The 54,394-nt window shown below is 38.3% G+C and overlaps 6 protein-coding genes and 1 long non-coding RNA gene across 9 annotated transcripts; 3 read left to right on the plus strand and 4 right to left on the minus strand.

Annotated features, from left to right (window-relative positions):
• The first annotated feature begins 660 nt into the window (after positions 1-660).
• LOC114753548 (expansin-A4-like) lies at positions 661-1,588 on the plus strand. Its single transcript, XM_028942231.1, has 3 exons — positions 661-758; positions 896-1,107; positions 1,200-1,588. Exons 1-3 carry the CDS (start codon positions 661-663, stop codon positions 1,586-1,588), a joined length of 699 nt encoding a protein of 232 aa, XP_028798064.1.
• Positions 1,589-25,384: 23,796 nt separating this feature from the next.
• On the plus strand, positions 25,385-25,986 carry LOC114753543 (expansin-A4-like). Its single transcript, XM_028942225.1, has 2 exons — positions 25,385-25,532; positions 25,622-25,986. Exons 1-2 carry the CDS (start codon positions 25,385-25,387, stop codon positions 25,984-25,986), a joined length of 513 nt encoding a protein of 170 aa, XP_028798058.1.
• A 5,852-nt stretch (positions 25,987-31,838) lies between these two features.
• Positions 31,839-34,610, minus strand: LOC114753544 (uncharacterized). The gene is made up of 9 exons (XM_028942226.1): positions 34,222-34,610; positions 33,957-34,126; positions 33,491-33,564; positions 33,278-33,332; positions 32,913-32,987; positions 32,710-32,783; positions 32,572-32,620; positions 32,237-32,321; positions 31,839-31,903 (listed from the first exon to the last, which is right to left on the minus strand). The coding sequence occupies exons 1-9, from the start codon at positions 34,547-34,549 to the stop codon at positions 31,839-31,841; spliced, it is 975 nt and encodes a 324-aa protein (XP_028798059.1). The 5' UTR covers positions 34,550-34,610.
• Positions 34,611-37,297: 2,687 nt separating this feature from the next.
• Positions 37,298-37,808, minus strand: LOC114753546 (uncharacterized). The gene is made up of 2 exons (XR_003741011.1): positions 37,480-37,808; positions 37,298-37,403 (listed from the first exon to the last, which is right to left on the minus strand). It is a non-coding gene; the product is annotated as an uncharacterized LOC114753546 (long non-coding RNA).
• A 15-nt stretch (positions 37,809-37,823) lies between these two features.
• LOC114753545 (ATPase ARSA1-like) lies at positions 37,824-42,097 on the minus strand. The gene is made up of 11 exons (XM_028942227.1): positions 41,979-42,097; positions 41,142-41,353; positions 40,976-41,038; positions 40,757-40,867; positions 40,186-40,260; positions 40,039-40,107; positions 39,886-39,951; positions 39,715-39,780; positions 39,542-39,640; positions 38,505-38,636; positions 37,824-37,988 (listed from the first exon to the last, which is right to left on the minus strand). Exons 1-11 carry the CDS (start codon positions 42,094-42,096, stop codon positions 37,851-37,853), a joined length of 1,149 nt encoding a protein of 382 aa, XP_028798060.1. The 5' UTR covers position 42,097; the 3' UTR covers positions 37,824-37,850.
• A 1,902-nt stretch (positions 42,098-43,999) lies between these two features.
• On the plus strand, positions 44,000-49,038 carry LOC114753547 (uncharacterized). Of its 3 annotated transcripts, none has more exons than XM_028942228.1 (10): positions 44,001-44,270; positions 44,411-44,461; positions 46,159-46,275; positions 46,361-46,822; positions 47,174-47,613; positions 47,732-47,831; positions 48,004-48,063; positions 48,152-48,241; positions 48,323-48,442; positions 48,567-49,038. In XM_028942228.1, exons 1-10 carry the CDS (start codon positions 44,226-44,228, stop codon positions 48,873-48,875), a joined length of 1,794 nt encoding a protein of 597 aa, XP_028798061.1. In that variant the 5' UTR covers positions 44,001-44,225; the 3' UTR covers positions 48,876-49,038. The 3 variants fall into 3 exon arrangements, with proteins under 3 accessions (XP_028798063.1, XP_028798061.1, XP_028798062.1); XM_028942229.1 differs by having other exon boundaries at positions 46,176-46,275; XM_028942230.1 differs by lacking the exon at positions 48,323-48,442 and having other exon boundaries at positions 44,000-44,270.
• Positions 49,039-49,369: 331 nt separating this feature from the next.
• On the minus strand, positions 49,370-50,982 carry LOC114753550 (lysM domain receptor-like kinase 3). Its single transcript, XM_028942232.1, has one exon. It carries the CDS (start codon positions 50,704-50,706, stop codon positions 49,408-49,410), a length of 1,299 nt encoding a protein of 432 aa, XP_028798065.1. The 5' UTR covers positions 50,707-50,982; the 3' UTR covers positions 49,370-49,407.
• Between the last annotated feature and the right edge of the window lie 3,412 nt (positions 50,983-54,394).

Consider the following 54,394-nt stretch of genomic DNA (forward strand, 5'->3'; position numbering starts at 1 on the left):
CCTCGGGGTGTAGAGCGTCACCATCTTGAGTGTCACCATCTTCAGAATTCTTCCCTCGAACATGATGATGGTGACGCTCGACACCCACATGATCACCATCTTCAGAATTCTCCCTCGATGATGGTGACGCTCGACACCCCGAGGGAAGAATTCTGAAGATGGTGATGATAGTGATGCTCGACACCCGAGGGAAGAAGAATTCTGAAGATGGTGATGATAGTGATGCTCGACACCCGAGGGATGAATTCTGAAGATGGTGATGATAGTGATGCTCGACACCCCGAGGAAAATTTTGAAGATGGTGATGATAGTGATGCTCGACACCCGAGGGAAGAATTCTGAAGATGGTGATGATAGTGATGCTCGACACCCTGAGGGATGAATTCTGAAGATGGTGATGATAGTGATGCTCGACACCCCGAGGGAAGAATTCTGAAGATGGTGATGATAGTGATGCTCGACACCCCGAGGGAAGAATTCTGAAGATGGTGATGATAGTGATGCTCGACACCCCGAGGGAAGAATTCTGAAGATGGTGATGATAGTGATGCTCGACACCCTGAGGGATGAATTCTGAAGATGGTGATGATAGTGACGCTCGACACCCCGAGGGAAGAATTCTGAAGATGGTGATGATAGTGACGCTCGACACCCTGAGGGATGAATTCTGAAGATGGTGGTGATAGTGACGCTCGACACCTCGAGGTAAGAATTCTGAAGATGGTGACACTCAAGATGGTGATGCTCCACACCCCGAGGTAAGAATTCTGAAGATGGTGACACTCAACATCTCGGCCCCACCCTCTTATCTCTTAGAATTCTGAGAATGGTTGCACTCTACATCCCGGCCCCATCCCCAGCTATAAATAGAACCCTCCCGTTCCTCTCTCCATAGTCCATGCCCCGCAAGCCAGATTACCCCTGAGCCTCTCTCTAGTCTCTTCTGCTTCCTTGACTCTCTCATGGGAAAGGCTTCTCTGGTCTTCTTTGCATTTCTCACCTCCTTCGCCTTAACGCCCGATGTTCGAATCCCAGGAGTTTACCCCGGGCATCCTTGGCAGAGTGTTCATGCTAACATCCATGGAGGAACTGATGCCTCAGGTATGGGTTTGCATCTCCTCTTTCATCGACGCTTTCTTTTTTTGGTTAACGTCCCTTTCATTTCTGCTTAATCACCAGAGGTTGTGGATGTTGCGCAGGGGGAGCTTGTGGACACGGTAACGTCTACAGCCAAGGGTACGGCTCTAGCACGGCGGCCCTGAGCACCGCGACATTCAACTTTGAGCTGCGCTGCGGAGCATGCGTGGAGATAAAGTGCGCAAAAGACCCTCAACGGTGTCACTCTGGGAGCCTATCCATCTTCTTCACGGCCACTAACTTCCGCTATGCTCTTGCGAAAGACGTCAGCGGCCAGCCACCCTCAGCTGAAGCAGAGATCAAAACTGGCACTCAAACGCAGTATTGGTGGGGACGGTCATGGTCGTTTACGGTCACGGGCAGTGACGGCGAAGGACGTACGTCCACCTCTTGGACCATCGTGCACTGGCAATTCAGTCAAACTTTTACTGCCCGGATCTTCCAGGTTTGATCCATACGATAAGGTCGTTGGTTGGGTTCGATTGAATTTGTGTCGTTAGTTTCCAGAAAGAGTCGGGGTTTTGTGGATTGACCTTGTTTCGTCAGTTTTTAATGAGTGTGTTGTACTCCGATATAAGCTAAACTTTATCAGGGGAAAATGTCAGAAAGGTTGAGGTAGCTATATCAGAGGTAGCCCAAGGTGCATACGAGGATATGATTCCATCAATAAATGCAAACACCTGCTTTGTTTCAATCATATATTGACCTTTTTGCCTTTTGGACTCTTTTCTGCTATTTATGCTTTTCAGTATCTTCTTTGTCCAATTGAATCCATGCCATCAAGGGATCTATTAGGGGAAAGCTGAACATGGCACACGGGGGATCTATAGTTATATTATTTTGTTTGGAAGTAAAAATGGCCCACGAGTCGTGGAAGAGATGTAACTTCTGATGAATTGGACACAAATCACGGGAGGGGGCTTGCAATTAAAGAGAGAGTGTGTGATATTTATTTACTCAATTTAATCGTAAAATGAAGGGAGAATTATTACATAGGGTCCTGGAGATTTGGCATCACTTGTAAAAACAACAAGCTCTCAATTACTGTTGTAAAACTCGCAAGTTGATTCTCCGAGTTTAACGTTTTTATGTTTTCAGTTAACAAAATCGTATCAACTCGTTTTTAAACTCGTAATAACTGTAAACTCGGTTAAACTTACAAGTTTATTTATCGAGTTCATTGTTTTTACGTTTTTTAGCTTACAAAATCGTGTCAACTCGTTCTTAACCTCGTGATAAATTTTTGGATTTGATTATATTTAGTGACTTTATATATGAATTTTATAGAAATTTTTTTTTGAATATGATAAATTATAAATATTGATGGATATAATTTCAATTATTTAAATTTAAAATATATTTAAATGAAATTGTTATTATTTCTTATATATATTAATTATTTGATTATATACTTTTAATATCAGTTTATTAATAAAAGTATACTCTTACGAGTTCACAGTTTGAGTTTACGATCCGAGTTTATATCATCATCACGAGTTTGTTTAAATTCGCGAGTTTGACAACCTTACTCTCAATTCTGATACTTGTTTTCCCATCTCTTACTACTTTACCAGCCTTTTTTTTTTTAACCGTCAGCATTTACCAACCATTCCATACTATTCTTCCGATCTTTAATATAAGACTTATTTAATTAATTTGATTAAATGAAGAAAATTAGGTAAGTTACTTAATTGTAAGAAATGTGACACATTTTTTCTAAAATACCATAATCATCTTTATTAATACTCTCTCTTCCTCTCCTATTTGATTGTGATTGAAAGAATATCCATAAAAATAATTTAGAGAAAATTAATAAATATAAAAAATAAATCTTATAATTAAGACCAAAACTAATTTAATAATTAGGTCTTATATTAAAAATTAAAAAAATATATATGTTCGGAGAGATTAAGTATAAAATGTAAATGGACGGGCAGCTGATTGCTCCAAATCCTTCTTTTTTTTTGTGCGCGCGTGCGGTGAGACTGAAGGGGGCCGTGGGTCCGAAGAAGGGCGTGGAGGTGCGGAAGAGATAAACAAAGTACAGCTATTAGAAAGACAGACGTATAGACAATGGGAGTGGAATAGAGAAAGAAAGGCGTTGTGCGTGCTCAGGGAAAGGGGGGCGATTTTAATTCTTTTTTTATTTGGTTTAGTTGGAGCAAATAGCATATTAATTATTACATCCAAAAAATATATATACGTCGTTTCTTTGATATACATTGTTTTCCTTTTTTTAAAAAAAGGAGAAAAATTGTTATATATAGCACAATATATTCGTGTTTTAAAAGTCGCACATAATATTTATTGTAAGCTTATAATAACATGTTTTTCTTAAAAAATATTTGATTAGCTTTGATGCATAGTCTCGTTATAAAAATTAAAAGGAGAATTGTAATTAAGTCCCATCTAAGAGAATTAAATGCAAAAAAATCCTTTAAAATCATGAAATTATTCTGAAGTCTTAAAGGACCTTTTACAATAAATTTTATTTATTTAATTACCAAATTACCATTCTGTTTTTTTTTTAATTTGTATTGACAATTGAAAGAGTAGTGGTTGACAACTTAGAATGTAAGGATTGATAACTATCACGGTTCTGGATACACGAGTAGAACTAAATTTTCCTAAATCTGTTGCCAAATTTTTCCAATGATTTTTTAAAATAAAAAATGCGTTAGTATATCTGTTAAGACCAAAAGTAGCAGATCAACGAAACCCTCAAGTACATTTCAGCAACTTTAGCATGTAAAAAAAACAAAAAACAGAAGGTCACCCATCCGCTTCGTGACAAGTGGCCGGAAACCAGCAGTTGTCTTTGAAAATCTAGTTAGATTCTTTCAACCCAAAAGATGCTTCTGTGACAAAAAAAAAAAGGTTTGGGTGAGAGACGTTAGAGTGAGAGGCTCTCTCTTAGAGACTGCGCCATCACATTTCTGCCGCTACTAGGCGGCGAAGGGGAAGAGCGAGTGAGGACTCTGCTGCCCACTGTAGCGGAGGACAGAGAGTGACATCACACATGACAGGAAAATGGAGGAAACAATGGGAATAGGACTCGTGGAAAAGGGAGGCCGTTCCCCCCTAGCTGAAGAAGAAAGAACAGCAAAGAAAGTAACGGTGAAAGACAATGGAGAAGAAGTGGCTAGTATGGACACAGAGGACATTGTGGACCGTGAAAAGACAACCAGTGACAGGCTCAGAATACAGAGACAACTTTTCGTCGAAGGAAATGGAAATGGGTTAGATACCCAGCCAGAGCAATGCATCTCACGGCCAGAAAATGAAGCCATGGAGGCAACAACAGCAGCAGAAGAGCACCTTGTCGCGCCCACATTCAAAGAAAAACTCCTAGGACATGATACAGTGACCCAGAAGAAGGGTGCTACTAGCGGAGAAGACATATTGATTGAACAAGATGATGTGGTTGTAGCATTGGACAACCTTATTCCTTCTATCACATTCTCACAACGGATCCAAGAGTACATGTACCAATGCATGCAATACGCAGTTGTTGTTAAACTTTTGGGACGATACATATGCCAAGAAACTCTACTTGGGAAGATCACTAGCATGTGTAATGCGACTAGTAAGTTTAAACTGACTGAGCTTGAAGAAGACCACTTCATGGTTAAATTTGAAAATGCTTATGACTATCAGAAAGCTATGCTGGGCGGCCCTTGGGGGGTGCTAGGACAATATCTAATGGTACACCCTTGGGAACCCTCGCTATCTCCTTCCAGCCTTGAAATAAAGCAGGTCTTCGGTTGGGTACGACTGCCGGGGCTACCATACCATTACTACCATAAAAGCATGTTGAGAGCAATTGGAAATGTGATTGGTCAGGTCTTGAAAATAGACTATAACACAGAAGGGGTTGACAAGGCCAGGTTTGCAAGATTAGTAGTGAAACTTGACCTTACCAAACCATTAATCTCAAAGTTGAAACTCGACGGGATCACCCAATACGTAGAGTATGAAGGGCTGCCTACAATATGCTACCATTGTGGCAAATATGGTCACTTGGAAGCCACATGCCCGATAAAGTTGCAAGGTCCCAACCTGGTTTCTACGCCCCCTACTGAGTAGAGGACCATGCCGGAAAATGTAGTAGAGAAAGTGAAAATTCAGATGCAAGAAGCAAGTGAGCAAACATGTGTGAACCAAGCGCGTGAAGACAAACTTTTCGGTGCTTGGATGAAAGCACCAACCCGAGGCTGGAAAGGGCAGACACACGGCATACTCCAGAGAACAGTGCCCAATCTAGTGAAACTGACAAGAACAGGTTCAATATCCTAGCTACTCTCGAGATGTCAGAGGAACACAGTGAAGGGAAAAAACCGGAGGATGATCAAATGGAAAAGGTGCCAGGCTTTCCCGATGGTCAGAGTAGCAGGTACAGAAAGAAGGATCCCCCTCTGAAGTCTACGGCTACTAAAGGAGTGAAACAAGTCAAGAATTCAAACCCAGAGAAATCGACAACAAGCACACCCCTGGTAGACTCTTTGTTTAATACTCGAGCATATAAGGAAGCACGAGCCCCAACAACCCTAGATCTAACTAAACATACGGCTGTCACTATCACTGAAATGAGGAAAGCGCTTAACCTGGTTAAGGGAGCTAACAAGACAACACTTGGGCCAAAAGCTAAGCCCATGAAGCGGGATGGAAAGGAGAACCTACTCCCAAAGCCTTTGAATTGAAGCCCACAAAGAGGAGGATTCAAAATCCAACCAAATGTCAAAATTAGGACCACTCGGCCCAAAGGAATGGATGAGATGGGACACCATCACAGGAAATTGCCAAAGCTCTAGCAAAAGCACTTGGAGAGACAGTTTCCTTTGATGAAGAAACGACTTTTGTGGAAGCAATGGAGTTTGGTATGGATAACGATACGGGCTCGGAGCCTTCCGAGAGAGACACTTGAACTTTATTACCCCATGAATAAATCAATCTTCGTGTGGAACTGCCAAGGGGCAGCATCTAATAGCTTCCATAGGATGTTGAAATCCCTTCTATAGGGTTACAGACCAGAAATCATTGTTCTTGCGGAGCCTAGAATTTCTGGAATTAGAGCAAATAAAGTAATTAAGAAGCTTGGCTACCCGTATTCTCATAGAGTGGAGGCTTCTGGCTTCTCTGGAGGTATCTGGCTTATTTGGTCAACAAATGTTCTGGTTAGTGTTCTTGTTAATCATCAACAATTTATACACACTTCAATCTCTAACAGCACAGGAGCTCTTTTCACGGCGGTCTATGCAAGTCCCACTCCCTATATGCAAGAAACCTTATGAGCGGACCTCATTAATTTGGAACGGGATGAAAATGCTGCGTGGCTTCTTGCTGGCGACTTCAATGCTACAATTGCCCATGATGAGCGCAAGGGAGGCTCGAAGCTGAACTAGTCAGGCTGCAAGAAATTCCGCCATTTCTTTCAAAAGCTGGGCCTGTTGGATCTAGGATATATTAGGCCGCATTTCACGTGGCAGCTGGGCAACCTCATGGTGCACTTGGATTGGGCTCTATGTAATGAAAAGTGGCTTATGGAACATGTAAGGAATTGAAAGACACGCAGCGGAAATTAACTTTAAATTTTTTTCAATTCATTGTCGGATCTACCGATTGTGTTTAAGTCAAGTGGTAAGAGGTGTTACCTGCGGTATTCAAATCGATGGTGGCTCGGGGATTCCGACATTCTGGATGCCTATGCTCTTCTTTTAGCCGTGAGAAGTCGACGACTCAGATCGGCTTCCTCTACCGGTATCCACACAAACAGTGTTCCAATCACGAACGACGTGCTAGCGTCTCTTGTCCTTCTAGGGTTTTTGAGAATCCGTCCTCACCGTCTCTCTATTGGCCATTTTTTATCTGCAAACGTTTTGCACTCTCACACGCCAAAACCCTAGCTCCTAATATCAAAAATATAGGACGCTAAGGATATTGGATGTCGGAATTAATCCTAAATTAATTCCGAAATTAATACAATATCACATATTGCGTAATCTGATGAGAAATTAATTAAATAAATATGGGCTTTTTATATTAAATCCGTCCTACATATTTAATTCACCTATTCATTTAATTCAAAATAAAGATATGACGGAATTATGTTTGATTTATTCTAATAAATCAAATTTGAGATATTATACCTTATCAATTAAAAAAAAAAGATATAGATTTAATTTATCCTTATAAATCAAATCTTATAAATATCTCTTATATCATATAATATATATACGCGAATATATATATACACGTCCACCCTAGATTATTCATTGAATCTAAACATATCTTAGATTCAATGAATCTGGATATCATAACTCGTGTTGGGCTATTTTGTGTGCGACCCTGTAGGCCCATATGAAGTTGGCAGTGGGCCATTTACTATAATGACTCACAAGTCGTAAGCGGTCTCTAGCAAGACATCACAACTACCCAAATCATATGAGGATCGATGAACGATGTAACCTTTCATACAACCATATCATGTCCCTTTTGTCACACGACATTTTGGTCATGGATGAGGCATGGAGAACGTCATCCTCCTATTCCTGACCGTTACTTTCTCGATCCCTAAGTAGTCTGAGTATAGAAATAGAACTACCTTTCCATTACAGTATGGTCATACATTTCTCAGACTCACTCATCGAGGGGCCCAGTAATATCTCTCTACGAATGTGAGGGACAAATTCCATCTTGACCATTCACATTCCTCTATATGAAAAACCACTAAGCCTGAACATAGTCTTTATGATCAGTCGGTCAAAAGTGACTTTTGACTAGGTCAAAGTTGAGCGTTTCTCATGTAGGAATCCATGCTGATCTCAGGTCAAAGGGCATAGTGACATGGTTCGTATATGAGAGAAGCTTATGACTTAACCCATGCAGCTCTCTCATAGCGGGTCGGTCCAACACCTTGTACTCTTACATGTGCCTATGACTTTGATTTATATCTCTATACATCTTCAAAGTCATACTGGTCTTATTTCATCTCTGCTCCCACATAGATGACCGACCAGGGACATTTAGGATAAAATCATGAGTTATCCAAGAATAGTCATCACAGTAAACATGCAAATAATATGATAACATAATTAAGAAATTCATAAATCAACAATGTTCATTACACAATGATTGGTCCCTAGGGCACAATTTCCAACAGAACAGCCTACTACTCACGTGCTGTATCTCCTAAAGGCCCAAAGTGACCATAGGCCTCTACTCATTAAGGTCGAAAATGGTGGCAACAGAAACAATTCAACTTTCTGTTTTCTTGCCTCTTGGATCCTCCATCCTAATTTTCATAATCTAGTTTCAAATAACTAGGCCAACAATAAATGCCTCTCTGCAAATATTTCTCTATTCATGGAAAAGGCCCAACACTGGAACCAAGAAACCTATGGACAATTGGACAGCAGAAGAGGCACCTTCGTGCTAGACTCATTGGGTTGCAACAAGCTTTAGAAAAATACCCTTTTTCTACTCACCTCATCAACTTAGAAAGATCGCTTTGTACACAGTATGAGGACATACTTTTGAGGCAGGAAATGCTTTAGCTGTAGAAATCGCGAAGCCAGTGGATTTGTGAGGGTGACCGCAACACACATTTCTATCACACCTCAGTGCTAATTCGGTGATGCAAAAGCAGAATTCTAATGCTTAAAAACGATGAAGATCTCTGGGAATTAGACCCAAGCATCCTGGAACAAATGGCAACTGGTTTTTTCCAAAACTTATACTCCCTCGAGCATTCCCATGTCCCTCCCTACCACTACATTGGTCTCTTCCCTCTCCTCGCAGACTCATCGGTTCTATTTTTAGATCGTCTTATCTCAAAAGAAGAAACTAGGAGAGCACTTTTTGATATGGTGCCATTGAAATCTCTAGGAATTGATGGGCTCCACGCTCTTTTTTCCCAATCTAAGTGGGATATAGTGGGGGATTCCCTGTTTAATGAAGTTAAGAGTATCTTTGAAGGGGGCGAGATTGATCAGCAATTCAACTGTACCTTAATAGCCTTAATCCCAAAGATTGAGCAGCCATAGCGTTTGAAAGACTTTAGACCCATCAGCCTCTGTACCACGGTCTATAAGCTAATAACCAAGATTATTGCTAATAGACTAAAAACAGTTATGCCCACTATTATTGTTGCCAACCAATCCAGCTTTATACAAGGGAGAAGTATTGTGGATAACGTTATTATTGCTCAGGAGGCGATACACTCAATGAGAAAGAAAAGCGGCAAAGTTGCATGGATGGCAATTAAAGTTGACTTAGAAAAAGCCTTTGATCGTATCAGATGGGATTTTATTGAAGACACACTAAAAGAAGCCCATATCCCTATGATGCTTATCAGGATCATTATGAAATGTATTTCACAATCTACAATGCAAGTAATCTGGAATGGAGTTCCTGAGAGCACATTTAAGCCTCTGAGAGGCATTAGGCAGGGAGACCCTCTATCGCCTTCTATTTTCATCTTGTGTATGGAGCGCTTCTCTCAAGCAATATCCCACCATGTGAACAACCAGAACTAGCAACCGATTTGTATGGGCAGTGGTGGACCCCCCCTCTCGCACCTATTCTTTGCGGGTCGAGTTAATACACCAACTGTTAGAAGAATTCTGTTGCTCATCAGGCCAAAAAGTGAGTGAATCCAAGACCAGAATTTCTTCTCTAAGACCATAAGAGGCTAACCGCATCTGTAGAAAACTGGGCTTTCAGAAAACAGAGTCTCTTGGCAAATATCTAGGAGTACCTCTCCTTCACAACAGGGTAACCAAAGAGACATATAGATACATTGAAGAAAGAATCCAGCAGAAACTATCAGGGTGGAAAGCGCAATCTCTGTCACTTGCAGGACGCATTACCTTAGCATCCTCAGTACTCTCAGCAATCCCGATCTATGCCATGCAGTCCACAAAACTTCTTGCAACAACTAGCGACAAAATACAGTCACTGATTAGGAACTTTATTTGGGGGGATACAGCACAGCATAAAAGCATCCATCTGATGAATTGGAACAAACTCTGTCAACCGAAGGAGTGTGGTGGATGCGGTCTCAATGAAACCAAGATGCAAAATTATGCCCTTCTTATGAAGATAGCATACAGCATTCAACTCAGCCGGAAGCCTATTGGGTCCAGATATTGCGGAAAAAGTATAAATGGGATGGAAAATGCCATAATAAGGGAAATCCAAAAAATGCTTCCCACCTCTAGAGAAGCCTTAAGTTGTATCTGGAAAGAGACTGAGCTGGGAATTTTTTGGCACATAAGAGATGGGAACCACGTCTGTTTCTGGTCCGATCACTGGGTGGGAGAGCTTGGGCCACTAAAAAATCTAGCTTTTGCTCCTATTGAAGAAGAGTATCTACAGAAGACAGTTAAAGACTTTATCACAACCAACGGAGAGTGGAATTGGAAGCTTTTTAACAGAAGGTTACCACAGGACATTCTCCTGCAAATAGCGGAAATTCAACCCCCATCAAAAAGTAAGGGTGCTGATCAAAGTATATGGCACCTAACAAGTCATGGGAATTTTACTGTGCAGTCCGCTTACAAGTTACTTGCGGGGGATGATTGGGATGAAAGGAATGCTTGATGGAAGCTAGCTTGGAAATGGCCAGCGGCACAGCGAGTACGTACCTTCCTCTGGCTTGCACTGAATGAGAAGCTATTCACGAACAAGGAGCGTTTTCGGAGACATATGACCTCCTCTCCCTTTTGTGGCCTATGTAGGAGAGAAACAGAAGATCTTGACCATGTCCTTAGGCGATGCCCGCTAGCTATGTCTTGTTGGAAGCTCATAATACCCCCGCACCTCCAAGAGCAGTTCTTCGGGGCTCCTTTTGACCACTGGTTCCAAGCCCACTTAGCGATTCGAGCTCACCTTGGTGCATCACCTTTGTCTTGTTATGCTGGAGACTCTGGGATGCGAGGAACAAACGTTTGTTTCGCCAAGAAGATACTCAAGCGCATAGGCTAGTTAATGAAGTTCTCTCCCTGGGCACGCACACGGCCAAAGCCAACGCAGGACTAAAGATGATGAGTCCGCTCTAAGCGCCTCTTGCTTTTTGCTGTTTGTAATTTTGTCTGTTTTCTTTCGTTTCCTTTAGTTTTTCTCTCCTGCACCTTTTCGCGTCATTAATAATACTCCCACTTTCATTCCAAAAAAAAAAAAAAGGATGCTTCTGTGAGTTCTGTCACTTTTGGGTTGTTGAAAACGATAATGCGATTTTTTGCTTCCATATTTTGTGATTTTTTTTTGGCTTTAATAACAAAAGAAAAAATAGTTTGCTTTGCCAAATACTGATTAACTTTTTCAATCTCTTTTCTTTTAAATAATTTCATCCTATCACGTAACTTCTAATTTCCATATTTATTTTAGCTTTCAGTTTTATTACTGGTCCAATATGCTGCCGACATCCCTTTTCTTCTTTTCGCGTGTGCGTGCTGGTCATGCTACCCAAAATGGTTAATTTTTTTTTATTTTTCTGAATTTTATATTTTATATATTTTGTTGTTTCATAGCATATGACATGATGTATACAAAATCAAGAGTGGACTGACACGTCAAACTGTGAAACAAATCTACAAATACTCTTCAAACCTCTCCGGCACTTTCCAAAGGGAGTAAAATTCCTTTTGTGATGTTTGAATGCCAAACATAGAAATACGTAGAAACTGTTTAAAGAGAGCTAAAAGTGGTTTTGCCTTCGCCGCCCTGTGCTTTACACTTCCAAAATTCCATTCTGAGCTTTAATGGTTCATGGATAGGAGAGGAGAGTTTTGTTTTAATTTATTTAAAAGCGCTTATGAGCACTTATTATTAGCAAATACAAACAAGTCCTAAGTTGGAGTAACAATTCCTTTTTTTTTTTGGCGGAGTAAAGATTCTTATCTATGTTAATTAAGAATTGTTGTGATATTACAATCAAAAATTTTTGACTTAGATTGTTGAAGGCAAAAAAATTAACCAAATGGATGCTGGTTCTTCCCTTTAAACATTGATTAAGAAATTTTTATTTGGGAATTATATGACACCAAATATATCTCAAGGATTTCAATCCTTTACTAACAATATTAATATTCCAAATAGAAGTACCGGTTGCTCAACCAACGGCTTACGCCTCCAGTTGTGTAAATATTGACAATCCATTAACGTCTCACATACTCACCTCGGTATGCATTAAGAGGCGTGCTAAACTTTGAAATGAGGACAGCGGGAAGCTTTTGAACATAGGGAAAGGCGGTGACACCTGACTATTAACAGCATCTCAAATTCAAAACCGGACAAGATGTATTAAACTACCAGATTCAACGTTGCGCATGTAATTCAAAGATGTTTTAATTTAGATATCAAAACAATCCATATATTGACCCATTTACGGCCCAAGCGGGAACTCTCCATGTAATGCGAAAGCGCTCGAATTGCCATAAAATCACGTGTAAGAGAAAAAGCGAAGACATTAATATGCACAAGTAATCCCTTTACTTCCTTATAAGCAAGGAGAAATGAAATGAAGATAAAGTAAGGCACCTGCTTGGGAGAGCGAAGGAGATAGGCCGAGGAGATAGCGTTTGCCGATGCCATTTCCCTCAGGTAATGAGCTTCAAGGAGCTTGAGGATAAGGTTATTGGTAGTTCTACAACAGGGAGGGTGCAAGAGTTTAGGGTTTAGCTATATGGCGACCAACTAGCTTCCGGAAGTTTCCATTTCTTGCGAGAACCGTGGAGCCTTGAGAGGGCCCCTGTGGCTTTTGTGGGATCGGGGCTCGCTTGGGCCGGTGGCACTGTGATTGATGAATTTTCAACATGAGCAAAACACGTATATTTCGCCGGGGCTGAATTAAACCATGTTGCCACTTCAGATGTCCTACCTCCTCCTATTAATATAAAAATTCATTTAACTTTTATATTAATTCTGAATATAAAATCACGATCTACTTTATTACAAATAATTAATGTAACTAATTTTTTTAATCTATTTAAATTAGCCAATTAGCTCTTATATTAAAGACCGGAGATAGTATATAAAAAAAATCAGATCAGATGAGTAATTTATAAATAAATTTTAATTCTTCTCATCCATCAAAATATATTTCATACTAGAGGGAATTACACTATTTACATGCATCTCGTTTTGAATTCTACCTAACTCCATTAATATTTTTTTTCACGTGATTTAGGAAGTTTCATGCAATTATATTAAACTCTTTAACCTTTTGACATATTTTAATGGGATTTAAATATTTGTAAAATAAGCATTTTTATTGAATAAAAGTGGGAAGCCAATGCATTAATTTGCAACGACGTGTAATAAAGTTCGTCCTACATCATCAACAACCTGAGAGCAATAAGGGGGTGAATGCTAGAACAACACCAATTCTGAAACGGGCCGGTAAAATCAGAAACTCCAAATTCCAACCCCTCTTGATAGAGTCCAGTGTTAGGGGTAGTTTATAGATTAGTTATTTTCAGTTAATTTTAATCTTTAATTTCAGGTGGTTATATTAAGTTATCATTTGAGACTATTACAGTGGGGTTATTATTTAAATATTAGTTATTGTTAGTTATTGACAATCCCATTAGGAAGTTATTAGTTGATTATTCTTAGTTATGTTTTCAACCTATTTAAATCTATTATATGATGACGTTAGGGGTGAATGAAAGTATGATATTTAGGAATTTCTTTCTTCTTCTTTTCTGGGATTTTAGATACTAATTCTAGGCTCTCTCTCTTCCCTCATTTCTCTTTCTTTTCTCTTCTCTTCCCCTTTCTTTCTGACCTGACCCTAAAAATCTAACATTTTGGTATCTGAGCCCAAACTTTCTGGGCCTGTTAGGACATCATGGTGAACACACGTCAATCAACCATTAACAATGTGCCTCTCCTACCAAATCCTAACACCTCTAACAGTGTACCTAGCCCCACCAATTCTTCTGACCTTTTATTTTTAGACCTGCTTTCCTAACAACTGTCAACCATTATGGCCAAATTAAATAATTTAAATACAGAAATGACTACTTTGAAGCAACATAGTCGTTTCAAGAAAAGGAAGCCACAGCCATAATGGAAACAAATTCATGAAGAATTTGATGATGAAAAACATGACAACCTTTGGTGGAACAAGAATCCTTCTAAACGCCCAAGTAGTATTTCCTAAGTTTGAAATAGGTGATCCTAGAGGCTGGGTTATGAAGGCAGAAAAATACTTCAGGTATTATCAAACACCTGCAGACCTTGAAGTTGATGTGGCAGCCATGAACGTAGAAGGTGATGGACTAGATGTTTTTACATGGGTTTCTTCTGAAAGATCTATCAATTATTGGGATGAGCTTATTCAATTCAAGAGCACTTCACCCCTGTTGAATTTCAGAATCCTGATGTGTACCTTAGCGCATCAAACAATTGGGTACTGTGCAAGAATATAAGGCAGGAATTTGTTAGGAAGTCTTCCAAGAGTGCATGGGTGGCCTGACTGCTTATTAGGTGTTTTCATCAATGGTTTAAAAAAAGAATTGCAGTCAGATGTTAAAATCTAGAAACCCTGACTGTTTAAAAGGCTACAAGCTTGGCTCTTGAGTCTCAAGCCAAGTTACGAAGTCAGAATCTGAATCATGATGGACAGCAATCTAGAATTGCACGTGACAACAAGAGCGGTGCCAATTTTAAGGAAAATAAAGATGCCAACATTAGCAGACTGTGTTCAAACGCTGCTCTTATAAACATGCCAGTTGTTATGTCAAGTTTCAACACCCAGAAGCAATTGCTACCAAGTGCTACTGGAACTTTCCAAAGAATGACCCACAACGCCACGATTTCAGACCTTGATAGGCAGTTTTGTAGAGACAAAGAGCTGTGTTTTAGGTGTGGAGATAAATTTGTCCCTGGATATAAGTGCAAACCCACCTCTCTCAAACTCATGGAAATTACCAAGAAAGTAAAGGATCCCCCAGATTCGAATTCATTAAAAGCCGCCCAATTTCCCACATTGCGCCTTGAGGACAAGGCATATTTCCCCCGGGGGAGGGAGTAATGAATTAATGATAGAGTCCAGTGTTAGGGGTAGTTTACAAATTAGTTGTTTTCAGCTATTTTTAATTTTCAATTGAGGTGGTTATATTCAGTTATCATTTGATACTATTACAAATGTTCTGTTGTCAGGATTTTGAGATGGGTCAGTTACTCGTCGGGGTTACGGAGACGGCGGGAACGGGAGGCGAGAAAAAGAGACATTTCCGTGCATGTTTGACATCTGAAGTTTTTTTTTTTAAATGAAAATAATGAATTAAAGAGAATAAAATAAAATCCAAAATTATAAAAACACCACTCTAAAGAAAGAAAAAGCTCCCTCCCTGTCTGCGAACTCGACATATAAGAAAATTTCAGGTCCACAGCCAAAATAAACATTCCCGACAAAAGAAAATTCAGATCCACATTAGTGAGTAAACAAACCAGAGTCATTAAAAAGGCAAGAGAGATGGATGCATCTATTTATTTTTGCATGTATGTTCATTCTACAATCTGTTTTATACAGCATTTATTTATTTTCATATTCGAATTTAGCGTGTCACTCGAACTTTCAAATATTTATTATTGTTATTTACAGTTTGTTATTTTTTTTTATAATTATTTTGTAATCGTTAAGCAACTACAATGATTTTTCTATTCATGCAGAAAGTTTGTAATTATCATTTAAATTGTAGTTTATTATGACTTGTTTTTTTAAGAATTATAGAATTTTTAAATATTTTAATTTTACAATTAAAATTAAGATTTGAATAATAAATCATCATTAAGGGAAATATAGTTATTTGAATATTTATTTTCTTAATATTTTATCATCATGTTCAACCTACCAAATATAAATTCTTTCGCCAAACTTTTTTTCATTGCGGTGGATAACGTAGTAGCAGTCATAAAATTTTTCATCATCTTCTTCCTATTTCCTTCTCTTCATTTTCACGGCAATTAAAGTGAAAAGCACCGAGATGCTGCACTGTCGGCACTCGCTGTTAAGAGCGTAACAGCACGCTCTACTGATGATTGGAAGGTGTAGGATACGTGCCAAGAAATAGGGTAGGAGGCAGAGGCATGAGAGGATGAGGCCGGGAGGGTTGAAGTGGATGACATTCCTTTAATCTAATAGTAGAAGAAAAAGTAAGCTGACAAATTTTGAAAGAAAAAAAAAGACGTTAAAAAATTATAAAATCTCAAATCAACACTATTACAGGATTTATATAGGTTTTAATAACAATACTGACACAACAGATTTTAATCACAATTTTTTACTGTTCTTTTTTTTTTGGCGATTTTCTCATTTTAAAATTGAGTAACACCTCCTAAGCGTGACACCCCGCTCAAGGGAATAATTGGAACGTGCACGATACGCGCGTTAAGAAATAAAATAGGAGGTGTGAAAGGAGGGGCTCGGAAAGGGAAAACAGGAGGTGAGGAGGAGGCAAAGAAGGGTAAGGAAGTAACGTTTATTTAATTTGATATTAAAATGAAATGTAAGTTGGGAAATTCCAAAATTGAGTAACACCCATTGAGCGTAACAAGATTGGAAAGTATAGGATACACGCTAAGAAATAGAGTATGAGATGTGAGAGGAGAGGGCTTGGACATCAGGAGGGCTGGGAAGTGGAAGGAGGTAACGTTTATTTAGTTTAACATTAAAATGAAATGTAAACTGAGAAATTCTAAAATTAAATAACACCCATTAAACTTGACACCATGCTCAGCGGGATGATTGGAAGGTATGGGGTACGCGCTAGGAAATAGGGCAGGGGGCTTGGAAAGGGAGAACGGGAGGAGGCAAGGAAGGGTAAGGAAATGACGTTTATTTAATTTAATATTAAAATAAAATGTAAGCTGAGGGATTCAAAGATCGGCTAACACCCATTAAGCGTACCACCCTATGCCCAAGGAGATGATTGGAAGGTGTACTATACGCGCCTAAGAAACAGAGCAAAAGGGGTGAGAGGAGGGGGACGGCGTGGGGGGGCGGTGAAATTCAACACGGTGGCGCTGGGCACCTCACTATTCAACATCGGGCTGAGCTGCAGCGCCTGCTTTGAGATAAAGTGCGCAAATGACCCGCAATGGTGTCACTCTGGGAGCCTATCCATCTTCGTCACAGCCGCTAACTTCCGCTACGCTCTTCCGGACGACAGTAGCGGCAAGCCACCCTCAGCTGAAACAGGGGTCAAAACTGGCACTCAAGAGCAGTATTGGTGGGGACAGTCATGGTCGTTTACCGTCTCGGGCAACGACGGACGTACATCCTCCTCTTGCAACATCGTGCAATGGCAGTTCAGTCAAACTTTCACTGCCAAGATCTTCCAGGTTTGATCTATACGATAAGGTCGTTGGTTTTCAGAAAAGAAGAAGGAAAAAAAGGGGGGCCGGAAGGGGGAGGGGTCGATTGACTTGGACGCTTTGTTACGTTGGTTTCTAGAAAAAGGCGGTGCTTTGCGGATTGACTCTGTTTCGTCAGTTTTTAGTGTGTTTTTGGGGTTGTATTATGGTAGAAAAATGTCAGGAAGGCTGGCTGAGGTGGCTACTTGTATCAGAGGTCGCCGTAGCCCGCAGTGGATGAGGGGCTTTATACGATTTGTACGCACTTGGTTTGTTTCAATCACAAATATTTAATTGCCTTGTCGCTTTTTCGCCTGTTTTCTGCCATTTATGTTTTTCAGTATCTTCTTTGTCCAATTAAATGCACACGAAGGGATCTATTAGAAGAAAGACGTAATCCATATGGGACCTGTAATTCTTTTGTTTGAACGTAAAAGTGGCCCACGTGTCGTGGAAGAACTGTGACTGTGATGGAGTGGACATAAATCTCCCGGGGGGAGAGAGAATGTGATATTTATTTAATTTAATCGTAAAAATGAAGGGAGATTCATTACAGAGTACCTTGAAATTTGAAAAATCAGATTATTCTGCAGTTCAGGTAGCTAAGGCTCTTCCATCCGAGGGGCCCCCAAAATGAAAGTAGGTTTGAAAAAATTGCCCCGGCGAGTAGCTGGGGTATGCTCTGCCCCAAATTGCAAGCGCATGTTTGATATGAAGATTTTAGCATCACCTGTAAAAGCAACGAACTCTCAATTCTAATTCCTGTTTTCCCGGCCATCTCTTGTTACTTTAGCAACCGTCTCATACGATATATGTTCGGAGAGATTAAGTATAAAATGTGAATGGACGAGGAGCTGATTGTTCCAGATCCTTCTTTTTGTGTGTGCGTGTGGTGAAATTGAAGAAGGGTGTGGGTCCGAAGAAGCACATGGTGGTGTGGAGGAGATATTAACAAAGTAGATCACTCAAGGCTAGAAAGTGTCAGGATAGATGCAATAGAAAGTGGAAGCGGAGTTTTTTTATTTTTTTTTGGGGGGGGGGGGATTTTTATTTATTTATTTAGTATTTCGTTTAGTTGGACCGAATAACACATTAATTATTATATGAAGAAAAAAAAACGTCGTTTCTTTGATGTACATTGCTCTCCTTTTAAAAAGAAAAAGGAGAAAATTTGTTATATACAGGACAATTCATTCGTGTTTTAAAAATCGCACACAATGTTTATTGTAAATTTATAATAACATATTTTTCTTAAAAGATATTTGATTAGCTTTGGTGCATAGTCTCGTTATACAAATTAAATCGTTCTACTAGAACGATGCAAAAGACTCGGAGGAAACAAAGATGACAGAACGTGAAGCCTTTGCAAGCCTCTAGTGTTTTACCAGACATAAGGGAGAATAGCAAGAGTTAAATAGTCAAGTCAATTCAAATTAAATTATTATTCATAAATCATGGCTTTTTAATAGAATTATTATTTGCGTGGGCGTGTGGGTTAAATTACTATCCTATGCTCGCATGGGTTGCTCATCACCAGTACTCATCACTTGATGAGTAATTTGAACCGTCCAAATTTTAATATTTTTAAATAAAAATATTTTTTAAAAGAATAATAATTAAAAGATTATCTTTATATTTTATTTTATACCTATTAAAATAATTTTTTTAAAAAATTAAAATTAAAATTAGATATGGAGCGTTCATATCCGTTTCATTTCAAGGAGGTGAGTTCTTTTGTAAAGCGGCGGACAAGAAGGAGTAGGACAAAACTGGCAGCAACTTTAAATTTAAAAAAAAAAAACATTTCAGCAATCCAGATGAAGATTACCACAACAACGAACATTCAAACCGGAAGGTAGTCCCAGAAAAGGCCATCCTTGAGGCTGAGGTCAGGCAAACCAAGTACTGACCCAAATCAGATGGGCTTGTGTAAATACTTCTCCCTCCGTTCTTTATCATAAAAGACAAATAATCAAATTACGTTGATAAAAAAACAGTTAAAATTAGTTGAGGACAATTAATGTGTAAAAAGTATAATTTTTTTTCAACAATGTCCCCATTAATAAGAAGAGAGAGTATGAGAAAGAACAATTAAATTATTAAAAGAAAGAGAAGTGGGAGGGAGAGAGGGTATGAGTTGGAGACAAAATAAATAGGGGGTAAAATAGGAAATCAATATAAAAATAAAGACAACTTTTAAGTGTCTCTTATATATAGAAACATGCTATAAACATGAAATGTTTCTTATAATAAGGAACGGAGAAAGTATAACTTAAGGGCCACTTATACGTGGCATCACAGCAGACATGGTGAACTGAAGGCTCACCCATCCGCTTCGTGACAAAAGTGGCCGGGAAACCAAAAGTTGTCTTATCCCAAAATCTGGTTAGATTCTTTTAATTCTTTCAACCCAAAAGCTAAGGTTGTTGAAAATGATGATGCGATATTTTGCTTCTATATTTTGTGATTTTTTTGGCTTTAATAACAAAATAAAAAAAAATAATTTGCTTTGCTAAATATTGATTAACTTTTTAATCTCTTTTCTTTTAAATAATTTCATCCTATCGAGTAACTTTAATTTACCTGCATCTCTGGCCATCTGGAAATCTATTTATTTTTTGCAAGGAAATTAAGTAAAAATATTTATCCGGGAAATAATCGAAAGCCATATTTATTTTAGCTTCCTTCAACAGTCAATTTTATTACTGGTCCAATATACTGACATCCCTTTTCTTTTTTTCGTGTGTGCGTGTGGATATCCTCCTCCCGTGCTACGTAAAACGGTAAAAAAAAAAAAGTTGCGAAAAGAATGGCTTCTTTACGACTTATAAATAATACGAGTATTTCTTTTTATACATCTTATTTTTTATATATTGTGTTGTTTCATTGCATATAACATGATGCATACAAAATCAAGAGTGGATTGACACGTCAAACTCTTAAAAGAACCTACTCTTCAAAGCTCTCCAGCACTTTCCAAGGAGAGTAAAAATCCTTTTCTGATGTTTGAATGCCAAACAAAGAAGGAAAAATAATAGAAAAGTGATTCTTAAATTTCAAAATCCTAAATGATTATCTAAATAAGTAAAATTTTAATTTAGGTATAACGGACTAAATTAGTATTTACAAATTTGCTGCAACAATCATATTGTTTTTTATTAAAGAAATATCAAGCACCCACACCAACCGGCATGCCATTGGAGCTCTGACGCCGGTAGTTGCTACTAGAGTTTAAGTGGGCCATTGTCATCGGAGTTCTGGCTACCTGCAATTATTTTTTTGAGAATTTTTGCAATTTCAGTAATGTGGTTAATAAATTTTTTAACGCTAATAACAAGTTTGGTATATCAGTTACCAATAAATTTTCTAAGAAATTAAAAAAAGTGACATTCTTACAGTTTTAGTAAAGCGGTTAATAGGTTCTGTAACGTTATTAATAAGTTCAATATGACAATTCACAACAGATTTTCTGAAAAATTCAAAAAGTGACATTTTTACAATTTCAGTAACGTAGTTAACAAATCATGGAATGATATTAATAACTCTCATAGCCCCATTAACAAATTTTCCTATGAATATTTATGTTTTTAATATTAACTCCCTATGAAGGTTATGCATCAAAACTTCTTCATTTATTAAGCAGTCAATGTGGTTTTGAAAGTTATTGATATCATTGTATGATTTGTTGTTAAAGTTATTAATCGCATTATGACAGTTGTTGATATGGTTACATGACTTGTTAACCGAACTATTAAAGTTGTAAAAATTTCACTTTTTTAAATTTTTCTGAAAATTTGTTATTAACTGTTATATCGAAGTTGTTAATAGCATTACAAAACTTATTAATCGCGTTAATAAAATTGTAAAAATATCACTTTTTAAATTTTCTGAAAAATTTGATATACTATATCGAAATTGTTAATACTTTTTTTTATTTTTCAATGCTGACGGGAACAAGGGACAGCTAATCATCTATGCACGATAGCAGTAATTACAGAAAGGTTTAAACCATGAAAGCTGATTAAGGAAAGTATGAACAGAGCACATGATTAATTCATTATTTTGTCCTCTACCCTTTCATTATCATTATGAGTAAAATAATAAGTAGTTCTTCTGCCATCCTCATAAAGTGCACTCTGATGCGCCATCATCTGAATCCTGGCCTTTTTTTTTTTTTGACCGGAGAATCCTGGCCTTAATGCTTAGGATACTCTGGTTTCCTACTCAGAACAGGCGTTACTCGATCCAAACAAAGGAAAAGGAAAAACCACTGGTGAATTGGAACTCAGGTAATATTAGGATACAGCCTCGCATTCTTTCCTTGAAAATCAATTTAAAAAGAAAGAAATGACAACAAGTGAGCTTATATATTGATCCATTTGCTGGTTTTGAACATCCATCACAATTTCAGGTCCTCCAAGAGATCGCAAGTTAACAGTGAATTCAGAGGAAATAAGTTTGGACGGGGTTCTCTCTGGCCCTTCAGCCCCAGCGAACCCAATTCTGAATCCACTGTAACCAAAATGCAAGTGGGCTGCAGAGGCAGCAACAAGAAGGACGACAGTCGTCACTGGAGAGATGACGGGCGAGACCGTCGTGTCCGTCTGCCGAAGTTGGGCGCTGCTCGCGTCTTCCGGCTCACGGGCGAGCTGGGAAACAAGAATCACGGACAGACCATTGAGTGGCTCTTACGCCAGGCGGAGCCGTCCATTATTGCCGCCACTGGTGGTGCTGTGTCGTTCACATCGGCCATGGCTTCATCGGACTCGGTTGATGATGAACCAACCAGCGAAGGCAAAGTTGTGGGGAAAGGGACAGATTTTGTGGTGGAAGATGAACAGCAAGCTCTGCCGCCACTGGAGCTAGATTTCTGGACAGGCTTAGACATGGAGCTCTATGGTAATAAGGTTGCAATGCTCCATTAATTGAGTGTGGTGGGCAGGAGAGGGGAAATCATGAGGCTGACGTGGTTTTGATCTGAATAAGAATATTAAGATTAATATTGGCAAGTTAGCGCTCAGGTTACAGTTTAGATGCTAATGTAATTTGGTTGTCAGTCACTCATCGGTCTTTTCTTTTCTTTCTTTCCACCCCTTTTGGCAAATATTCTGTTGTCAGGATTTTGAAACGAGTCAGTTACTCGTCGGGGTTACGGAGACAGCGGGAAAGGGTCGGGAGAAAAAGAAACATATCCATGCAGGTTTGACATCCGAAATTAAAAAAAAGAAAAAGAAATAATGAATTAAAGAGAACAACATAAAATCCAAAATTCTAAAAACACCACTCTAAAGAAAGAAAAATCTCCCTCTCTATCTGCGAACTTCACATGTAAGAAAATTCAGATCCACAGCCAAAATAATTATTCCCGACAAAGGATAATTTAGATCCACATTAATGAGTAAACAAACCTGAGTCATTTAAAAACCAAGAGAGATGGATGTATCTATTTATTTTTGCATATATGTTCATTCTATAATCTGTTTTATACAGCATTCATTTATTTTCATATTCGAATTTAGTGTGTCATTCGAACTTTCAAATATTTATTATTGTTATTTACATTTTGTTATTCATTGTTTAATTATTTTTTAATCGTTTAGTAACTATAATGATTTTTCTATCTATGCAGAAAGTTTGTAATTATCATTTAAATTGTAATTTATTATGACTTGTTTTTTTTACAAATTATTGAATTTTTAAATATTTTAATTTTAAAATTAAAATTAAGATTTGATTAATAAATCATCATTAAGGGCAAGATAGTTATTTGAATGCTTTTTTCTTAACATTCTATCATCATTTTCAACCTACTAAATATAAATTCTTTTAACAAACTATTTTTTTAGTGCGGTGGATAACGTTGCAGCAGTCATAAATTTTTCATTCTGATCTTCTTTCTATTTCATTCTCTTCATTTTCATCACAACTAATTATTTCTGCCAAATTGGTCTATGCTCCACCGAAGGAAGAGCTCTTCCCCTGTATAAAGAAAAAATTACAATATGCCTAGTATTGGTGTTGAGAATGTATAGTGTGTATGCTAAAAGATAAAGTTAATTTTTTTGAACCGGAGATAAGTTCAAAAGATTGAATCCGTAATTCCGGCTTAAATCAAGTCAAAATCATTTGCCATGCCGTATGTAAGCGTAATACTACAGTCGGTTCGTGGGACCGTTCACTGGGACCCTCTTGCTTCCGAATTTGGTGCGCATATGAAAGTGGTGGGTGGAATTTTGAAGTCCATACATGGCCATTCTACTTTTCTCATATTTTCTTCCATGCCATGGGAAAGATCCTTAAGTTGGAAGTTTCTTCGACTTATTGAAGCCGAAGCCAAGAGCTGCGCACGCATTGGCGGCTCTATGCTTTAGCACGAGATTGCGCGTCGACGATATAGAAAAAGTAGCCCGACACTCAACGGGATGATTGGAAGGTATAGGATACGCGCCAAGAAATGGAGTAGGAGGTGTGGGAGGATGGGGTTTGGGGAGGGGGAGGGGGGAGGGGGTTTTATAGGTGTTTGGCAACCTCCAAACCATGGTTTCAGAAGTACTTTTTTATAAAACAAGGTAAATTCCTCTACATATATACTTCGTAAACCATAAAAACACTTTTAAAATTATAGTTTGGTTTCTATCCAAACACCTCATTAATCTAATAGTAAAATCAAACGCAAGCTGAGAAATTCTAAAATTGAGTTGAGTAACCTCATCAATAAGCATAGCGCCACGCTCAAGGGGATGATTGGAAGGTGTAGGATACGCGCTAAGATATAGAGTAAGAGATGCGAGAGGAGGGGAATGGAGAGGGACAACAGGAGTGGTCTGAGAAGGACGAGAATAGGGCTGTGCAAAAACCCGGTGGTCCGGTATGGTCCGGTCCAACCCGAACAAACCCGGTCCAGTCCGGTCCAGAAAAAATTAGCCCGAAATAAGACTGGACCAGACTGGACTGGACTGGTCTCATCGGGCTGGACTGGACTAGGGACTGACCCCTCAGACCAGTTGGTCCAGTCCAATCTAGCCCGATTTTTTAAAATTATTATTTATATAATTTTAATTTGATTTAATATTTCTATATAAATTTTTTATCTACTCAAATAATTAAGATTTATCTATTAACTTTCGAAGTAATGAGCATGCATATATATTTTCTACAATTTAAGATCTATATTGATGAGGATTAATTAATAAAACATGACTTCATTGGGAAATTGAAAAGGAATGATCAAAATTGATAAATTTTGAATTAAAATATGTGCAAAATTTTATATAGTAAGTTACAATCTTGCTTCCTATCGAAGAAATTTTTTTTTTTTAAAAAATAAATTTAGGTCTCTGGACTGCCTGGACCAGTCCAGGCAGTCCAGAGGACCAAGTCCAGTCCAACCCGACCTCGGGTTGGCACTGGACTGGACCAGACCTCGGGTTGTTTTTTTCAGCCCGAGGTCTTTACTGGACCAGACTTCGGGTTGATGACAAACCCGGTCCAGTCTAGTCCATGCACACCCCTAGACGAGAAGGTGACGTTTATTTAATTTAATAGTAAAGTGAACTGCAAACTGAGAAATTCCAAAATTGAGCAACACCTATAACGCCACACTCAACGAGATGATTGGAAGGTATAGGATACGCGCTAAGAAATAGAGTGGGAGATGTGAGGGCCAGGTAGCGGGCAGGGGAACGGGCGGTGAAATTCCGGAACCACCCTCAGGCAAAAATAGAAATTCCGGACCTCCCCCACAGCACCGCCCACCCTCCAAATATAAATAGTAGCCTCCCCCCCCCCCCCCTCTCCCTGGCCTATGCCACACGAGCCAAATTGCCCGTTCTCCTTCATCCCCGAGTCTCTCCTTTCTCAGTTCTGCTTCCCTTATAGTACTTTCATGGGACAGGCTTCTCTGGTCTTCGTTGCATTTCTTATCTCCTTCGCCTTAACGGTCGATGTTAGAATCACTGGGGTTTACCCTGGGGATCCTTGTCAGAGTGCTCATGCTACCTTCTGTGGAGGAACTGATGCCTCTGGCACTACGGGTCTGTACCTCCTCTGTCATCGACGCTTTTTCTTTATTAATGTGCCTTTCATTTCTGCTTAGTCACTAGAGTTTGTGGGTCTTGTGCAGGTGGAGCTTGTGGACACGGTAACATATACATCCACGGGTACGGCGGCAACACGGTGGCGCTGAGCACGGCACTATTCGACTTTGGGCTGAGCTGTGGAGCGTGCTTCGAGATAAAGTGCGCAAATGACCGGCAATGGTGTCACTCTGGGAGCCTATCCATCTTCGTGGAGGCCACTAACTTCCGCTACCCTCTTCCGGGCGACAGTAGCGGCAAGCCACCCTCAGCTGAAACAGGCGTCAAAACGGGCACTCAAACGCAGTATTGGTGGGGACAGTCATGGTCGTTTACTGTCACGGGCAATGACGATGAGGTCGTGCACTGGCAGTTCAGTCAAACTTTCACTGCCCGGACCTTCCAGGTTTGATCCATACGATGAGGTGATGGAGGTCGGGGTCTATGAAGTTTGGGTATGAGGTGATGCGGTCGATGTGGGGCAGGTCGCTGAAGTCTGCGTAATATTTTTGGGAGGGGAGGGGGGGAGGCTGTTTGTGTGTTTCGTCTCGATTGACTTTTTAGAAAATGGCGGGGGGTTTTGTGGGTTGACTTCGTTTCGTCAGTTTTTAGGAGGTGTGGGGATGAGGGTTTCTTTTTTCCTTTTTTTTTTTCTGAATTAAATGAGGGGCTTTATACAATGTTTGAGCGAAAGCACTTGGTTTGTTTCAACTTTCAATCATATATTCAGGTTGTTGCTTTTTCGCCTCTTTTCTGCTATTTTTTGTTTTTTGGTATCTTCTTTGTCCAATTAAATGCGCACGAAGGGATCTATTAGAGGAAAGCAGAACACGACACATATGGGTTCTGTAATTCTTTTGTCTGGACAGTAAAAATGGCCCGCGAGTCGTAAATGTGATATTTATCTGCAGAGTACCTCGAATAGTCAAATTATTCTGCAGTCCGACTATTTAAGGCTATTCTACGGGACTCCGATAATTCTCCCTGAAATGGAAAGCAAGTTTCAAAATTTCAAAATTGCCCCTGCGAGCGGTCTGGGGATTTTTGTTTTTGTTTTTTGTTTTGCTACAAAAGAGGCTAGACGCCTGAATATTTAGGAGACAGTGGGATTGTATCCCATACAATCTTCTTCCACAAGAGCCCGTAATCTGCTTGGGTTAACATCGAAAAACTGCGAGGATGCAAGGGGATCCTTCTTTTTATTTGTGGGTGCGGTGGAAGTGAAAAGGGCGTGGGTCCAAAGAAGCACATGGAAGTGTGGAAGAGATATAAACAAAGTAGAGCAATCAAGGCTAAAAAGTGTAAAGTCAGATGTAATAGAAAATTAAGAGAGAGAGAGAGATTTATTTATTTCGCATTTCGTTTAGTTGGAGTAAATAATACATTTCATTGATTATTATATCCAAAAAATAATATACGTCGTTTCTTTGATATCCATTGTTTTTTTTAAAAAAAAAAAAGAGAAAATTTGTTATATGTAGTACAATTCTTTCGTGTTTTAAAAATCGCATATAATATTTATTGTAAATTTATAAAAACATATCTTTCTTAAAAAATATTTGATTAAATTTGATGCATAGTCTCGTTATAAAAATTAAATCGATCTGCTACAACAATGCAAAAGACTTGGAGGAAACAAATATGACAGAATGTGAAGCCTTTGTAAGTCTCTAGTGTTTTACCAGGAGAACAATAAGAATTAAATACGTCAAATCAAATCAAAGTATTATTCATAAATCATGGCTTTTTAATATAATTATTATTTGCGTGCTTGCGTGTTAAATTATTATCCTTAGTTTGCATTCGGTCAAATAAGTTGCATTGGCCATAATACAATTTTTTGTGAATTTCATGTTATATATGAAATAGGTATATATAGAGATATAGATGCATAGTTGCAGGGATGCACAAGAATAAAACTAAATTTGCCTAAATCTGGTGCCAAAATTTTCCAATGATCTCTCAAAACAAAACAACGCGTTAGAATATCTGTTAAGACCAGAAGTAACAGATTAAACTCATGAAGCTTTCAAGTACATTTCATAACAACGAGGTGAGTTCTTTTATAAAATGGAGGCCAAGAAGGAGTAGGACAAAATCGGCAGCAGCTTTAAAATGCAAAAAAGGGGGAAAAAACATTTCAGCAATATAGATGAAGATGACAACAACTAATATCAAACCTGAAGGTTGTCCCAGAAAAAGCCATCCCTGAGGTCAAGTAGACCAAGTAGCGACCCAAAATAGACATGTTTGGGGAAATATAATTCCCAAATAGTTTCGGGAGGAATTCTTAGGTACTGCCACCTAAGGAGTGTTTGGATGAAACCAAATCATGGTCTGAATAATAGCTTTTGGATAATAGATTTTGTGAAGAATAGATTTTGTAAAAAAGTGATTCTCATAAAGTGAGAGTGTTTAAATAGTTGTTATCAGAATCACTTTTTATATATACAAATTACTAAAAAAGACATAAGTTAATATGATAATTATATAAAAGATAAATTTTATGATATATTTTAATTTGAAGGAATAAAATTGTTAATAATATATTTTTTACCAACATAATTAATAATACATAAGATAATGTAATTAATAAATAATTAATATGTGTATATATTTATAAGATATAAGATTAAATGTTTATAAAAAAATAATTGAGGGATGTTAAAATCATATTATTGTTGAGATCTACTCTGATAGGCATAATCATACTCTCCAATTTGAGTCAGAAGTAAAATGGATTTACTTCTCCTAAAATCATGATTTTGACACAAACTATGGTTTCGGATTATTTCTTTAAAATTGATGCTATTTGGGTGACATCCCACCCAAACTATAGTTTTGCCTCCCAAACTATGGTTTTAGGGCACCCAAACAGGCCCTTGATCTTGATATATAATTTTATAATTATAATTATTTTTTTAAAAAATTAAATGTACAAGTAAATAAAATTTGTGGAATGAAAAAAAAATCATTCGGAAAATTTTGTAAAGGATCTTTAGATATTTCTTCGAATCATGGTTTTGAAGAGAAAATTATGGTTTCAAGAGAAAATTATTTAAACATCACATTTTTTCTCAAAATCAATTTTAAAGTTGAAATCGTGGTTTGGATAAGAGTAACCAAACACTTTAATTTTTTTGTAAAATCACTTTTAATTTGAAAATCATGATTTTGAGTATAAAATCATGGTTTTTTATGAAGTAAATTTTTTTTTGCTTTTGAAGATATAATGCAAGTGTGAAAAGAGAAAAGGGGCGTGGTTTAGCCAACAGATGGGATAAAATTGTTTGACATGTGGTCATTTCATTGCTCAGCGCACAATCCGCACATAACTCGCACATAGTTCGGTGAAGCGCTGCTTACACGTGGCATCACAACAGATACGGTCTTGCCTCAAAATCTGGTTAGATCTTAAATCTTTCAACCCAAAATGTACTCCTGTCACTTTTAGGTACTTTCAACCCAATATCTCTTTTTATAAATTTTATATTTTGTATATTGAGGTGTTTATACAAATCAAAAGTGGATTGACACGTCAAACTGTAAAAAGAATCTACAAATACTCTTCAAAGCTCTCCAACACTTTCCAAAGAGAGTAAAATTCCTTTACTGATGTTTGAACGCCAAACAAAGAAATACGCAGAAACTGTTAGCGTTTAAGGAGAGCTGACATGTCCTTTACACTTCCAAAATTCCATTTACACATTCAGTTGCAGTAAAATTTCTTATCCGCGTTAATTAAGAATTGTTGTGATATTACAATCACAAAAATTCCAGATCAAAATGTTGAAGGAAAACAATTAACCAACTGGATGCTGATTATTCCTTTTAAACATTTAGAAATTTACATTTGGGAATGTTATGACAACAAGTATATATCATCTATTTAACACACACAAATATACTCCCGCAGTCCATAATATTTGTCATTTTAACTAATTCATGAGAATCAAAAAGTGACAAGTAACTCATTAAACATGTCATAAATTAAAAGCCTTTTCCACTCTTAAATTTTGTATGAAAAGTTATTTTTAAACATGTCCCAAGACCCGTCCAATTTTTTTTTTTTTAAAAAGGGAAATGACGTTTATAAGGAGAGAGAAGAATGAACTTTCATCAAAGTAATTGCATAGGAAATATTTTGAGGAGAGAGAAAATACAAAGAATTGACAAAATTAGAAATGAGTGTTAATTATAGGGTAAAATTGGTGAGTATTAATTATCGTACAAGTAACTTACATCTTAGACCATGCTATTCTTCTAAAAGCGCTCTATCTGATTTTAAGGAGCTCATTGATAGATTAATCAAAAACACATCTAGCAAGGAATGTTTCTCTTCAGTCTGGATGCTTATTGACCAAATGAGGAAGAGGAAGTGGAACATAGAATTACAATATGGCAACATGTACCGAGAGATGCTAACAGGGTTGCTGATAAGCTAGCAATAGATGGCCTCGGTGGTACTGTTGCTTTTATGTTTATTGATACGTTCCCAAATTCACCGAGGACCCTTGTGCAGAAGGATTGTATGGGATCTTTATCCCTTCTCATGTAGTTTGATTTTGTAATGGGTGCTGCCATCTCTTGCTATATATATATGTAAGCAACTCAAAGATTTCAATCCTTCACAAACAGTACTGGTATTCACTCGCTACCTCCGTTCATCCCATGTATTTGTCCAATCAAAATACAAGTACCGGTTACTCAACCAACGGCCTACGCCTCTAGAATCAAGATGTATGAATATTGACAATCCATTAACGGCTCACATACTCTAAATTACTGCCTCTAATACCTCGGTATATATTAAGGGCAAAGGCATGCTAGAGTTTGAAAGGAGGACAGCGGGAAGCTTACAATAAAATTGAACACAGGGAAAGGCGGTGACTCCTACCTATTAACATCATCTCAAATTCAAAACTGAACAATATGTATCAAACTAACAGATTCAACGTCGCGCATGTAATTCAAAGATGTTTTAGTTTAGATATCAAAACAATCCACGCATTAAATTGGCCAATAAGATGATAGATTGCGAAGCAGTAACCCCGCCACCGTCAATATAACTGCCCCAGAGTGCATAAAGCGCAAAGGATGCACATTGGATTGCAGTTAATTCGAGGGCAATTGCTATGTAAGCCAACAGGCAAAAGCAGGCGACTTTGACAGCAGGGAGCCGGGGAGAAGAAATGGAAAACAACTCGCATATCAGCATGCGGACCTGCAATCATCTAGATTCGGTCGGTTATCAACATCTCAAACCCAAATAGACACTAAAATAAAGATTCTCTTCACAGTGTATCCATAACACTGGATAAATAATTCACAGATAAAAGACTGACATAACTTGGTGATAGTTTCCCATTGACTGAGTGTAGAATAATTTAATTAATTCCTCGAAGGTCACAAGGCCCTAAAGGTAAACCTAACAAACTTCGGCCAAAAAAAAGAAAACCTAACAAACATCTTGGTAAATCAATTCTTAAGGAAATTTAGTAAGAATATCATATTTTCTATCATGTGAAATTTTATAGCGGAGAAAAGAAGAACTTTTCAATGACTTGGTGAGACGGAAAATATCTCAATGAAAAGTGTGAAAATATGACTCCCACGATATATTTCTTGATCTCAATTCTCCAAACTGCAAATTATCAAAGGAAGCCACCTTACTCATCGGTCCTTTGCTGTCTAATATAAGGCATTCATTATCAAGGTTCTCATAGGTTGCATTTGGTAGAAAGCATTAAAAATGAAAGATTAGGATTGAGATTGCAATTAAGAAAATTTATTAAAAGAGTGTTTAATATAAGAGATTACTTGTTATATGGGATTAGTCAAACCCATATATGTGAGATTAGAGAATACCATGGGGGGAAGTGGTATTCCCCAATCCCACTTCTATGAGTTTGACTAATCCCATATAATAAGCAATTACTCATGCTAAATACTATTTTAATAATTTTTTTCAATTGCAATCCCAATTTCAATCCCAATCCCTCATTTTCAATGCTTCGTACCAAACGGGACCATAGTGTTTTGTTTTCCTCCTCCAATTTTTGTTTATTCATTTTCGTTTTTAAAGTATTCTGCTTAGCTGATACAAATTTCTTTCCCCTCTTAAACATCATTTTCCCCAAGAGTACAAGAACCTGTCATTGGTGGAAAATCAATTTTACATGAATTACATCTTAAGACGACAACGACATCATTTTAAACAGCTAATGGAGCGCATAGCAGAACAATGGGTGAAAGGATACATGCTTACCAACCTCCTTCAGGGTATATTGAATTGTAGTGTACCTCAGCCCAGAAGCTCAAACAAATTACTGCACAATGCTCAGAATAATAAACAACTAAGAAAAGCCACCATTCTTGAAGCAAATAACTTCCTTTTATTTCCAAGGGGGAAAAAAAGAAGGGAATTAATTAGTAGTGTCAAAAGTGAGAGCTTAGTCAACCTGTAATCACAAGATCCTTATTTGGAATGTAGGGCTATGTCTAAGTTTTATTGCAGGTTACAACTAGAAACCGAAAACGGTTACAATGAAGAAATATGCTTTCTATTTCAAGAGCATAAGGAGATTGTATTAATCGATGTGAATCGCATAAAATTACTAAAATGTGAGTGAGAGTCCATTAAAGATGGAGCATAACTATACCTCGTTTGGATCTTTCAAAATTAGGAAGAATTTCAATGCAGCAAGTGTCCTTGAATGATGTTATGACAAAAATTTTTACTCCATACTGCAACACATGCTAAAGGGAATTAGACAACACAACAATCGTTTCAAGACAAAAATTATCATGATGCAAAATAAGGTGGTCCTTCTAGATCGTTTCAGTTCCACTTCTAATGAATCTATGTTAACACTAAACAGGATCTGCTAATTATAGTATTTATGATAGAAAACAACCAGCAAGAAGCTGTAAAAGAGAGCACACAGATCATGCATAATAACCATAAAAAGCTTATAGACAAGATGCTGAAACATACAGTATCTGCCGCAGCCTGCAAAGTAACATGATCTCCCCATTCACCATTCCTGATCCCATCAGCAAGATAATCAATGTACGGAACAAATATTTCAAGAAAGAAACTGATAAAAATAAGCAAGGATGAGCAGAGAGGTACTTGGACATCTTCTCTAAATAGTCTCCATAAGCCATGGGAACATATCCCTCATATATCGCTGGATATAACTTCAACTGATCCATGAATATATATCCCATTAAAATTGCATAGAGAAGATTAACTTCACAGCAACTATTGTCATGAAATCATATCGATCGATTACATGGACGATCATACAAAGCTATAATGACATAGACGCAAACCTGATTCACAATTTGTTCTCGCACAAATTTATGGTGCTCAGAAGTTCGGTAAATTTGATCTGATAGTGCACGAAACTGAAAAGGGGGGAAAATCTCATGTGACATCAATTGAACTACATAGCACAAAGATCACTATATAAGTTTGAAGCCTAAGCGGTATGTAAATGTATCACCATGCACTAACCATTAACATCATGGTTGATTCAATGGTCAAGACAAAGCATAAAACACAAATATTTTGTTGTCTTGTTGTGATTTGGCATGTAGACCATCTAATTATAGAAAAGTGTCTAATTTCTGAAGAAATAAGAAGCTAAAGATGACGATCCAAGGAGATGGCAATGCAATGAAAGAAAAGAATAAACCTGACAGTTTCCATCTCCTTCAACTTTAGACTCAACCAACTCGTACATCTGCAATCTATGAATGAGAAAAATATTCTCAGCATTTTTGGTCTAGCATAACAAATTTAAGCAAGACCAGATCATAGATATGTAGAAAGTTCCAAACAGAAATTAGAAAGAAAAAGGCGGAAAGAAACCAACATCAACATCAACATGCAAACTAGCAAGCAATACCTGTCCAGTAGCCTTTGATGATCTAATGTTGCTTCATCAACTGAAGGTATTTCTCCGTTGGTTCTAGGAACATGCTGCATGAAGGATCACAGATGCAACATATCATATATCCAACACCCCCCCCCCAAAAAAAAAAAAAAAAAAATCAAGACAAGTTTCTCAGGTGACCAACACAAAACATCAGAAGTGAGAATCGAGATTGTGGTCTAGCAATCAATGACAGTAGAAAATGTCAGCCAAACAGCATCATGAAAATGACAGATGACAACCTATATGCAGCTACAAAAAACCTAGAGCTTAGGCAATTAGAATAATTAGTTATCGATAACATATCAAAATTGTCGTTTGTCACCCAGACATGTGATTTGATGTTAACAACAGAAGGCATAAATAAAAATAATTAAAAAAAAAAAACGTAAAGCCTTCCCCAGAAATGCATCAATGGAACCTGAGAAGCAAAACTTACTGGAATTGGTATCATCTGATTCAATCGTTTCCCCACGTCTCCATCAGCACATTCATGCATCTCCTCCAATGAATATAGCCATTCATCACCATAATATGAATTCTTTTCTGAGCTAGAACATGAACTAGAAGGCCCCTCATCATCATCCTCTTCTTGATCACTCTCCTGTCCTACAAATTTTGCATAAACTAAATACAGAAACAATAGAGTAAAGCAGAAAACTGAGCAGCTTAAGAAGACATTAAAGAAGGAATATTCAACATACCGGGGTCATAGTCACCCATTGGATGGTTGCGCCAGTCTTGGGGGTAAGCAGATAGCTGTAGATTTTCCTCCCACTGATCTGAAGGTGTGGGAGCTTCTGCAACTGCGAGTTGTGACAGTTGTTGTTGAAGAGCATGTGCCATTAGCTCATCATTTTCTATGTTGCTAAATTCAGTTTCATAGTTGTCTTCATTATAATAATGCCCATGATAGCAACTAACATTTTCCAGAGTAACAGCACCACAATAACCACAGGTAGAATATGGGCCCGCATCAAAAAGCTGCAGGCCCCATCGCACAACATCAGGATCTTGCTCATACGAAATCATCTCTCCAATAATAGCGTCCTAACTCAGAAAAAATTTGCTGGAAACAACCATATTTAATTCCAACGGAATGTCAGAACTCGGCCAATTTTACAATAATCATGTAAAGAAAGAAACTCGCTTCATGTAGTCATTTCAACAGGTCGCATTCCTGCAGAACAATAATAAACAGAATTATTTCATGTATTAAAGACCAAAGATATGCCGAGAATAAGAAACCCAGAGCAAGTATAAACTTCAAGGATTTGGCGTTGAGTAAAAATAAAGCACTTTTTAGCCTCCTTGAAATCCTTGTTCACACATTTAGAAACTGTCAAACTAACCTTTAATTCCAACAGGACAGGTTCTACGTGAACTCCTTTTTTAGACCAAAGAAAAGTGAAGATTCATTAAAAGACAAAAAATCAATCCTTCACTTAGTTCGGGCATGACATCGCACAGGACAACAACGAATGAGAAGTGACGACAGTGACCAGAGAGGAATTTTGAATTCACAAAGCATCTCTCTCAACGGCCATACCATCCGCTTAATCTTTTCCATATATAAACAAGGATACGAGTATGCTCTTGACTTTATAACAGTACAGCATGGAAACTGAATTTTGTTGACTGCCAAAAAGATGAGCTGAGAATTTCAAACAACCATTATAACACTCCAACAATGTTAGCGACTTAAGGCAAGAGCTCGTAGTAGAAACCAGAAAAAGCTGAAGTTTAGGACATCAGACATTAAAGTCCAATATAATTTGCTAGCAAGCAGCGGTAAGTGTTCCTTCGAATGCGTACGATATCAAGGCACAACGATAAAAGAACAAAGAAAAAAAATCATCGGACATCCGAGAAACGGAAATGAGGAGCAACGTTTCTAGCAGGCGTTCCTCAGATGGCGACGAAGATTTAAAGGAGAATGAAGATGCAGAGTATTAGCAGAGGTTCCTGGAATTCGATACCTCACCGAATAGCTTTTGTTCCATTATTCGCAATGATTCAGTAGACAACCAGCGCATCTCATAGTTATAAACAGTTGCTCAATCTGAACAAACTTGAAGGAAAGAATAATGAATTCAATATGCGAAGCACTGGAAAAGAGAAAAAAGAAATGAGAGACAGTGATGCAAAGCTTCCTACACTTTGGGTGAAATCGGAGAATATGCAGGCTCTGTAGCATTCGTCCAAACAGGAAAACGAAACAAGTTCCGATCCGAAAAGAGCCAAAAATAAAAGCCGATTGAATTTTACAAATATGATTAGATTAGGACATTTATAATTATGAGATAGTAAAGAAAATGGGGCGCGGGAAGAAGGGCGGGTAAGACGCCAGAGAATGAGAAGACGAGGAAATGGAGAGGGAGTGTCTTACTATCTTTTCAAGGGAAGGGCTCCAGAAAATGCCAAGATGGTAAGGGGACAGATATCACGAGGTTTGTTCAGTGTTTCAGAAAGCGAATCTTTGAAGGGCGAAGAATGTGACTGATGATGATGTGAGAGAGTTTCTCTGCTTCCTCCTCCTTCTTTCTCTCACTGTTTTTTTTTCTTTTTTATTTAAGACAAACTTTGACTGTCTGGGATTAATTAGCCATTAGTACTCATTAGTGGAGGGGGCAGGGCTGCAGTGGGGGCGGACGTGAAATTTTGGCCTTACTCGAAAGTCGAAACTTGATTGATTAGCTGCTTAATAAATTAGCTTAAAATAAGCACTTTTATGAGTATTTTATAAAACAAAGTTCGTTATAGTAGCAAGGTTTTCTTTTACTAGGCCCACGTCTTAATCTTATCGCTACAACACGCAGTCCATGTAATACATTTTTTTTTTTAGAGACAGAGTCCATGAAATAATCTCACTGTAACAATACGTAGCAACTTTCTTTTTCAGACATAAATATCCTTCTAATAGAGACAATTCTGTTTAAAACATTATTAGACATTAAATATGAGTATCTCTCTTTACAAAAACTCGAATCTTAATTGATTATATTGCAAAAACTAACTCTTTTTACTATAGCTGACTTTCATTGCTCGCAACTTTTTTCATCAATCGTAGCGTAAATTCGTTTGTATGATTAGGATGTCTTGTTGGCACAGATTATTTGGATATATTGTTCAGCGATTTGTTTTTTCTTGGATTTGTACGTACATATATTGGGTAAGATTCCGTTCAAAGGTTTTGGATTTTTGCCCCGAGGGGGTCCCATATATTCTTTGTTCTGCGATTGCTTGCTACTATTTTTTTTATTTTTTATTTTTACCATTTTGGCCGTTGCTACTTTACTGCTATCGGAGAAATTCTTATATGCTTTGAGAATGACACGTCATATGAATTCTGATTAATCAGAAACTAACACCTAATTTAATACATAGGAATATTCTTCTAAATGTTACTTCCTTTTATTTTTTTAAAAGAAATACTCTTACAAAATCGAAGAAAAAATTATAGATCTAAACAACGTAAATCTCAATTGGTAAAATTTAAGCACGCACGAGGGGGTCAATGAATTCAAAGCGCATACATCCTCCTTGGCTCAAATGTTTCCCTTATGTTTTGAAAGGAATGTTGGCTTTCTAAATCACAGTCGAAGATCAGGTTTTAGTGTTTAAGCATGAATGCATAACGAGATTGTGAAACTATGGCAGACAATGAATCCCTGATGAATAAATCCGGAATCCAATTTTATTTCTTTGAAAAAGGCAGAAACTTTTAGCGGGTTTATGAGCAATCTTAAAATATGGGTCGGATCGAAAAAAGGTTGGGCATTAGCAAATCTGGGGTGGTTCTTTTAGATCGTTGCTTCCCACCAAATGCTTAGAAAATTCACTAGTACGAGGTTTGATGGTTTAGTGGACGTCATTTTCACAGGTCCTGTCAAAATAAAAACAACAGCTCTAGAGATGGCGTCTCTTACACACAAAAAACAAAAGGGAGTTCCTTCTGTTACCCTCGACAGAGTGGCTGCATGGTTAGGAGAGGTGACAAAATTTCATCTCAAAAGTTTAATCTTTGCGTACACAGCAGAGATTACCGGGACGGGGAAAAAAAAGAAACGTGATTCTGTCTCGCACCTTGAATGGATGTCAAGGAACTTGCCAGACATCCATAGATGTTCAGCCAGTCTCTGAAAGATGTTAGCCATGCTCCTGAAATGTATTGTCTCTAAATGACAATGACCGTAAATTGGCATTAGAAGGCCAAAGACACTGGAAATAACGGATAGGCCGAAGATATTCCAAAACCAAGCACACAGGGAAAGGAGGAAAGACAGGCCTATATATGTATTAGATAGCATTCCGTATATCTGAAATGCTCGTCTTATCTCCAGAGCATATCACCCATGAATTTTAGAGCCGGGACACCCCTTATCTCCATATCCACTAACGGTACCTCGTATAATCTCAAACCAGCGAGCTCTGAATCATCATGGATACGTTCAATGGCACGCATTTGATCCTGCAGGAACAGAAAAGTCAATGAAGCGCTAAAGTTTTATTTAGCATCTAGCTTTTTAATATTTTGGCTGTTATCAAAGGATAATCATTATCTTAGAGGGAATAATTCTGTGGAAAACTATCGACACATTTAGATTATAAAGCTACAGAATTCTATCTACGATTCACAAATTAGCCGTGCCAGGATTTTCCACCTGTACCCACACACACTTCATATCAACCTCACTAACCCATCAAGAGTCAGAGGACTCAGTTTATGCATCCTGTCTTCTGTTCCTCTAATTTATGCAATTTCGTCCGTCACTGCTTAGATTCTGGTTCCCAAGCCGGGATGAAAAGCCTTTAATGTCCTATTAAACCTGGGAAATTCCATATAGCAACTTCCACAAAGTTCACTCCTAAAAAACCAAGCCAGTGATAAACTACCTAGGTATTCTGATCTACTATAGAAGAAATTATATTTTTCTTATACGTGCGACCATAATCAGATGCAGAAACATGAATAATCCTTGATTACCTTCCTTTTCATTGAACAAAACTTGCAGTCCGATGAAGAAGGCAAGACTTGATTAATGATAAGCCTTTGAACTGGAACTCTTTCCTTCTTCAAAGATGCGTGTAACCTTGAGGATTCACGGATTGCCATAACCTTCAAGAGAAATAATCACAATAAGATTGTAGCAGAAGTTGAAGATAGACACAAGTAACAACGAAGTTTGAAAAGAGATAGTAAACTAGTAAAGTGAATAAGAAGCTGACACAGAACAGCGTTATAGAGTATAATCTCTATTGACGACAAGCAAAGAAGCCATTACTAATGGTGTTTTAGGAATTATATATAACAGAGCCCACGATGGTTCGGACAGAAGATTCAAAAGAATTGTAAAGGACCAGAGATAGCAAAGTCTTAGCTCATTGCCATAACCTTCAAGAGAAATAATCACAATAAGATTGTAGCAGAAGTTGAAGATAGACACAAGTAACAACGAAGTTTGAAAAGAGATAGTAAACTAGTAAAGTGAATAAGAAGCTGACACAGAACAGCGTTATAGAGTATAATCTCTATTGACGACAAGCAAAGAAGCCATTACTAATGGTGTTTTAGGAATTATATATAACAGAGCCCACGATGGTTCGGACAGAAGATTCAAAAGAATTGTAAAGGACCAGAGATAGCAAAGTCTTAGCTCATGATGCTAAAGTAGGAGCGAAGGGCAGCATCAAACAAACGGGCTTCAACCAAAACTATAATGTATAGAATTTAAATTGTGAATGCGTTAAGTATTAGAAAGCACAATAAATTAATGAAACCGGCACATTGCATGCAATATGTTTGTTGCCTTTATTTCTGAATTCTCATACCTAGACCCTGACTTTGACAACATTTTAAGATTCATGTTTGTTTATTGTTTAAGCATCTATGATTAACAACTTAAAAGAACTTCTATGGTGGTTGCTCAGCCCTGTTAGGCTTAATGAAATAAGGCCCCTAGATGTTGTTGGAATTCCAGTTCCCACTGCTAGTAATCTTGCAAAGCAGCAGCTCAGCATTACCGTAGGAATCGTTACTATTATGAATTCAGTGGTGTCTGAATCCCGGAAAAGCTCCCTTACTTTCGCCATCCGTTGCTTGAGTTTCTCTAGCTTGTCTGGCTGCAGGTACAAATTCAGAATACTTATATTCCAACAAGAGAAAGAGGCCTTTTAAAAATACTTTTAAAGCTTACAGCATCAGTTCCAGCTTCTTCTTTCCCAAACAAAGATTTGAACGCCGAAGACAATTTTTTCTTCAACTGGATAACATAATTAGTATCTTAGTAAAATTAGTGAAACTCATTTATAAATAAGCAAGCTATGGAACATTAAACTTAGAAAGTATTCAAGTTTAAGATTCATACCTTCATCACTTTGCCAATAGATCCATCCAGGAAGTCAGGTAATGACAGTAGCCGAAGTGTATGACCCTAATAACCAAATAATTAATTATGAATATCGATTTTCTCCATATAAATACTAAGTACATTATGCATGAACCGATAAATGTTACAGACCGTAGGTGCTGTATCAAATACAATCCGAGTGAACCTATCATATTCTGATGACTCAAGGAAATGCATCACCTGGATTAAAGTAGCATAATTAAGAAATATCAGTACATAACCTTCTAAATAATTGATATTTAAAAAGGAATGGAATACCTTGGAAATTGCTACGATTTCATCTGTGCCGGGTGGAAGAGTATGCAGCAGCTCTTCCAGTTTCAGGTCCCCTAGCTATGACAATTTTCATCAACCAATAAATTAGTAATATTAAACTAACATTTAACAAACCAGATTTGAACAGCAAAGGAGTCAAGTAGATTCAAAAGGCACTATAGTTTCTTTGTCATGTCATTGGCGAGACAATGCAGATTTCACGACTAGAGCCAAGAATAAAGCTCTTGAGTCTAACTATGGAATCTTAAGCTGTAACTAAGAGAGATGAACTAAAAGTAAAAGAAAGCAGACTTCATTAATATAAGCATCCAAAATCATTAATTGGATATTTAATTATCATCACCATTATTTTCTAAATATATAAATATAGCAAGATATAAGCTTCATGTTTGTAACTAAATGTTATAGGCTTCAGGTTTCAACAGTTAAGAGCATGAAAGCAATAACAAGAGATTGGGTCTCTAACAGGGCTCAGAAACAACTATATCATAGAGCTTGAATAACTTGAGAACGAAGGAATACTCATAATTAACACTGTAACAGCAGATACCACCTGGTTAGCAATCATTCCAAGTCCCATACTTTCCATCACATTCTTCAGACCTCCACTATCAACATTTTGATTGGCTGCATGGAACTCTTCCATAGATTTCTCAGGGTTTATCTGTCATACATGAAAGGTTAAAAATGGAACATATGACTTATGAAGTTTTGCAATGGACCAATCAAAGCAACACCAATTTGGTGCATGAGAAGTTCAATCATTGAATACCTCGAGTGCATATAATCGTGAATCCACTCCTTCAACAGGAACAAGCCTGCCACCAGTCAAATCCTAATGAAACTGTAGCGTTATATCACTGAAGTTTTGTCAAGATTCTACAGTGCACTACAATAAAGTGTATAAGCTCCATAAAATCTATGAAAACTTTAAGCACCTGGCCAAAAGAGTCGCTTAAGGAATGAGCAGGGTCAGTTGAAACCACGATAGTAGGATGTCCATGATTTGCAAATTTGACAGCAAGGGAGGCAGCACAGCTTGTTTTACCAACACCCCCCTTTCCCCCAAGCATGTAATATTTCCGCTGGTTTCCCGTCATCATGCCATCAAATCCATGAGCAATTTCTGTAGCAGTTCCCAGAAATCTCACTGCAGGAAGGAATTGAGTTCAATTGCATTTTGGTTCCCAGTAAAATAAGTATCTAAATGAAAGATGAATAAACCCCTTTCACAAGTAAAACAACGTCTGATGCTGTGAAATGCAGCTTCCTTCGAACTACATATCTCCCCTATGCCCGTTTAGCGAGTACTATCACCTCTATGATCAAACATACAATCAAATTCAAGGCCTGCTGCGTCAATTCCATTTCATGTATTAATAAGTTGGTCAGCGCAAAGTGCAAATCATTACCATTCAGGGTGAAATTTCTCATTTTCTAATGCTATCATGCGAAGCATTGTAAACTAGACACCAGATAGTAAACTGTTTGCTGCAAAAAAACTACGTGATATTGAATTTGCTATGCTGTGACCGATGCTTTGAGCTAAGTTCCTTTAAAGTTTAAGCATAGTTTTCTTATGGTCTTTTTTAATTTTGGCCAAGTTGTGTTCTGATTCTACATTTCTCCCTCCAGTTATTTCCTTCACGTCTTCTTATGATTTTTATTATTAACTCACTTGATCACAGCATCACACATAAGTAGAACAGGTCAGGAAACAATCAATGAAGTAAGCTCCCGCTGTCATGAACGGAGAGCGAAAAGGAATGAAATACCTCGAGACGAAGTGATGAATGACACGTCTTGTAACGAGGACGACGCAAGGTAAAAGCTTCTGCAGTAAAGAAGGGAGTGCTTTTGGGTCCTCGATATATAACGAAGTAGAGCCGCCATTGCCGAGCACTTTCCCGACGGCGTAAGGGATGGCACCCCACTAGGGAACCAGAAAGAGCGAGGGGCCAGCTGCGGAAACTACGCTTCCTATGCGCGAGGAAAAACAAAAGAAATTAAACCATGAGTTTTACTTTTTTTTTTTAAATACTCCTCCGATCCTTACTATATAACCTAATTATTGAATTGGTTTTGATTCTAAATATCAAAAATCATTTTTCATATTTATCAATTTTCTTTAGGGAAAACCATATTGAAGGTACCTATACTTTCTCTCAATTTTTAATTTGGTACCTATGTGTTTTTTTCCCTTTAATTAAACATTTAATTTTATCTTTTTAGCAACATTAGCTCTTATAACTTTGTTCTATTGATATTTTTAGTCTCTACATAAGGATTAATGATGTTAATAGAGGAAAAATAAAGATTTAGTTAAGAACAAAAAACACATAGATACCAAATTGAAAATTGAAAAAAAGTATAGGTACCTCCAATATGGTTTTCCCTTTTCTTTAAATTACTTCTATAGATATTCGCTCAACCATAATCAAGTAAAAGAGGAAAAAGGGGTATTAAAAAAGATAATTATAGTATTTTAGGAAAAACATGTCACATTTCTTATAATTAACTAATTTACTTAACTTCCTTAATCTAATCAAATTAGTTAAATGGGTTTTATATTAATGATCGAAAGAATATATACAACTAAATTTGGGAAATGCAAGTTTTTGTTTTTTTGCAGGGAAATTTGGAAAATGCGAGTTGAAGGAAAGAATAACCATAGCGGGAGTTAAGCCATACAGAAGTTAAAAAGAAAAAAGCCATATTACTGATATTAGTTAGTCATTTTAGTTGGGATTTTTTTTTTGCTATTAAAAAAAAATTCCTATGGTCGCTAAAAGGATGAGCCGGTGAAGATTCTTGGGCCCAACTTAGTGGTCCATTATGTAATTGAACCGCAAATGGCCCTAAATAATTAAGGGGAAAATTGCTGCTTTTCGCTTCCATCACTTTTTTGGCTCCCAACCTAAAATCAATTGTCTTCACGCTTTGAGACCTAATGTTGATGATTGATTTATGCCGGCAAATTGACATGTGGTTCTCTCCGTCACTCTGACTTCTCTTATATTACAATCTTACATGCATCATTACAACTTCCTCTCCAAGTCAGAAACATCCGACGAAAATTAAACCAAACAAAACTAATCTTAAGAAGGCGGCAAAGGGAACATTGTAGTATCTTATTTCTTCTACCTAACTGTCAATCGGAGAGCTTTCTCAATGAACAAAAGTCGGATATTCCGCAAATCGGAACGGAGTCACCAATTCTTTAACACCAGTATTCAAAGACACCTTTTTAAAGCAGACTGAGCTTCTTCCATAAGCTTCTCTTGGTTATTGTGAATTGGTCGTTGCCATAGAAAATAAGAGCCAACTTTGCGGGTCCGTGTGCAAAAATTTTATCATCCTGCACGAGCAATTGCATGGGCACCAGCTTTATATATGCCAACAAAGATCATTTTCCCCCCCTTTTTTGGTTATATGTCATTTTACTGAAAATTGCTCCCCAAAAAAAAAAAAAAAAGGTTTACTGCTCCTCGATAATCAGAATCTGTTCTCGGTTCTTTTTCTTATGCTTCTGCAAGAATGACCCGTCCATCGCAGACCCATATGTGTCACTAGTTCCCAATTTCAATGAGGAAACCGCCCACCTTTGCCTCCTGGGGAAAAAGGTGGTTAGAATTTAGAAATATAAGAAATAGAATATACAAAACATAAGCTCAGAGATGAGGAATATTGCAAGCAAAGCCAAAGGGTGACTTTTTTGTGTGTGCATGATGCCCCACTCCCACCAGCAGCCCCACCCAGAAAGAAGGTGGTTATTATCCGAGTGCCTGAACCAGCCCAATGAGCATCTTCTCTGAAAGCTACCTCTCATCCTCCCGAACAATCCACACAACTTCAACTTCAACATCTGCCGCCCTCTCTTCACCCCTTTCTTTGGCCCCAAGCTTGTGTTATCCTCCCACCAACACTCTCATGAATGTAATAGCCCTCCTATTTCCTGCTGTTTCAATGTTTCTTCCAGTAGTTGCACTGTGTTCAAGCTTGGGTACATCCAAGACCCTTCCATGGCCAGCCAAGTAGAATCCTCTCTTCACTCCCCCTCTGAGATTGTAAGTCTACTATACTTTTTCTATCAGGAATAGTGGGTTTTTTTTCTTTTGGGCGTCTTTAATCTGTATCACAGCATGTCAGTTATGAGATTACCAGGATTAAGTAAGTAGTGGTTGATTGTCTCTTCCTTTGGTTTCAGAAAAAGAAGAAACTCAATGGTCAGCAGAAAAGGGAGGAACTTGAAAGAGAGGTATTATGAATTCTGATATTATGCACACAAAGCACAATTCTGCTGCCCACTTAATCTTTTTGAGAATATTGAATGAAAGTACTGTAATTGCCTTGGAAGAATGATCGATAAACTCCTAAATTTGGCTCATATTCATGTCGATTGCCGACGAGATAATAAGCATATTTGTCAATGGGTCCGAGCATTACAAAACTGCCTGAAATAGAATCATTGCATCCTAGATTGCTCGCCTGAATTTTGCCTGATCTGGACATAAGAGAACATTTGAAATACATATGTGTTCATCCGCTTGTTTGCGTTAATTTCACCGTTGGCAGCTGGCTCAAAGCTACGTGTACTATTTTGTTTGTCCATTTAAAAGAACATTATAAAACATATGTGATTTTTACGGTCTAAAAGGGTGTTTGGATAGAAATCAAACCATGGTTTTAAAAATGCTTTTACGGTTTACGAAATAAATATATAAAGGAATTTGTCTCGTTTTGTAAAAAAATACTTCTGAAACTATAGTTGCCAAACACCCCCTAAATAATTCAAGTTATCTTTGGTTTATTCAATCACAATGGGAAGTATAGGGGTGTGCATGAGGCCCGCATGCCCAATAAGCTCGCCCGAGCCCGCAAGAAAAGCGCCCAGCCCAGCCCAGTAAAAAGCTGCCCAAGCAAAAATGGGCATCTTCGGGCTGGGCTGATTCACGGGCAGGGCAGGGCCGCGGGCAGGGTATGCTGCCCTGCCCATTTGGCCCTGCCCGAAAAATATATAATTATATATATAAGATAATATTATTTTAAGCAATTATCTCTTTTGTTTTGGCCAAAAAAATTAGGTAAAATGAAAGGAACATAAAATTATAATTATATAAAAGAGCTAAATATCAAAATATAAGATTCAATATGCTAAATTACTTCAAGTCAAATTTCTTTCTTTTTCTCTTACATCCAATTTTTTAAAACAAAAAAAAAAGAAAAATAAAACCACCTTTCAAATTTTGTGCTTTCACATGATTATAAAAATCTGCCAACTATATGAATAAACTAAGGAATTAAACTACTGATTTAGCTTGATTATTAAATGTTCTAATTATTAAATATTTTTTTTTACCTCCCATAAGAAATTGAAAGTTGAAGAACAAGACTACATAGGCCTTATATATATATGAGTGATAAACTCATTCGTGATAATTTTTTTCCTCTCACTTGTCTCAAAACACGATAATTGAATTTTTTTTCTACATATGATATAAGGCATGGTGTCGTTACGCAGGGCAGAAAAGCCCGCCCTGCCTAGCCCGTCCTTACCCTGCCCAAAATGGTTATGGCTTCTACTGGGTAGGGTCGGGCAGCAGGCTACAAAACGCAGCCCGCTCATCTTTCGGGCTGGGCATTGGGCAAGGGGTTTGTCCTGCCCAGCCCTGTCCATGTGCAGCCCTTGGGAAGTATAAACTGCCACCCGCGGTTTAAAAAGTTAGGCCTGTTAAAGTTTTCTCATCACGAGTATGTAGTACAAAGTACAACAGTTGGAACTACAAATTTCATACAATTGCCGATAAGGATGGTGGGTAATAAATGAGGACCGTGCCTTTTAGGGACTCTGCTTTCGATAGGATAATTTATGACCATGCATATTCTACCGGAAATATCGATATGTACATGTACATGATAGAGGACTATGTGATGACTTTTTAATGTAACGATTAGGTCTCTATGCTTCAAAGGTTGTTGGATCAAGAAGAAAAGGTTCATGAGATTTTGGAGATGGTTTATAATCGGCCGAATGGTGCAGCCATATCGATTCCAAATTTTCTTCCTCCCAAGGTAATATAATACCCACTTGATTTTTTTCTTCCTTGTTATTTTAAAAATGGTTAATTATTTTATATTATCCATGTCATTTGAGTAGACGAAAGAGCTTTTAACAGAACTAGTTGTGGTGGAGGGTGAGATAGCGCGACTGGAATCCCAGATAAGACAACTTCAAGCTGGTTTGAGATTGGAACAAGAAGTGAATAAAGAGTCAAAACCAAAATATTGGAATCAGGACAAGCTGAACAATTCAGAAGGTCCTTTGTCAACCGCACCAATTCCAATTCCTATGCCAAGTCCTGTTCACAGAAGTGTTCATGAAAAGATGGCATTTGAGACAAAGGCACTACACTTCATAAGCAAGGCTATAAAGGGCGATTATCATCTCAATGATTTCGCTATCAACGACAAATCTGGGTCCTTGAAGAGCTCTGTTGAGCAGAAAGAAAACAATTTTCATGAGGATATGAAATTTCAAGATAGGCATCCAAAAAAAGGTGGGGCGACATTGAAGCCTAATTCTTCACCTTTTCGAGACCCTCGTCATCCATCACCTAAGGTACTTAAGCATGCTCGTTACTTATTTATTCATGCCATGCCGTCCAATTTTGCTAAAAAAGATTGTTATTTGTGGAAAAATAGAAATAAAAAGTATGGAGCTCATACGCATCATTAAATAGCGTGGTTTGTGGGAGTTTAATTTGTTATACTATATATAAAAATTCAGGCACACCATGGCTTTCATATTTTTGTATCACTACATATTGTTTCAAAATTTTATCCCTACCTGTACGGAAATATGGTGTAAAATCCTTTTTTTTTTTGGCGGCAACAGATTGTAATACAATCTCGCTAGTTAAACTAAATTTATAATTAGATTTGATTGCCAACACTTTGATTTCATTTTCAGCTGAGGGAACGGAATTTAGAGATGTACATAGATCCACCAACGAAGTCTTTATTGGATCCACTTCTATCAGAAGAGAACGATCTGAAGTGGCAACCCAACAGGTTGTCTGAGAGCATCATGAAGTGTTTGAATTTCATATACGTGAGACTACTCAGAACATCAAGAGCAACAGAACTGGAGAAATCGGGGCCCATTTGCAGGTCTGTCCACTCCTCTTTAAGCTCAATAAGCTTCAGGGTGGATCCTGGCATAAACCCAAAATCAAGCCTTGTGTTGCAGAAAGAGTCAAGACAACAAGACCCGTATGGAATTTTCGATACAGAAGAGTCCATTCCCAGAGATATTGGTCCTTACAAGAATCTGGTTATATTCACATCCGCTTCTATGGATTCCAAGTTCATCTCAAGTCCTTCCTCTAGGCCATTGCTTAGAAAGTTAAGGTATCCCATAAATCAAATATTTCATGGAGAAAACTAAATTAGACTCAACTTGAAATTCATATATATATGTATATGCATATGCATATGCTAACTCACACGTTTCTCTAATGGAGCACAGGGTACTGATAAATAATCTTCAGACAGCCGATTTGAGAAGCCTTACCTATCAACAGAAGTTAGCATTCTGGATCAACATGTACAACGCTTGTATCATGCATGTACTGTAAATTTGATTTTATTCTTCCATTACGTGCAATAGAAGTTAGCTTAACTTGATTTCACGATGATTATTTTTTTTTTTCAACATTCCTTTGGCTTCTCCTCTCCTCTGGTATGAAAAAGAAATCTAGAAAATGAACGGTAACTGATTTACCTAAGTTCTTATCTCAGGGTTTTATCCAATATGGAGTTCCATCCACACCAGAGAAGTTACTTGCACTGATGAACAAGGTACAGTCAAGAATCTTGACATAGAAGTTACTTGTCCTGTTCCTACATTCTTGAGATTCTGAAAGTAAATGGAACTGATTGGATGCAGGCCACGCTCAATGTAGGAGGAAACACACTAAATGCTCAAACAATAGAGCATCTCATTTTAAGGAAAAGATCAGCTTCAAATATAAAAGAGGTACATATTGTGGTACCCCCCAAATATTATAGCAGGCCTAAACTGAGTTCTGTTAATTCAATTTGACATGGATATACATAGGTACATCGGAAGGGGGAGTGGGAAGAGAACGAATCAATAGTACGTGAACTATATGGCCTTGAATCTATGGATCGAAACGTCTTATTCGCTTTATGTTGCGGAACTCGTTCTTCTCCCGCTGTACGTGAAAACCGGGAAAAAAAAAAACGAGGCTTTCTTTCTCTATCAGCAAGCTTCTTTAATAATTTCTATGTCCACTGCAAGCAAACAAAACGATGAAGCTGTGTGTTGTGTATAAATGCAGGTAAGAATATACACAGCGGATGGTGTGGTAACAGAGTTGGAGAGATCAAAACTGGACTATCTGCAAGCTTCAATTATGGTGACAAACACTAGAAGAATCGCATTTCCAGAGCTGTTACTGAGAAACATGCTTGATTTTGCGATGGACACGGACTCTTTGGTGGAGTGGGTGTGTAACCAGTTGCCTACATCAGGTAGTCTGAGGAAATCAATGGTGGATTGCTTTAGAGGCTATACCAATATCAAGGCTTCCACCATCGTTGACAAGATTCCATACGACTATGAATTTCAATACTTGTTGTCTGTATAAAGATGATTCTTTTCTTTTCTTCTTTCTTTCTTTTTGCAAACAACCAAAAAAAAAAAAAATTATACACAATATGCACCTATAACCTGGGTATGGTACTATAGAAATTGCGGGATGATAATAATAATATGGGGGTATTGAATAAGAACTCGGCAACTTTGATGTTTTTGACACATTTTTCTTTGGTGAATAACAATGTCTCATTCATGTCGTTACCCATATGAAATTTTGATTTTCATCACTGCTGTCTCCTATCCCACCAATTAGATTTTAGTGTGAGGATAAAGAATAACCTTTGATATCTTCGACAAATTTTATTTTGATCAATAACCTTTCGTTAATTGCGACAAACATATTGCATACCATATTTTTACAGGGTCGTGAAAACATTGATATCATCGATCTTAATTATAAAGAATTAAAATAGAAATAATCAGGGTAATTAAGTAAAAAATATGATTAGCATAATTTATTATATTTAAAAAATTTAAAATAATTCTAAAAACCATTAAATTCATAAATATCCAAAGCGAAGTCATCGTGGAGCCAGGGAAACTGAAACGTCAGAGGGCATCTTGATACCGTCAGACCAAATTTTGGAATCTAAATAAAACTTCGAAATCTTTCCAGCGACGTGGATCATATCAGGCCGCTTCGCTGGATCCACGTCGACGCAGTCCAACGCTACACGTGTCGCCTCCTCTGCAACCTCTATAGGAAATGAGTCCTTCAGCCTCCAGTCCAACCACTTCCTTGTACCCCCGCCGCCCTCACAATCACCGTGGACGGCAGCCCTCGCCGTCTCGATCACCGACGACCTCATCAAAGCGCCCCTTTTCTTATCGAACTTATAACTCAGTGGCTCCTCTCCTGATAGGAGTTCCAGCATCATTACCCCGAATGCGTACACATCGGACTTCTCGTTCGCCACCCCTGTAGTTTGATATTCCGGCGACATGTATCCTCTCACTCCCTCGATTTTAGCTCGCAAACTGCCCCATTTTTTCAATTCTATCGATCTCGTAGGCGACCGGGAAAAGTAAGACTGCTCGACGATTTCTTCTCCCTCTTGGATTTCACCGCACAGCTGGGCGGTGCCGAAGTGACATATCTTGGCGTTGAAGGAAGGTTCCGTGACGATGATAGCACTGCTATTGATGTGATTATGGGAAAATCTCGCCTTTAAGCCTGTTCTGTTGTGAATATAATCGAGTCCGTGGGCTACGTCCGTCGCGATCTGCATCCTCGACAACCAGTTAGATAAAACAGTGAAGGCCGGGTTGTTTGTATTTCGCAAACAATCAGCGAGCTTGGTTCCACTCACAAAATCGTACACAAGGTGGATATGGTGGTCGGAGATGGAAGCTCCGAGAAGCTTGATTATACTAACATGGTGGCTGCGGCAAATTAGAGAGAGCCGTTGTTGGAGCTGGGTCGTCCCGATTTGACGTCGAAACTTGTGCTGGTAAACAATAACATCTCTGCCGCGAAGCGTGCATCGCCAAGAGGGAGTAGAAGAGGAAGAGTAGCAGTACTTGTCCGTGAAATTGTTAGTGGCAGAGCAAATTTCAGAGAAGGGGTAGACGTGGGGATTCTCAGGTAGGGTGTCTCTGAGAGTGGCACTAGCAAAGGAGCGAGGGCTCGAAACAGGGGCGTGGGGAGCGAGCATGTCACTTATGGAGGTGGTGTGTTGATCTGATGGTCGGAATGAGATGGAAGAGATGGTGGGGGAGGAAGTGGTTGGTCTTGGGGATTTGGGATTGGGGTGAGACTTGTAAGATCGAGGGGTAGAGGTAGGACTGGCAGCGTTGATGGCCTTTTTTGTTTTACACATAAGGCAGAGATCAAGAAGATGGAGAAGCAAAAAACAGACGAATTATTATTAGCTGCATTAGATTTGTGAAGGAGGAGATGAAAGCAATATGGGGTCAGTCACTGCAGAATGTGGAGTTGACGAAGCCGAAGCTTACTTCTGAAGGCAAGACAGGCAGCTCTTAACATTTTAGTAGAATTTATACTTTTGAATCAACAACGTAAGTAGGTTAATAAACAAAAAAAGAAAATGTATGTGAATGGATTCCGCCCAGAACAGGTTATGAAATCATTGCTTGGTTTACCTCAGTTGCTTAGTGCGCATTTGCGTGTGTATATCTGCTATGACCGTCGTGGCTTACTGGACTTGGTCAACTGGGAAAGACTTGACAGGCGCGACTCCATTAATGTGCCGCTGTCGACATTACCGCCACTAGTCATGCTGCTCTTGTAATACCTTTCCAAGCCTTACGCCTGCATTTTCTAATCCAAAAAGGACTCTGCAATTTAAATTCCACACGGCTACCAAAATGGGATTTTGAAAAACAACCCGTTCTTGGAAAGCAGAGGGAGCCTTGAACCCCTCAGAGTGATGAGGAAGGGGAAAGAGATAAATAGGGCGGGTGGGTTAAAATGATTTAGGGGGACCACCTGCTCTTTATTTACAGTGACGGATGAAAGGAATCCTAATCATTCACAAATGAGTGAATGGAGAGAATTGCAAGGCTTCATGTAACGTCGAAAGTTCATTTCTGAGTCGGTCTCAGGAACATAGCTCCGGACAGCGACCCAGAAGAATGTGCAACTAAATAAAAAGTGGTAACAATGGGCGTGGGGCATTAGGCATGCAAATACAGATCGAGAGATGTCTTCAAAAAGAAAATCGGGGATCATAATGGGCTTAATGCCACGTGTTACCCAAAGGTCTGGACATAGAATCAAGGAGCCCAAAAACATGGAATACGCAAGGGTTTGGGGCCATACGAAACGAGGGGTGCGCATTGCGTAAACACAGTGACAATACCAACCTTCCACGCATGGAAGCAAAATATTGGCATCTTGAATTCCACATTGGGCCAGGAAGGCACTCATTAGCCCAAAATCGGCCAGCCCGATTATATTCCTTGGCAAGAGAGAGACTCCATTCTTTAGGTCCCCCCCCCCCAATTCTTTAGGCTCTTTTCGGCCACGTAATCTTTGATCAAAAAAGGAAAGAAAGGAAAATTATGACTGAGATTCACCAAACAAGAAAGAAAAAGGTTTGTAATTAGCACGATGGCGTGGGTTTACCAATAAATAGTTATTTTAACACTTTGGGAATCCTAGTCACCGAGGTTTAACTTCGCTGCTGTCGAGTTTTGAGGAATCTGTCTCAGTTCATTCCATCAATCATACTCCCACCCTATTTACTCCCGCCTGATTAACATTCCTATTTTAGGACAAAGCACCTTTAGCAGCAAATTAGCATCCTTTTTCCCTTTAAATAAAGTTTTGCTTAGCACAGCGAGATCCCTGTTGTTATTAAAGTACTGAGAAACTTTTTACCCTCACTCGCCAATTTTATAATCTTCTTCTTGCTGGAGCCTGTACTAAAAAGCAACACAGTGCTCTCGTGTATTTCCAAGGTTTCACGAATCAACAGTAGACACAGTAAATGTTGTTACTTGCGGCCTCCTCCTGTAAAAGCAACATGAGTGAAAAAGCAGGAAGGATAACGGAAAGTGGGCATGCACTGATGATATATCGAGTTTGAAATATTTGGTTTATTTGATACTGTATTTATATCAAAGCAACATTTTTTGTTGGGAGCAGATTGCATATATTACGCTGGCTGGCATTTCAACATGCTGATTCTCTTTGTAACCCTCCTTTGTAAAAAGGCGGGTTCGTGATTGATCCGCATCCTTTTGTGGGAATTGGCAATCACCCATGTTGGTTTGCACATTTGAACAAAGGAAAAAAGGAACATGTTCCTTCCTGGACAGACCCCACCCATCATTTAGATGCTTTCATGTGATTGATTACACAAATGAAGAAGGATCATCAATGTGACTGAGATTTCAACCCAGCCATCTGCCTTTTCGTGAAATATCATTCATATTCTTCCTTGAAGCTAGAGCATTTATAGACCCCTAGTGGCCTAGTTACATAGGCATCCTCTTTCTTCAACCATCAAGTTCATTAGTTCCACATCCGTGTTGACTCTGGCATGCACGCACATGCAGTATAATGAAAAACAATAATCCAGGTCTCCCTCAAGTTATTAGCGCAAAATATACAGTAGAGATTTAACGCCATGCATACTACACTGATATTGTGAATCCTGAAAGATATGGAGAGAACATGTGCTCGTCAAATGGAAGCGTGAATTGGGAAACAAGAGAGAAGGAGAGAACCATATGCGCGGTTTGGCTTGATTTATTTCAGGCATTAACTTTATGCGGGATTACCCAAAATGCACAAAGGAACAGAAGGGCTGAACAGTGAAAAGTGGGAGTGATTTTAAAGGATGAGTGAGGATGAAGGGACACGATTGGGTGAGGAGGGCGATGGAGCCCCAGAAGAATGGCAGTGGCGTGAATATGGGGAAAGCGCAGTGCCAAAAATGGGAAAGAAACGTTGGAATGGGGAGAGAGAAAGAGAGAAGTGAAAGGTTGAAAGTGACATGCACTGAGAGGACAGAGGGCGTTGCACAAGGCCAAATGGCACCTACAGTCCCACAGGCACATTAAGGGCAGGCCCTGCAATGGATATTTATAGTACTGCAACCATGGTAGGCAGCTAATATAGGCCAGTTTTCTAATATAGGGTTTCTGTAGTGACGTGATTGCCTGACCTCACCACCAATTTAAAACCCCCCTCCGTCCTCGCCCCCCACACTTTAATAGCGATTGTTCCTTTTGTTGTCTTTTCTTTTTATGGCTCCTCAAATTTTAAGCACACATCCTTCCCCTGCTTAGCTTTTATCCGCACACATAGTTCTATTCGATTTACTGTAATGGGAATATGTATGGGATCATCCATATGTCCAAGCTTCAACCAGATAGTTAATTATTACGATAACTTGGGTGTTACTCTAATGTGGGCATATTGAGGATTTTATTGTCCGAGGGGAGATTATTTCAGTATACCATGTGGGTAGGCCTTTTATTTAAATAAGGGGTCCCATGCATGCACAATTTGAGACAGATAACGGACAAGATGCACTTCAGTGGGGAGGGATACGAAGAACAGGCGGTTGGTTTTGTGTGGAGGGTCGAACAGAGATGGCCATTGAATTCTTCATTTACTTCTTTGCCTGTGGATGGCTTTCACTCCATCCGATTCATTAATGCTCATAATTAGCCTTTGTTTCAGTTACATTTTCTCATATCTCCTCCAGCAGCCAGGGCTTGACCTGACACTTCAGTACTCCAAGGCCTACATCAAAATCGACCGTGTGATCTTCCCAAGTTAAATATATACAGATAGAACTGCCTTTGTGCGGGTCTACTAGAACCAGAGTGTAGATCGTATAGTAATGCATGGATAAAAAGGAGAAATAAACAGAGAAAGAAAGGGAGAGAGAGAAGGAGGAGGAGATGACGTAAGGTGAGGAGAGGGTGGCTCGAATGTCGGAGAGGAGCAGAGTGGGGAAGATCTTTTGGTTAATGGCAGTGGTAATATCCCCATTTACCGATAACACGAGAAAAGCTGATCACACGCTCAAT

This window comes from Neltuma alba, unplaced genomic scaffold (assembly GCF_004799145.2).
Source record: "Neltuma alba isolate B1F8T4 unplaced genomic scaffold, ASM479914v2 tig00007973_pilon, whole genome shotgun sequence".
NCBI classification, from domain to species: domain Eukaryota; kingdom Viridiplantae; phylum Streptophyta; class Magnoliopsida; order Fabales; family Fabaceae; genus Neltuma; species Neltuma alba.

Coding starts and splice junctions, on each gene's coding strand:
- LOC114753547 (XM_028942228.1), top strand. CDS start 44,226: ATGGCCAGCCAAGTAGAATCCTCTCTTCACTCCCCCTCTGAGATT. Junction 44,462..46,158: donor GGGAGGAACTTGAAAGAGAG/GTATTATGAATT, acceptor TGTAACGATTAG/GTCTCTATGCTTCAAAGGTT. Junction 46,276..46,360: donor CAAATTTTCTTCCTCCCAAG/GTAATATAATAC, acceptor TCATTTGAGTAG/ACGAAAGAGCTTTTAACAGA.
- LOC114753548 (XM_028942231.1), top strand. CDS start 661: ATGAATTCTGAAGATGGTGGTGATAGTGACGCTCGACACCTCGAGGTA. Junction 759..895: donor GTGATGCTCCACACCCCGAG/GTAAGAATTCTG, acceptor CTCTCTCCATAG/TCCATGCCCCGCAAGCCAGA. Junction 1,108..1,199: donor AACTGATGCCTCAGGTATGG/GTTTGCATCTCC, acceptor GATGTTGCGCAG/GGGGAGCTTGTGGACACGGT.
- LOC114753544 (XM_028942226.1), bottom strand. CDS start 34,549: ATGATTTCGTATGAGCAAGATCCTGATGTTGTGCGATGGGGCCTGCAG. Junction 34,127..34,221: donor AATGGGTGACTATGACCCCG/GTATGTTGAATA, acceptor CAAAATTTGTAG/GACAGGAGAGTGATCAAGAA. Junction 32,322..32,571: donor TGCAGGCTGCGGCAGATACT/GTATGTTTCAGC, acceptor CATGTGTTGCAG/TATGGAGTAAAAATTTTTGT.
- LOC114753543 (XM_028942225.1), top strand. CDS start 25,385: ATGGGACAGGCTTCTCTGGTCTTCGTTGCATTTCTTATCTCCTTCGCC. Junction 25,533..25,621: donor TGATGCCTCTGGCACTACGG/GTCTGTACCTCC, acceptor GGTCTTGTGCAG/GTGGAGCTTGTGGACACGGT.
- LOC114753545 (XM_028942227.1), bottom strand. CDS start 42,096: ATGGCGGCTCTACTTCGTTATATATCGAGGACCCAAAAGCACTCCCTT. Junction 39,781..39,885: donor CTATTGGCAAAGTGATGAAG/GTATGAATCTTA, acceptor TATGTTATCCAG/TTGAAGAAAAAATTGTCTTC. Junction 38,637..39,541: donor TAATAGTAACGATTCCTACG/GTAATGCTGAGC, acceptor TTTCTCTTGAAG/GTTATGGCAATCCGTGAATC.
- LOC114753550 (XM_028942232.1), bottom strand. CDS start 50,706: ATGTGTAAAACAAAAAAGGCCATCAACGCTGCCAGTCCTACCTCTACC.